At 37.2% G+C, this 66,487-nt stretch overlaps 14 protein-coding genes and 2 non-coding genes across 21 annotated transcripts; 7 read left to right on the top strand and 9 right to left on the bottom strand.

Moving 5' to 3' along the window:
- Positions 1-1,869: 1,869 nt before the first annotated feature.
- On the bottom strand, positions 1,870-3,366 carry LOC148930018 (uncharacterized). The gene is made up of 2 exons (XM_089069117.1): positions 2,947-3,366; positions 1,870-2,901 (listed from the first exon to the last, which is right to left on the bottom strand). The coding sequence occupies exons 1-2, from the start codon at positions 3,364-3,366 to the stop codon at positions 1,870-1,872; spliced, it is 1,452 nt and encodes a 483-aa protein (XP_088925243.1).
- Positions 3,367-5,668: 2,302 nt separating this feature from the next.
- LOC148930017 (zinc finger protein WIP2-like) lies at positions 5,669-7,526 on the bottom strand. The gene is made up of 2 exons (XM_089067695.1): positions 6,974-7,526; positions 5,669-6,217 (listed from the first exon to the last, which is right to left on the bottom strand). Exons 1-2 carry the CDS (start codon positions 7,415-7,417, stop codon positions 5,783-5,785), a joined length of 879 nt encoding a protein of 292 aa, XP_088923821.1. The 5' UTR covers positions 7,418-7,526; the 3' UTR covers positions 5,669-5,782.
- Positions 7,527-16,486: 8,960 nt separating this feature from the next.
- Positions 16,487-19,482, bottom strand: LOC125209169 (curculin-like (mannose-binding) lectin family protein / PAN domain-containing protein). The gene has a single exon (XM_048108779.2). It carries the CDS (start codon positions 19,073-19,075, stop codon positions 16,679-16,681), a length of 2,397 nt encoding a protein of 798 aa, XP_047964736.2. The 5' UTR covers positions 19,076-19,482; the 3' UTR covers positions 16,487-16,678.
- A 3,913-nt stretch (positions 19,483-23,395) lies between these two features.
- On the bottom strand, positions 23,396-26,160 carry LOC125212524 (IQ domain-containing protein IQM2-like). The gene is made up of 8 exons (XM_048112721.2): positions 26,019-26,160; positions 25,217-25,695; positions 25,062-25,127; positions 24,878-24,966; positions 24,690-24,780; positions 24,346-24,576; positions 24,165-24,266; positions 23,396-24,069 (listed from the first exon to the last, which is right to left on the bottom strand). Exons 2-8 carry the CDS (start codon positions 25,658-25,660, stop codon positions 23,608-23,610), a joined length of 1,485 nt encoding a protein of 494 aa, XP_047968678.1. The 5' UTR covers positions 25,661-25,695; positions 26,019-26,160; the 3' UTR covers positions 23,396-23,607.
- A 1,085-nt stretch (positions 26,161-27,245) lies between these two features.
- On the bottom strand, positions 27,246-29,830 carry LOC125211255 (transcription initiation factor TFIID subunit 7-like). 2 transcript variants are annotated; one of them, XM_048110983.2, is made up of 7 exons: positions 29,675-29,822; positions 29,266-29,324; positions 28,982-29,163; positions 28,748-28,881; positions 28,538-28,657; positions 28,275-28,344; positions 27,246-27,729 (listed from the first exon to the last, which is right to left on the bottom strand). In XM_048110983.2, exons 3-7 carry the CDS (start codon positions 29,094-29,096, stop codon positions 27,566-27,568), a joined length of 603 nt encoding a protein of 200 aa, XP_047966940.1. In that variant the 5' UTR covers positions 29,097-29,163; positions 29,266-29,324; positions 29,675-29,822; the 3' UTR covers positions 27,246-27,565. The 2 variants fall into 2 exon arrangements, with proteins under 2 accessions (XP_047966940.1, XP_047966939.1); XM_048110982.2 differs by lacking the exon at positions 29,266-29,324 and having other exon boundaries at positions 29,675-29,830.
- An 856-nt stretch (positions 29,831-30,686) lies between these two features.
- LOC125215769 (serine/arginine-rich SC35-like splicing factor SCL30A) lies at positions 30,687-33,878 on the top strand. The gene is made up of 6 exons (XM_048117305.2): positions 30,687-30,821; positions 31,727-31,904; positions 32,018-32,095; positions 32,836-33,000; positions 33,155-33,286; positions 33,412-33,878. The coding sequence occupies exons 2-6, from the start codon at positions 31,747-31,749 to the stop codon at positions 33,704-33,706; spliced, it is 828 nt and encodes a 275-aa protein (XP_047973262.1). The 5' UTR covers positions 30,687-30,821; positions 31,727-31,746; the 3' UTR covers positions 33,707-33,878.
- LOC125217223 (small nucleolar RNA Z102/R77) lies at positions 31,271-31,347 on the top strand. Its single transcript, XR_007175641.2, has one exon. It is a non-coding gene; the product is annotated as a small nucleolar RNA Z102/R77 (small nucleolar RNA).
- On the top strand, positions 31,411-31,487 carry LOC125217222 (small nucleolar RNA Z102/R77). The gene has a single exon (XR_007175640.1). It is a non-coding gene; the product is annotated as a small nucleolar RNA Z102/R77 (small nucleolar RNA).
- Positions 33,879-34,496: 618 nt separating the features above from the next.
- On the top strand, positions 34,497-38,259 carry SLP1 (Calcineurin-like metallo-phosphoesterase superfamily protein). Of its 2 annotated transcripts, none has more exons than XM_048118790.2 (10): positions 34,497-34,758; positions 35,139-35,239; positions 35,350-35,463; positions 35,644-35,856; positions 36,050-36,182; positions 36,257-36,423; positions 36,711-36,799; positions 37,298-37,367; positions 37,752-37,838; positions 37,924-38,259. In XM_048118790.2, exons 1-9 carry the CDS (start codon positions 34,581-34,583, stop codon positions 37,836-37,838), a joined length of 1,152 nt encoding a protein of 383 aa, XP_047974747.1. In that variant the 5' UTR covers positions 34,497-34,580; the 3' UTR covers positions 37,924-38,259. The 2 variants fall into 2 exon arrangements, with proteins under 2 accessions (XP_047974747.1, XP_047974746.1); XM_048118789.2 differs by having other exon boundaries at positions 34,502-34,758; positions 36,047-36,182.
- A 595-nt stretch (positions 38,260-38,854) lies between these two features.
- On the top strand, positions 38,855-40,701 carry PBCP (Protein phosphatase 2C family protein). 3 transcript variants are annotated; one of them, XM_048114916.2, is made up of 10 exons: positions 38,858-39,072; positions 39,166-39,223; positions 39,291-39,370; positions 39,450-39,531; positions 39,608-39,678; positions 39,768-39,847; positions 39,929-40,026; positions 40,119-40,242; positions 40,320-40,402; positions 40,477-40,701. In XM_048114916.2, the coding sequence occupies exons 1-10, from the start codon at positions 38,939-38,941 to the stop codon at positions 40,585-40,587; spliced, it is 921 nt and encodes a 306-aa protein (XP_047970873.1). In that variant the 5' UTR covers positions 38,858-38,938; the 3' UTR covers positions 40,588-40,701. The 3 variants fall into 3 exon arrangements, with proteins under 3 accessions (XP_088924327.1, XP_047970873.1, XP_047970874.1); XM_089068201.1 differs by lacking the exon at positions 40,477-40,701 and having other exon boundaries at positions 38,855-39,072; positions 40,325-40,372; XM_048114917.2 differs by lacking the exons at positions 38,858-39,072; positions 39,166-39,223; positions 39,608-39,678 and having other exon boundaries at positions 39,304-39,370.
- A 26-nt stretch (positions 40,702-40,727) lies between these two features.
- LOC125214053 (uncharacterized) lies at positions 40,728-43,216 on the bottom strand. The gene is made up of 2 exons (XM_048114914.2): positions 42,191-43,216; positions 40,728-41,356 (listed from the first exon to the last, which is right to left on the bottom strand). The coding sequence occupies exons 1-2, from the start codon at positions 42,968-42,970 to the stop codon at positions 41,141-41,143; spliced, it is 996 nt and encodes a 331-aa protein (XP_047970871.1). The 5' UTR covers positions 42,971-43,216; the 3' UTR covers positions 40,728-41,140.
- Positions 43,217-43,595: 379 nt separating this feature from the next.
- On the top strand, positions 43,596-46,152 carry LOC125211562 (protein FLC EXPRESSOR-like). 2 transcript variants are annotated; one of them, XM_048111418.2, is made up of 4 exons: positions 43,596-44,145; positions 44,478-44,653; positions 44,775-44,857; positions 45,761-46,152. In XM_048111418.2, the coding sequence occupies exons 1-3, from the start codon at positions 43,670-43,672 to the stop codon at positions 44,855-44,857; spliced, it is 735 nt and encodes a 244-aa protein (XP_047967375.2). In that variant the 5' UTR covers positions 43,596-43,669; the 3' UTR covers positions 45,761-46,152. The 2 variants fall into 2 exon arrangements, with proteins under 2 accessions (XP_047967375.2, XP_047967374.2); XM_048111417.2 differs by having other exon boundaries at positions 43,597-44,145; positions 45,756-46,152.
- Positions 46,153-46,449: 297 nt separating this feature from the next.
- LOC125215389 (ferritin-3, chloroplastic-like) lies at positions 46,450-48,750 on the bottom strand. The gene is made up of 8 exons (XM_048116792.2): positions 48,442-48,750; positions 47,966-48,049; positions 47,816-47,876; positions 47,640-47,727; positions 47,265-47,326; positions 47,066-47,131; positions 46,923-46,986; positions 46,450-46,731 (listed from the first exon to the last, which is right to left on the bottom strand). The coding sequence occupies exons 1-8, from the start codon at positions 48,717-48,719 to the stop codon at positions 46,682-46,684; spliced, it is 753 nt and encodes a 250-aa protein (XP_047972749.2). The 5' UTR covers positions 48,720-48,750; the 3' UTR covers positions 46,450-46,681.
- A 1,203-nt stretch (positions 48,751-49,953) lies between these two features.
- Positions 49,954-56,452, bottom strand: LOC125216911 (LRR/ubiquitin-like domain protein). The gene is made up of 10 exons (XM_048118698.2): positions 56,026-56,452; positions 55,848-55,942; positions 55,434-55,586; positions 53,097-53,207; positions 52,899-52,999; positions 51,577-51,714; positions 51,333-51,381; positions 51,156-51,221; positions 50,902-51,021; positions 49,954-50,368 (listed from the first exon to the last, which is right to left on the bottom strand). Exons 1-10 carry the CDS (start codon positions 56,198-56,200, stop codon positions 50,255-50,257), a joined length of 1,122 nt encoding a protein of 373 aa, XP_047974655.1. The 5' UTR covers positions 56,201-56,452; the 3' UTR covers positions 49,954-50,254.
- A 423-nt stretch (positions 56,453-56,875) lies between these two features.
- LOC125215829 (agamous-like MADS-box protein AGL27) lies at positions 56,876-57,601 on the bottom strand. The gene has a single exon (XM_048117397.2). It carries the CDS (start codon positions 57,575-57,577, stop codon positions 56,876-56,878), a length of 702 nt encoding a protein of 233 aa, XP_047973354.2. The 5' UTR covers positions 57,578-57,601.
- A 1,352-nt stretch (positions 57,602-58,953) lies between these two features.
- On the top strand, positions 58,954-60,247 carry LOC125211684 (uncharacterized protein At3g28850-like). Its single transcript, XM_048111577.2, has one exon. It carries the CDS (start codon positions 59,182-59,184, stop codon positions 59,935-59,937), a length of 756 nt encoding a protein of 251 aa, XP_047967534.1. The 5' UTR covers positions 58,954-59,181; the 3' UTR covers positions 59,938-60,247.
- The last annotated feature ends 6,240 nt before the right edge of the window (positions 60,248-66,487 follow it).

Here is a 66,487-nt window from a genome sequence, read left to right as displayed (position 1 = left end):
CTTCATCTACAACCTCTCTTAAAATTGGAATCATTGCACCACTAGGATCACGATGTGAAAGATCGATGAATTGCACATCATCAGAAATTTCGTGAACTTCCACTTCATCTTCTTGGAAAGCCGTATCTTCTTCTGCCTCTTTCATGGTGGTGTAACTAGAATCAAATTTCTTTGCTCGAACCTTGAACACTGCTCGCCAGTTCGCTTTGTCTTTTTTCTTGCTTGGAAAAGGTACAAAATAAACTTGAGATGCTTGTTTGGCTAAGACGAAGGGATCATATTTCGGGTACTCTTTCATAATATTCACTTCTGTAATTTTGTACTTCGGATGAATAATTGTACCACCGCGTGGAGGTGGAGCCGGATTATACCATACACAATTGAATAAGACAACTTTCTTTATTGGTCTCGCACGGTATTCCACCTCCACAACTTCTTTTAAAATGCCGTAGAAGTCATCCTCGTCATAGCTGTAATTCGACCCTCTGATGCACACCCCACTGTTGACGGTGGATTTGCTCTTTCCATAAGAGTCCGTGTGGAATTTATATCCATTGACAACACAAGCATTATAACTCGTCACCCGGATCAATGGTCCCTGTGATAAATAGTACATATGACTATCGCGAGGCAAGTTATTTTGGCCCTGTATACCGAACACTTAGTAGTGAGTAAATTAACATCTTTTTGACAATTTAACATGTACAAAATAAAATATATAGAATACTTACATATTCATTAAACCATGATGCATAGTGATTTTCTAATTCTTGATCTATCTGGGGCAGTGTTATTCCTGGAAAACACTCGCGCAATTGCTCAACGAACATGCTGTTATATTAAAAAATCATTAACTAAGTAGTATATAGGTAGTTCAATAATTGATAATTAAGGAAATTAAACTTACAGCTCAAACTCCTTTGCTTCCTGTGTATTAAGCAATATGTAAGTATGTGCAGCTTTGTACTCGATTTCTGACAAGAATCGTGTCCGTCCCTTTCCAACACATCTGGTATCATACGTAAAAATTTGAAGCACATCTTTAGGGTGAGTAGATCCCCCTCCGTCGTCATTACGAGGAACATCTCTACTGCGGCAACGGACATGTGACTCGAAGTAATGAGTGCAAAAATGAGATGATTCCTCAGCCAAATATGCATTACATATCGATGCTTCCACAGCAGCCTTATTCTTTACATTCAACTTCAACCTGCGCATATACCGTTCAAACGGATACATCCATCGGAAATGCACCGGTCCTGCGATCAATGCCTCATATGCTAAGTGGACCGGAAGATGCTCCATGGAGTCAAAAAAAGATGGGGGAAATATCATCTCGAGCTTGCATAAGGTAACTACAATCGACTCACTGTACTTTGCCATATCAACATCTCTTATCACTGTAGCAGTGAGATCTCTAAAGAAATTGCTCAACTCTGTCAGAGGTTCCCATACAGCGTGTGGAAGTAACTCACGAAGTCCAATCGGTAGCAATCTTTGCATAAACACATGACAATCGTGGCTTTTCATACCATACAACTTGTGTTTCTTCATATCAATGCATCTTGACAGGTTAGAAACATAACCATCCGGGAATTTCAAAATGTTGAGCCACTTGAGCAATAATTTCATGCTTTCTTTGTCAAGTGTGAAATTTGCCTTATGATATTTCCCGTCATATGGCCAAAGTTCGGGTCGTATCCCAAGCTCTTCCAAATCTCTTCTTGCATTAGGATTATCTTTTGTCTTGCCTTCCACATTCATGATGGTATTGAAGATATTGTCAAAAACATTTTTTTCTATGTGCATGACATCTAGATTATGACGAATCAAATTTGTCTTCCAATATGGAAGATCCCAAAATATGCTTCATTTATTCCATCCAAAAATCTTGCTCAACTCGGAATTTGATGTTTCTGCACCTTCATCAAACACTCTCTTGAATTCAAACTGTTCCAAGTTATAAAGTATCTCTTCTCCGCTTAAGATCGAAGGAGGACCAGAATGTTCGGTTCTGTTCTTTATAAAATTCTTTTTATCTCTACGAAACCGATGATTTCTATTGAGAAACCTCCTGTGACAATCAAACCAAGTGGTTTTTCGTCCATGCTTCAAGGAGAAAGCTTGTGAGTCATCCATACAATATGGACATGCACGATGTCCAGATGTGCTCCACCCCGACAACATTGAATATGCAGGGAAGTCACTGATAGTCCACATCAACGCTGCGCGTAGCTGAAAATTTTGTTTTCTTGATATATCATATGCTGGAATTCCTTCAGTCCACAAATCGTTGAGCTCTGCGATCAGGGGTTGTAGAAACACATCAATATTCTGTTTGGGATTCTTCGGACCTGGCACTATCACAGTGAGGAACATGTATGGATTTTTCATGCACATCCACGGTGGCAAATTGTATGGGGTTAAAATTACTGGCCATAATGAGTATTGTGAACCACTTTGCCCGAATGGCTGAAATCCATCTGTGCTAAGTGCCAACCTGACATTTCTTGATTCAGAAGCAAATAATGGATGTGTCTTGTCAAAAGTTTTCCAGGCTAAAGAATCTGCCGGATGACGCATCTCTCCTGGAGTCTGGGCGTGCTCTGCGTGCCATCGCATGGATTGAGCTGTAACTTCAGACGCATACAATCGTCTTAATCTTGGGCCCAGAGGAAAATAATACATCTCCTTGAATGGACTGCTACCATTGTCCTTGAATCTAGCCTGACCACAAACTTTGCATTCGGTCCTATCCTCGTCTTCTCCCCAATAGATCATACACCCTTTCATGCAACAATGTATCTTTAGATGAGGCATATCTAAAGTCTGCATTTGTTTCTTGCACTTGTAGAAACTGTTAGGCATACGATTTGGTTTTGGCAGACGCTCCTCCATAAACTGACACAATTCGTCAACAGCTCGCTGAGACATTCAATGTTCGGCCTTCATAGTCATTATTCGAGCATTTGTTGACAACTCAGAATAATCACATCCTGCCCACAAATCAGACTTAGACGCTTCCAACAAATTGTAGAAATGTAGCGACTCATTTATGGGGGGCTCTGGCATGTATGTAGGCGGAACATGTTGCCAATGCTCATAAGCACTTGATTGTTCCCATGCATCGTGCACCATATGTTGGTAAGAATTCAATGGAGGATCACAATGCATGGATTCTATCTGTCCCGAGCTGGAGGACGCTTCAACATCATAAGACGATGCTTCAACATCACCATGAAATCTCCAATCATAATAGTTTCGAGTAAATCCCTTTTTCACAAGATGCTCCTTCACCGTGTCCGGATGATAAAATTTTTTGTTATTACAACGTAAGCATGGACATCTAATTTTCAAACCATCCATTCTCGAGGGATGTTGCACAGCAAAACTTATAAACTTATCTAATCCATCAATAAATTCCAGATTCAATTCTCCACTAGAACATTTTCTCTCATACATCCATTCTCTTCCCGGAATTTTATTCATTTCACTATCTATCACACAAATTTAATAATATAAATCAAATCAAGTATAAAAATATTTAAAATTAATTAGTCACAAATTGAAGAATAGTTAACAAATAAAAGTTGTACCTTTAAATAATTGGAAAAAATGTCAAGCTGAGCTAATTAGGCAGCTAAAATACCTCCAAATTGCAGAAATTCTAGGCAAGAAAAGTGAAAGTTCAAAAATTTTAAAATGTGGGAAAATGAGAATTTGGAAGAATAGCTACTAAATAAACTTATACCTTCATATAATTGGAAAATGTGAAGTTGGGCTGACCATGGGCAACAAAAACACCTCCAAATCGCATAAATCCTAGGCAAGAAAAGTGAAAGTTTAAAAATTTTGAAATGTGGGAAAATGAGAATTTGGAAGAATAGCTAATAAATAAACTTATACCTTCAAATAATTGGAAAATGTGAAGTTGGGCTGACCATGGGCAACAAAAACACCTCCAAATCGCATGCAAGGAAATGGAAGAGCTAAAATTTGGAAATGGAGAAGAATGAGAACGTAGAAAGCGGATCTGGATAAGACTAAAGAATTTGCTAGCACCTGTACGTGTGCTCGCAAATTTGCTAGCACATTTGCTAGCACTTTTAATTCCACTCACGGTACAATTCCTTTTTAAATGTAATAAGTTTTGCTAGCACATACGAGTGCTCGCAAACTGAAGGAAATTTGACTAATTGGTTAATTTGCTAGCATTTGGTGCTCACAATTTTGCTAGCCCTTGTACGTGTACTCGAAAATTTGCTAGCACATTTACTCCCACTCGCAAAGTTGCTAGCGCTTTTACTCCCACTCGCAAAATAGTCGACGGAAAATGATTATATTTCTTTTTTACATGAAAAAACATTTGCTAGCACATACTAGTGCTAGCAAACTGAAGGAAATTTGACTAGTTGTTAAATTTGCTAGCATTAGGTGCTCACAAATTTTCTAGCACGTACCAGTGCTAGAAATACCACTCAATATTTTGAAAATTGGTTGTTTTTTCCATATATGCTCGCAAATGTGCTAGAAAATATTTCGAATTTTGCGAGCACAACCTGGTGCTAGCAAATATTTGGTAGCAACCAGCGCCTTTTTTTGTAGTGTACTATTCTATTCACTTAAAAATGACACTTTTTTATGTAAACTTTGTTTTGTTCTCGCTCTAAGTCAAATTAGAGTTGCATTCAAAACAAATGATGGCCAATAAAAATATCACAGGTTTCATAAGATGTACATTCTATAATTCATTATCCCACTCTAAATCAAATTACAGATGCATTTAAAATTGTACACAAAATACAGAACAATGGTAACGATTAAGCTCAAAACTCCTATATCTACATGTCATTTGAGCTATATTCATAAACCTTTACCCCAAATGGGTAAAGTCGTAACTCAATGAAGAAAAATAAAAAATCGGATGTAATATGCTATCACAGGCCAATAATGCATTCGTACCTCAGTACGAAATTTTCGAAGTTATTTGTCCTTTTACCTTATTCGTGCTATTATAATGTCTCGGCTCTCAATTTCTATTTTCATAAATTAACAATATCAAAGTAATGATCGGGTCCAATTAGGACTTGCATCATGATGCACAATATAACTCAATGGGATCACAACCTTATAGTGCAATTTAATGAGATGAATCTATACTCCCAAAATTATAGAACTTTCAAGAAATTACAATATAATGTACAATATACAATATTCGTTTAAAGTGAGCATAAAGTGTATATAATAGTAGTTCAAATAACAAACCATATATATTTAACTCGTTTCAGAAACCAGTCTCAAAATCAATACATTCCAAAACAAATGAATCAGTGTCAGATCAAACTATAACTTTGGATTTCATGGATTTCTTTTCGTATATATGTTCCACCAGTCATTATTATTATTTTAATCGGTTGATTTTATTCGATTTAATTTCAACACTAAATGTATTCCTCTTCGGTGTTAGTTTTTCGACGATTTGAATGCAGATTTTGTGAAATTCTTCATGCTGGCTTAGAAATTTGTTTGAAGTTATTGTTAGTGAAGGTGGAAAGACGAAGAATGCTGATCTTTTGGTACTGGTATATATATGAACCATTTGTAGCTATACTATATTTTCAAAAACTATGGTAGATGCATCTTCTGTGCTTCCTAGCTAGATGAAGCAAGCGAAAATTCTAGTATTTTTATTTTAATTATTAATGCAGTTACTACTTTATACGTTCAATCCAACTTTTTCGACATCATCAAAATAACAAGGTTCATTTTAATTAAGTCACCTCTAGCTAGAAGACTCATTATGATGGTCGATTTGAGACGCGACGTCCTCCTCTCGGAAACAATGCACCCCACAAGCGTCGTGGCCGTTCCCGAAGGCCTTAATGTGGTCCTTGAGCGACCTCTTGTGCTTGAAATCGGATCCGCACGTGCAATACCAGAGCTTGCCACAGTTCTTCTCGTGCGTTCTCCAGTCGCCCCTGACCGCGAAGGCCTTGGCGCATTTCCTGCATACGAAGGGCTTTATCCCATGCTTCCTCTTGTAGTGCGTTTGGAGGGTTCGGAAATCTTTGAGAGGCTTGGCTCGCGGATGGTCTATGTTGTTCCTGCACCCACCCGCGCAGCAATAACACGGAAGCCTTAGCATTGCCGTTGGTTGCGCCCCCCTTAGAGATTCCGCTCCTCTTCGGTATTGTGAACCGTGCCCCCACATATGCATCTGCTTGCGGGCGGATGCAGAAAATTAGTTTTGAAGAAGTTGAAATCGATTTTTTTTAGATAATGAGACGCTCTATAATAAGAAGAAATTTTAAACATACATAAACTCATCGACATGTTAGACAATTGTCTAGCATGTCGATGAGTTTAAGTATAGTGATAACCGCAATAAGGTCACTAAAAACTATAATATGAGACTATTGTTGATCTTGTTGTGTTAAAAAATTGAAAGTAAAGTAGGAGTATCATACATTACTCTAATTTTAAAGCCAAAATATGGTTAAATAGTGAAAACTAAATTAAGGAGCAATTGGATAAGGAGTGTGTGATTTACAAGGAGGACAATACTATGTTCTATTGTGTCACAAATTGCAACAAATTAAATAGTACTCCATTCTGCACTGCACACCTAGGAATAAATGGGTAACACATTCAGTTTACACAAACCCAGAGTGTGAAAGTTACAAACTTCAAGGACAAAAAGCATGAATTGGTTGTGTTGTTCAATCAAATAAAGAGGATGCTGACCAGGTAATCAGTTGGGCAGATAGATTTATACAGATCCCAAAAACCCTCTTAATTCATCCACATAATTCACTAAAGACAAACCAAAATTTTCTTATCAAAGTTTATCTTATTGTAATATTGATCTAATTTTCAGCATCTACCCTTTCAAGAAAGAACAACAGTAACAAAAACCCTAATTAAGTAGACATGATAAAATTCTGAAAAGTAAATGGAATGAATACATATATACCTGCATGTTATTGTATCGATTGAAAGTCTTGAAGCAAAGAGGGCAAGAAAACTGGGTAGGTCCGATCAAAATCTGGGAGGGTGTGGGGATCCAGTAGTGCCCCTTGTTGAGAGGGTTTGTGTTAGCCACGGTGACCTCTTCTTTACAGTTTATCTCTTCATTGGCCGCGGCGGAGGAGGTGGAGGAGGAGAGGCCGGAAGTTGGATCTGAATCGGTGAAGGGTAGCCCTAAGCTGAGACTCACTCTCAACCCTTGCTTCTTGTTGTTGTTGTCGCCGTCTAGTTCCATAGCACTAGAAGAGGATTGATCTTGGTGATCGGACGGCTCTAAGCTGAGGAGGGGGAGAGCCTCCGTCGGCGGCGGAGAGGAATTATGACAAGTGAAGGTGTAAGGAGTGAAGTGGTTCATGGAGGGGTTGAAGTAGTTGAAGAAAGGATCTGTCATAGTTAGCAAAAAATGCAATAGTTTAGTGTAAGAGTGAGAGAGAGAGAGCTAAAATATGGATGTCTAAAAATATGGAAAAGGTGTAAAGAGGGAAGAAACACCGCCATATTTAGGCCAAGCCCCAAGGGTTAGATGATTAAAGAGATGTGAAGCAACTAATTATTGTGGTAAAGTTTTTTTGTTGCAAGAATAAGTTGGTGGTAAAGTTGAAGTGGGAATGAGAGACAATGAAAAGACAAGTGAAATGTGACTAAACAAGAGGAATTAATTCTTGATCATTAACATTAATATGCAACGAACTATTTGTGTCGCAAAGTATATAATTAATGTAAAATAGTGATGTATAAATACAACAAACTTTGAATTATATTTTGCTTTTAACATTATTTTTTAAATAGACGATACATCACCTAGAGATTCATGGTTAAACTAGAACTGAGTGTCCAGAGCGGAACCAGTCACCATTGACCATGGTTTGGGCTTGAGCCGTAACTGAAGCTATGAATTAGACGATCGGGTTATGAGACCAAATTTTTTGAATCGCAAACTAGTGGTCAATCGAGAAGCTAGGAAAAAACAATGAAAATGGAGAAAATTCAAAAAAATTAAATAAAAATAAAACCATATAAAATCTACTGGATTTTGAATCAAAACTGTTGGTTAGAAAGGTCTTTCCCCTTCGCAGGCCAATCCCAATTCCAAGCTCCCTAAAACCAAAACCGCCGGCTTACCAGCCTAACCACGTCACTAATGTATGCCCCGTACTTGTAACCATAACTTGACCGTAATTTAGAGAGTCCAGTTCTATAATGTATAAAGTATAAACATTTACAAATAGGAAAACCGATAAAAACTAGGAAATTTTTTTTAAAAAAAAACATAGCAAAACCATAAAAATAGTTTCATATATTTTTCCCGAACACAGAGCTGGTTTCGATTCCACGATGCGCGAAACCAGAACCAGCGGTTTCGGCCTTCGGGCCCATCCGCATCAGTAATGAAATGTCCGGCCCATACCCATATGATCATAAATATATGGGCAAGCATCCTCTACACTACAGTGCATTAGGCGGTGCTGTGCACCCATACGTTGTGCTCCAAATCTCTGAGTGTCACCACAATTATGTAGAATAAACAGTAATTGCATTCAATATTAGTAATTTGGCGTTTCTTGGGAAATAGATACTCCACAAAGATGCTGGGTCAGGTAGGCACAACAGTACGATTTCATCAAGAGAGAGAGAAAGTGTACTATTTGAACAAGTTTGATTAGTCTTGACTTCCACATACACATCAAACCCACTATTCAATCGTCACCATCCTTGTCCCTCTCTCTCACTCTCTTTCTCTCTCATCATGTAGGAGTATTTGCTTCTTCAGACACATCAATGAGACCCGGATGAGCAACATTCATTCCAGAGAATGCTACAGTCATGTAACTATCATGCTTTATTATTTCATTCAAATTTTTCTCTATTCAACAACATTTACAGATGATTATTTATGATATCTTCCTACTTTCGCTACAAAAACCATATCTACCTTACCTACCTAGCTACGATTTTGGATCCCAATTAAACTATATAAGGGTTTCATGTCAATATATAATTCCAATGCTTGCTTTGCTGGTTTGTACAGAAATACTACTCCTCCTACTACAATATACTACTACTATGAAGATGAAGAAAACTGCTAATTTGATTATTGTTTTATTTTTTAGGGATATTTAATTTTTTTTTATTGTTTATAAACTAATACTAGTATACTACGTGTTGAATTTGTTTATTATTTAGTTTATATTTATGTAAAGAAAGAGTTTTTCTACTATATGCATTAATGTAAAAAAAATGAGTTTTACTTTTACCACAACTTAAACACGTTTTTTGCGCTCTAATTTTTTGTCATTTTTCGAGAAAAATTATTTGTGTCTATAATTTTATGTTCATATAAAATGAGTTTATTTCAGTAAATTGGGTGTTTAATATCGATTAAATATACAAAAATATATGAAAAATGTTGGTCCTGACCTGAGGGATGCGATCGATAAAATGTTATTCTAACCAAAAAATGAATTGATAAAATAAAGAAAAGATAGAAGGCCGGTCCTCTTGTGGTGGGCTCCATATTTTTGGTAAAAATGGTTTTTAAGCGACAACAACAGTGTCGACAATTGGGATGTCTAGCTTTCTTTTGTTCAAGGCGACGAACGTACGCCTATACATTAGGCTATTATAGAGAGTCGTATGCAGACTAGAATCCTTGACCAAATTAATGGTATTCCAGTACTGAAATAATGTGATACATGTAATTTTTCAGCTAGTACGTATCTTTATAAATTAATTATATATTTGGTTACTCCTACGTCCCGATAATTTGGGACACTTTAATCCGGCATGAGTTTTAAGAAATCTAATGGAAAGTGAGTTGAAAAAGTTGGTGGTACGTGGGTCTTACTTTTAGGCCATGTTTGGTTGGTGGGAAAGTAAAGTTGGCAAGGAAAATAATTCTTTGGAAAATGAATCCTGAGAATATGATTCCTAGTGACTTTACTTTCCTGTGTTTGGAAAATATTGATTTAAATTTATATTTAATTTAAACACAAAACTAAAAATACACTCATTATTTTTTTATTTATAAAAAAGAATAATAATATAAAATTTTAATAAATTATTAATTACAAATAATAATAATTATATTATTATGTTTTTATTACGATGGATAGTTTAAATATAGATTATCCATCATAATATATAAAATATAATTATAATTATAATTGTAGTTACATAGAGTATTATACTCATTCATTATAATAATAAATATATTACTTATTATATTATAATTATAATATTTATGGATATTATAATTGATAAATTTTATAAATTAAAATTGCACTATAACTTTGTTGATTAATTATTAATTTATAAAATATAATAATTATTATTTATTATGTGTTATATTGTATAATTATATTTTAACTATTTAATAAATTATTATAAAATATAGTTATAATTATGATAATTTTAATTATAATTATTTATTATAGTGAAATTAAGGAGTATGATTTATAATTTTAAATTATTTTTAAAACATTATAATCACTAATACTAATAATAATAATAATAATAATAAACTATACTATATTGTATTAAATATGTAAGAATCCTAAAACTGGGAAAAAGAATACTTAAGAAAAGCTAGGATTCAGAATCCTGGAATGTTGTACTAACTTTCCTTGTTTTCGGATTCTGATTACTTTCCCAGTTTGATTAAAAATCCAACAACACAGGAATTTAAAATTTAAGGAATCAGATTACTTTTCCAAACAGAATCCTGCCAACCAAACATGGCCTTAAAGTATTAGTTTTATAATAAAATGTGAGTATGAATGAGGTAGTAGAATATGAGGTCCACTACCGTAAAAGTGAAATGGGACAAATTATGTGGGACGACTCGAAATGGAATACTGTGTCAAATTATCTGGGACGGAGGGAGTATAATTTAATTTGATTTAGTGCTATATCATACCTATATCCTACTATCTAATAATCTACAAAAATCTCTTGAGAATGAAGAGGGAGTGATGGTCGATGAACCATAACCACCGGCCCCATGACACTCTACGAAGATGTCATTGATCTCATGATGCGGTAGTTCTGTCATGTGCAGAATTTTTGCTCAATATATGAGTCTATTATTCTTCCCTCTCTCCTAACATGTAGATTTTCATTTTTGTTTCGGGTATATTGTAATGTGTGTTAGGCTGATTTTTTAAAGGGATATTGGTACCTAATATCACGTAAATCTCAAAAAGTTGGGGGTTTTCCCACGAACTTTGAAATTGGCAAATAATATCACGAACTTTACCCCGAGTTTGTTATTTTCCACCAATGAAATTTTTTTGGCTATATTAATAGACCGAAGAACAAATTTGAAGGGTGTGCTTCAAGAAAAACTATTCTCAAAGACTAAAAATCTTGAAACTCTCGAGGTTGTTGTCGAGAAATTACAAGAAAAATGATATTATTTGCCGGAATTTTTTTATTGGTGGGAAATAACAAACTCGGGGTAAAGTTCGTGATATTATTTGTCAATTTAAAAGTTCGCGGGAAAAATCCAACTTTTTGAAAATTCCATAATATTAGATGTCAATATTCCTTTTTCAAATCATGTTGGCTTAAACGTGAATTAATATATGGGCTTTTGGAATTATTTAGGGTGGTAAAATGGGCTCGTAACCATGTAAATGGATCGGCTCATATGAGGCTTCAAGTGGGCTGCCAATTTGGGCCCATTTAGACGCGTTCGGCCCAATACTTGGTTCAAACGTACACTTAAAAATTTCATACTAATATCCCAATTTCCTAATTTAATTATCATCCAAATCACATAAGCACATTAAAATTTATAGTAAAATGAAAAAGAAGTATGCTGGGTTCTACTTTTCACTGTCAACATTCTGATATATCCATATTTAAGTAATGGGTTCATTATTCATGGAATTCTAAGCTAGTTTAATTAATGGCACTGTTAAAAACATCTAAACTTAAATTACACGTCGCCTGACTATATTGTAACTTTATTGCATATATTATTCTATATTTTCGAATAAATTTAAAAATATATTTTTTCTACAGCCAACTATAGTGTGACTATTGTTGCATTATTCCGTAAATATATATGGTACTACATGGTCCCCAATATACAGCAATTGAATTTTAGGTCATATAGTAATAATTGAAGTCTTATGCATAGAAACGATTGGATAAATAAATGTGGTTGATGTGATGAAAGGATGAAGAGGAAGATGACTTAAATGAAGTAAGGAAAATAGACATGAAGGAAAAAGCAAGAAGCCAATTTCAAAAATAAAGTACTCCAGTCAACATCTTCATTAATTCACACATGCCCATTATTGAAAACCTGCAATTAAAGTTAATTAGTTAAATAAAGTAAGATAAATTAACATGAATGAAAAGTATAAAAGCCAATTTGAAAAGAGAAAAATAATCAACATCTTTATTAATTCACACATGCCCATTATTGAAAACCTGCAATTAAATGTTACTCTTAGGAAATAGTCAACATCCTTCATCACCTCATTTATTCCACTCGTTAATTTAACTGCTCATTTTCTTTTCTTTTTTCAAAATAAAAGAGTATATTTTCGGGAAATTTACCGAAAATATAACGTGATTAATTTTTATCACAATGACACTGTCACAATATTGATGTATATATTTTTCAAAAGTATGATTTATTTGCTCAGGCCATTTTTATTGGTCTTTAATACCATATTGTATTACTAATAATTTTAAAACAATCAATTACATTTTCTCTATTGATTTGTCCATCATGAACACATCATCCAATCGGTCTAAATAGAGGCTGCCATCCTCGAGTGTCGACAATTAAGTATTGCAATAAAGGTCTAACGTAACATGACGTAGCATGCGCTTGGGTTCGTTGATCCAACAATAATTTAGCACATATTTTAGCTCATAATTCTTTCCGTTTTCTACTTTTAATGATTTGATATTTTATTCTAAACTACTATTAATAAAATAAAGATAATCTAAGAGCATCCGCAATGGTCGGTAGGCCAGCCATAGGTCAGCCATTCTCTCCTCTGCCACGTTAGCAACACTAAAAAAACCACCTGCCACGTCAGATTTAGGCCAGCCCTGCCAGCCATAGGCCAGCCGCAATAAAAACAATTCAAAATATACTACATTTACGGAATTAAAATTGCGATTAAAATACGGAATTAAATTTAGACACATGTACGGGAAAATTCATTAATTGCATTTAAAAAAGTTACATAGATAAAAAAAAAGTACATGCATAATAAAGAAAAAAAACTATCGTCGTGCAGTCCTCCGTGCCCACAACTCTTCAATTATATCCTTTTGGAGTTGAATATGAGCATTCACTTGGCGCATGCTGGCAAATTCCTAGAGTCGGCCGGCTTCATCGAGGGGTACCCCCTGTCGTACACTAGGGGTGGCCGTTCCGTGGCTTGGACCGGCTTCATCGTCACTGACCCAACTAGTCAGTTGTACGCCTTCGTCTTCGACGATCATGTTGTGCAGGATAATGCAGGCGTACATTATCTTGGAAACGCATCCGACATCCCACAAACGCGTTGGGCCCTTGATTGCCGCCCATCGAGACTGGAGCACACCAAATGCGCGCTCCACGTCCTTGCGCGCCGACTCCTGTCGTTGCGCAAAGTAGGCCTTCTTTTCATCACTTGTTTGTCGGATCGTCTTCACAAAGACCGGCCACCGAGGGTATATCCCATCCGCCAAGTAGTAGCCCATATCATGCCGGTTGCCGTTGGCCACGAATGAGACGGCTGGACCGACGCCCTGGCACTTCTCGTTGAAGAGGGGAGACGAGTTCAGGACGTTGAGGTCGTTGTTCGACCCGGCTATCCCAAAATACGCATGCCAGATCCACAGCCGGTAATCAGCTACGGCCTCGAGGATTATCGTGGGGTTCTTTGACTTGTAGCCGGTCGTGTAGGCCCCCTTCCAGGCAGTCGGACAGTTCTTCCACTCCCAATGCATACAGTCTATGCTGCCTAACATCCCGGGGAACCCATGCTTCTCCCCGTGCATCTGCATCAAATTCTGACAATCTTCGGGAGTAGGGCTTCGAAGGTACTGCTCACCGAAAATGCTGATCACGCCCCCACAGAACTCCTTCAGACATTTCAGGGCTGACGACTCACCGATGTGGAGGTACTCATCCCACATGTCTGCCGCGCCTCCGTAGGCCAACTGCCTGATTGCCGCCGTGCACTTTTGGATAGGGGTGTGGCCGGGTCTGCCAGCCGCATCGTGCCTGAAGCGGAAACACATATATTGACGCTCCAATGCCCTAACGATGCGCATAAACAACTCCCTGCGCATTCTGAAACGCCGCCGGAACATGTTGGCGGGAAACCGCGGGTACTCTGCAAAGTAGTCCTCGTACAGCCGCTGATGTGCAGCTACGTGATCCCGATCAATCACTGCTCGGTGGTGGACAACTCGTGGAGGGCGAGGTATCGCCTGCTGTTCCACCATACGCATGTACCGCTCCATCCCGCGGTTCATGTAGGCCTCCATAGCCTCGTTCATCCTCCGTTCGTACTCCTCAGGATCTCCCACCACTACCGCTACCGCTACCACCCGCGTGATCCATCGCTCGATGATGCTCTTGAACAGAAAGTTAGAGAGAGAGAGAAAACTCGTTAAAACAAGTGGTGCAAATGAAAATGAAACGAAAATCGCGTTTATATATGATTTTAAAAAAAAATCGTAAATCGGCGTTGGCCGATCGCTGGCCGATCGGGCCTCCACAATGGCGGCTAGCCGATCGGCTAGCGTTTCGGCCAGCGACGAGCGATCGGCGAGCCCACGCCGATCCGCTCGCCGATTTTGCGCTGGCCGACTGCAATGGTTCGGCTAGCCGATCGGCCAGCGCGACGAATCGGCTAGCCGGTCGCTAGCCGACCATTGCGGATGCTCTAAACGTTATCTCCACAAAAATGAACTCATCATATTCTTTATTTACATAAGTTTCTTATGATGAGCCCAATCTTGAGTAAAATTATGAAACTAAAGTCCATTCTATAAAATTTTCATGAACCTGGGCCATATATATTAAAGAGTAAAGGTTAAAACTGGTCCTGGTCAAAACTGGTCCTGAACATATGACAATTTTACGATTTTAGTCCTAAACTTTATCTTTTGAATTTTTTGGTCCTGTACATTTCAAATCGGATCAAAATTGGTCCTCCGTTAACAATTTCGTCAAATTTTAACGGTCAACGTTTCTAATCTCAATTTTAACCGATTAAAGCTTTTAATTATGATTTTTTAACTCACTAATTATATCATTAATTATTATTCTAATTTTTTAATCCTAATTTATGTTTTTCAAGATTTGTAGAAGGTGTTAGCTGTGGGGCAGGCGAATCCGGCTGAGGTGGTGGTGCAAGAGGAGGACTTGACGGAGGTGAATTGGGCTGAGGTGGCGGTGCAAGAGAGGACTTGTCGGAGGTGAATTGGGCTGAGGTGGTAGTGATGGTGGAGAAGGAGCAGCGGAGGGGGAGGTGAATTTGGGAGGGAGATGCAGATGCCATATCACTAATCAAATTCTACCATTCCTTCTATGTCATCGGACCACTGCTCCAGCCCATGCGCCTCCACAAAGCTCTGCTTCCCCTTCGCCGCCACAAACACCTTTGCACCACCACCACCACTCACCTCCGCCCCACCTCTATCAATGTTGTTGAGGGAGGGGGAGGCAGATGAGCTCTCCGGTGGCGGCGCTTACAGTTGCGGAGGGGGCGGAGGCGGAGATGGAATTCGAAGGAGATGCAGATGCCGTTCATGATTGATTTGGAATTTCTCTCTCTTTTTTTTTTTAAATAATTAATGATATAATTAGTGACTTAAAAATCATAATTAAAAGCTTTAATCGGTCAAAATTGAGATTAGAAACATTGACCGTTAAAATTTAACGGAATTGTTAACGGACCAATTGTGATCCGATTTGAAATGTACAAGACCAAAAAATTCAAAAGATAAAGTTTAGGACCAAAATCATAAAATGGTAATATGTTCGGGACCAGTTTTGGCCTTTACTCTATATTAAAACAGTGTAGATTCCAACAAAAACTTTTTACTGAAGTTTTTTTAAAAATTATTTTGTTTACTTCTTTTTCTCTTGTTTTCTCCTTCACATTTATTTCTTCCATTTGAAAATTTATGTAGTTTCACTTATGATTAATCACGACAAAGAGCTTTAATTTGATACATGTGCCTAAATAATAAATTAAAAAGTAGCCTAAATAATAAATTAAAAAGTAAGTACAGATTTCTAGAATTTAGAAAGTTTAAACTTAGTCAACTATTTTTGCTTTCATTATTTGAAAAATCTTACATTTCCATGCTTTTATTATTTTCTTTTATTTATTCAAGCGATTTTTTTTGGAAGTATAATAAGGTAATTTGAATCATGAAATTATTTATGTTCTTTTGAAGTATCACGTCATATAATAAAATACTACATCATGAATTTAATAGTACTAACATTTTTCTACCATTGTAATATTTTATAAATACAGTTTTACACAGCAAAAAAACCAGACACATTCCAATCTGGTAAAGTCCAACAACACCCTAACTAAAAAAAAGCACCATCCCTTAGAATAAAAATGAAGAGGTTTGGAGCTCAGCAACAACCAGTTAGCAATGTCACTCTACTTCACTACAACTCCTCCACCTCTATCTCTTCCACACCCTCCCTCTCACGCCCCTGACGGCCCAAACGGGACGGGGGCCGGTCCACCGACAGTGTCCCCTCGAGCACCTTCACCACCTCCCCAATCGAAGGCCTCAGAAACGGCTGCTGCTGCATACACCAGAACGAGATTCTCGCGATCCTCTCCATTGCCTCCACGTCGTCGTCTCGCCCCAGCTCCTCAACTATCCTGTCGACGCTCTCTCCCGCGACGTCTCTCTTGCAAGTGACGATCTGCAGGAGCATCTCCCCGAGCATGTACATGTCGCGCTCCGATGGGGACTCGGACGACGAGGGGTGAGGCGAGAGGAACTCCTCGAGCCCGAAATCAGTCAGCTTAGGGTTCATGTTCTCGTCGAGCAGCACGTTCTCAAGCTTCAGGTTTCCGTGGGTTATGCATTTCTGGCACTCCGAGTGTAAGTAGGCGAGCCCCCTCGCCACGCCTAGGGCAATGTCGGGTTTCTTGTGGCGCCAAACGCGCTGCTTCTGGTCCTCTGTGGACCCGAACAGCCACTTCTCTAACGAGCCGTTTGGGACGTACTCGTAGATCAGACACTTGTTTCCTGGCTCGAAGCAGAACCCTTTCACGGAGACGAGGTTCCTGTGGTGCGTGCCACTCAACGTGGTGACCTTGACACGGAACTCCTTCTCCGAGACAACGACGTCTCTCAAGATTTTGGCAACTATGGGAGTCTTGTTTGGGAGCACACCTCTGAAAACTGAGGTTCCAATCTGATTACCAAAGTTGTTTGTCAATTCCTTGACTTCCTCAAAAGATAATCTGATCAGCACACTGTAATGTGGATTCATCTGAGCATCTTTGCCAAAAGGAATCCTCGTCCGAACCTTTAGCTTTCGCCTCCGGTAGAGAATCCCGAAAACTAGGACTTGAAAGCTCAATATCACCAAGACAGTGAGCAGAACCACCACTGCAATAGCCCCGGCTAGCCACCTACCGTCCCCTCCCCTGGCCTCAGGGCTGCCCGGCTCAGTGCTTCTGTGGCGTCTCGCGTTCTGAGTTGGAACAGCGAGGGGGACTGAGCACACTTTCAAGAAAGACACAGCATGGATGTAAGCAGTCTTATATCCACTGATAAACATCGTCTGTTTTATGGTGCACCGGCCCGAGCCATCATTCATCGAGGTTGCAGCAATGCAGGTGGAGTCATTCACGCAGCGCTCTCTGCATGCTGCCTCACTCAACGACATCTCAAGATCGTGTGATGGATAGAGGCCGTAGAGAACCGTCTGTTTCAACACCAAAATGCTCGTATTCATCCTGCAATTTCCCAAGTCAGCCATTCTCTTGCACCCAGCACCACCAGCAACCGACGCACCAATGCTAGATTCTAAGGAATCTGAGGACAAACAGTCACACACGGGTGATGAGGAGTTATACCCACAAACACTATAAGAACCACACGAGCCAAACACGGAGCACTGGTCCTTAACCGCTTGCCAAACTGCTCTCCATCCACGACCATCACCACCCCATGAGTACATCCTCAAGTTCCCATCTCTGTCAATCCTAAGGTGTCTGAACCTCGTGGAGTTGTCACCAAGATCTTCGGGGGCAACGGACCAGACAACCTTGCCACGATCATCATATAACCCCAGAATGCCACTAGAGTCGAACCTAGCTTCCTTAGAGCCAATGGGTGTCTTCCAATAGGTCACATTGTGCTCCCACACAAGTGCAAGCTCTCCACCCTTCCTAATCACCAAATTGTAGTAACTGGAGATCAATCTTGTTGGAAGGGCCCTAAGGCTTTGAGGGAAACGAATGGATTGGCCCGGGAGCAACGTGTTTGTGGGGCTACCAAAGCTCTCCCAAACAATCTCATCTTTGCTACTCAAGAGTACTAGGTTTCCACTGTCCAAAAGACTAGCTTTTTCCACACCTAAATTGGAGGTATTGCTACTCCACAGAGTGACTCTACTTGAATTATTGATCAAAACCAGCCTCCCATCCATGGAAAACCTAAATGTGGAATTTGCAGGAACCCTAATTCCACTACCAACAGTCCAAACAGGCAAATTTGCAGCTTTATCACCCAGATTATACATAATCCCAACCATATATTCATCACCACCATCACCATCTACCTCCAAGAAACCAAATGCAAAAGCCCCATTTTCAGACACCCAAATCTTATCCCTATCAGAAGCATTAACCTCAAAACCAATAGGCACAGAAGCAACAGTAGAAGCCTCACAAAACACACCACAAAATACAGAGCAGAAAAACAGTAGCACAACAGGCACACAACTGCACCTAGTCAAACAACACATTCTAAGATTCTTACCATCAGATTTCTTGGCACATACCCCAGGAAGCAGCTGTCTGAGCCAAGAAAAAACCATTTCAGCTGCAAGAAATGCAGATTGAAGAAACCCCTCTCCACAGTTTTACAAAGGAGTTTGAAATCTGAGGTGGATATGATGAAAAGGATAAAAAGGGGGTGAGTATATTTTCTAGCAGAGGCCTTTTCATGAGAAAAAGTAACAGGGAAAGGCAGGAAAATGAAAAAAAGATTGAATCTTGAGAGGTGCAAGATTTGTAATAATGGGGGAGGAGAAAGAAAACAAGATTCACAAAACTTTTATGTGAGAGAACCAAGATTCTCGTAGGCTGAGTTTGCTCCCACTAAAACATACCAATGTCTACTTTTTATGTGATCTTTTTAAATTTCTTGGATTGAACACTGCTTCAGCATGCTTTGACACGAGCAGTCATCTCTCTTAATTAAATATTGCTCTATCCATGTGAATTTCAAAGCCTTTGATTTGCCTACCTAATCAAGCTGTAGAAATCCACAATTTTTTTTATTTAATTCCTTTTAATTTGTTTCATGACAGAGAAATCCACCATTAGTCTGAATGGTCCCTCTCAAGCCATTTGACCACCAAAAAGGGTTAAATAAATATTTAGTATAAATAACTAATTAGTTTTAAGTTTTAACACTATTTGAAAGTCTTGAAATTCAGAAAAGTGTAATAGGCCAAATTAGGCAATACATGACATGGGTAGATAGTAAAGATCACTCAATCAATCTCTAAATATAATCAAAATGAAAAACAATAATCTCAGCATATGTGGTCACACGCAAAGAGAGGACCACAGCATTTGAGAACATACAAAGAACATTTAAATCATAGGACCCCATTCACTAAATCTGGTAAAAATTGGGAGGTAGTAATAAATTGGCCATGAATTTAATCACCAGAAAGCATAGCCACAAATAATAATCACTCACTACATTGGTATTCTTGCTTCACCCAATAAAGATTGCATTTTTATCTATATAAAATTTGTTTAAGACATGGGTGACTTTACCACTTGGAACTGGGTCTTAAATTTTTAAAAGAAATGCATTTTGAACATGAAATGCTTTTGCACTTAATCAAATACAGGGCCCATTGCAGTAAGGGACAATAATTCTTCAGTAATGCACTTGAGAAATGTCAAGAATTTGAAATGTGTTAGGGTAAAAGGTCTGGGGTAATAACAGAATATTGAAGAGGATCCAATGTAGTAACTAAATTATTATTCTTTTTAACAAAGGGGATTATTTATTTATTTATTTATTTTGATTAGGGAAGGAGTGGTTCGTGGGGAACAGGCTCCACTTTTTAGATTTTAGGAGAATTTTGAGGTTTTGTTTGTTTGCCTTTGGACAACTCCTATCACACTGCCTTTTTTTCTGGCTACCACTTTCTTCCATAACTCATATACATATATTCATATAATTTACATATAGTCCTTATATTTTTACTTATAAAGTTAATGGTCATAGAATAGGGCCAAGTCTATTTGACTTGGTTGACAAATAACGACATCTTAGTTGGTAAAACGGTTTTTCTTTAATTTGGAGTTTCGACTTACGACAATGTACGTGTGTAAATGGAAAATTACTATCGATCATCTTTTAGAGAAAGTTTTAGTTGATTTCATTGTTTTATTTTAATAGCAAGGAAGCTCTTGAATTATTTACCAATACTTAATCTTGGTTTGGTTGAATTGAGGGGAAAATGGCTTTCTTTTTCACCCTCACTTGAGGGGTTTACTGCTTAAATTGCACCCTTCAAAATGCAGGAAAAAAAAAGTATAAGCATTTTAAGGAATAAAGAAACTGAGAACAAATATGTAGAAATGGGCTTGGGCCAATCAAATAATTGTGGGGTTTCAATTATTAGATAACTCTGTATAGCTTCAATATAAATTCAATATATTTGATTCATTTGAAGCCACAAATTGTGTTAGGCCATTTTTTGTGGGGTGAATTATTTACAAAAATTAGAAAGTGTTAATAAAATTAGTTACAATTTACTGGGGTCTTTTTTGGCAGTAGCCTAGTAATAATTATTATGCACCCTATGGGAATAATATTTTCAAATTGTCATCATTAATGCTATATAATTACTTACCACAATTCTCTTGTGTCCAATCTACACCACATTCTCAAGCAAAATCGATAAGGTGTTGAAACAATTGCATTTGGTAAAGTGATTTTCTTTACTAGCTATCAATTTTCTTGAATGGCTGTGAATTAACTAGTAGCTTTTTAAAATTTAATTTGGTGAATTGGAAAATTGATTTTGTTTATTAATGGCCTGTCAACTGCCATAACTCTTTTTGTTTTTTGCTTTGACATGCATGCATATCCATAATCTTTTTGTCTAGAGAAAGTCTATTTATATTCCATATATGAACTCCATTTCCCTTCACAGATTTGTCCTCACAAACCTACGAATCATTGTGCTGCTTTAATTCACATCAAACTAATTGTCGCTTAACCTTAACCAAAAGGATGATGCAGATTCATGAATATACAAAAGAAAACATGATTCACATGGCCATTCCTTTAGAGAGATATAGCATATGAATATAAAGAGTAAATGGAAACTATACTCAAGAAAATGGATGAATGATTGGGATGTAATGCAATCATATAAAAAAAAAAAGGCATGGAGCAATCATGCAATTTTTTTAATACGTTCCAAGTAAAACAAGCCTTTCTAATGTTAATAAAAAAAATAAAAAAATGCAGGGTTGTTCGTGAAAAACCCTTAGCAATAATCATGAGAACTAGACATTCATGAACTAAAATTATTACGTAGAATACGTTATGATTGCAGATCTTGATGGGATATAGTAGTCTATATTCGATTTTGTGTCTGTACTTGCTACTGTCCTTGTATTTGGATTTAAGTGACAATACAACCTGGCATTTTTCTAACATTAATTAACTTTTGTATTAATTAAAATATATTAGTAGTAGCTAGTAGTTATCACAATTTTTCTTAAGATAAATTACATGTTATATCATAAACTATTGTTAATCACAAAATAATACGCACTCCATAAAGACCATTTAATTAATACCAACAAAAAATACCCCGCGTGTATTTTATTGTGATTATCAATGTTATTTCAAAGTTTGGGATATTTTTGTTAAACGACCAAGCATGTAATCAAGCTATACATTAATTATAGTTTTTCCCTTTAAAAAATTTATAAAAATGTGGTGCGATTTAATTATAGTTTAAAATACTCACAGCCATAAATTTTGGGCATTTTTCTTGCCTTAGCATTTGGTAACAAACTAAGTAGCTATTTTTGTATAGTATTATTATTTTATGTTTATATCTGTATTTTTGCACGTCTTATGTTTGGATTATCATCGCATCACAGCTCATGTAGAACTTCTACAGACTGTGCATCTTGATGTAAACAATGATAGTAATAACATTTTAAGTGAATACTGTTTTCCTTCATAAAGTGAATTTCTTAAAGTAATTAATTAGTTTGGTATGAGAATCTTGATGGATAAACCTGCATTAATTCTTGCTCCTCATTTCCCTTGATTCAAACAAAAAATTGACCAGCTAATCAATATTTATTTCTTTCAATTTTTCGGAAAAAAAAAAGAATTTATTTTTTCTATGACTCACCTTGTTTTAGTATTTATACAAAGAGTGTGTATGTGTGCACCAGATTGACTTGGTCTTTTGCTTTCCATTTTAGAAGCCTCTCTATTAATTGAACATGCCACACACTCCCAAATTTGTGACTGTAAGTCCTGAAACAAAACAATTGTTTAATGCATACTACTACAGTACTATTATTTGATGCAATAATTTTCTTGAAGTGATTGAGATCATCCATGGTTTGGACCCCTTCTTCAACCGGTATATCAACTTCTTAATTTTAACTACTAGTACTTCCAAAGCGTGTGTTTTCCGTATTATACTTTTTATTATTAAACTCTTTATAATATTGTGGCAAGAAACGCACCACTTTCTTGAAAATTTGTGAGATTATACTAGGACATTGTCTACAAATTATATGAACGATTAAAAAATGACAGAAACTTGTACATCTAATCCACTCAACATTTGTCAAACACGAAGCTAGAGTTGACTTTGAATAAAAAAAAAACTAAAGCAAAAGGAGTCAACTTAACACAAACTGCTGGAAATTTGGTGGTAGTAGTTATCCCTAGAGCTTGTTCAAATTTATGATGAACGGCCGATTTGGAAGCCGGTCCCACAAGTCCGTCATAAATATACACATGACATGTACTAACGGAATAAACCTCGACATTGGTCTCAAAATTATAGTCATACTAACCACATGATGCCTTAAAATTTTGCAACGGATAGAGGTAGAATGGGATGCAATTGGAGAAAGAATCACATTTTCCTTTGATCATATATTAGTTACATTGTCAAAATATATATACTACATATATACAACCTACATCCTTGTTCTAGTGTTTCTATACTATATTTGAAGAACAAAAATTATGTACATGATTAACCAAAATTGTGAAAAAATAAATAAATCATGGCTTAAATCAAAGAATCAACACTAATGCACTATCCTTCTATAACTAGCAAAGTGAATGCAGTGGTGAAGACTGTGTTTTTGAATGAGCACTAGTCCTGCAAGAGAGAATGCAGTCTGCTCGCTGCGATTCAGATGGAAACGGGGAGTCTGAACTCAGGCGTTTGATGCTTCGTGGAGAGAGCTTTACGTCTTCCAAGGCGCGTTCTTGGAGGCGCCAAGGGTAGTCTCTCACGCAGCCAATCCGAGGGCCTGCCCCGGTGCTCCAGTTCCAAGATAGCTGCTTTCCCAGTTGGAAAGACTTGCTCTCCTCTTCGGTTGGAGATTCATCAGAGCTTGATCTTTGGTTTTCAGTCATCAGCTTCTCGAACAAGCTGTCCTTGCAAGGTATCTCGAGGGCACTGAAGCCTTGACCGGTGGTGCTTTCTTCTGCATACTGAGGTTTATGTGATGATGTTGATGAAGATGCATTGTATAGGCTGTCTTCTTGTTCATCGGTGGAGTCAAGCTGCAAGCAGTGAGGCGAACGTATTGTTAGAAACACGAATCTTGATTAGTTCGCGACATCAAACAGACATGAAAGGGGTTGGTAGTTCTTCATACCTTGACATCACTGAGATCAACATTGTTCTCCCTGAGAAATGATATGAAGTTTTGGAAATTTTCTGGTGTTGGTTTGTAATGACCACTGTGAGGCCACACTGCCTGTTGAAAATTTCAGTAAATTAATTAGTTTAATGTCATAAGTCACATTCATAAAACACATAATTGTGAATTAGTGTACCTTCAAGACTCCGTTTTTGGCCACTATCCTCCCTGCAGCAAGTGTAGCACCGCCAGCCAAGAAACTCGAGTGTTGGAATGTTCCCTTCCTTTTCTTCCCAACATACAATGTCCTCGACGTGCTGAGGACAAAAATCCACTTACAAACCCTGGTGGTGTTGAGGGGCTCCCCCGTCTGCTTGTACAAGAGCCTCCCACCCTCAATCACAACTTCATACGCCTTCCGTTCCATCTATCATGCCAAAAACACAGCGAAATTTAGAACGCAAATCCTCTCAAAGACTAAATTTGGTTATGTACTGCTTATTGCAGAAATCTGAAGTGATCAAGGACTAATAGACATACCATGCCAAGATACTTGATGCACTGCTGATGAAGCTTCGAACGAGGGCACTTCTCGACAAGATTTATGTCTTTCCCTTCTCCTATATCTAGCCTACATAATTTCAAGTAACTAGTTAGTACAGTAAGATATATAAATCACATCTTCTTGGGAGCAAGATAAACATATGTAAAAGTTCAAAGATGCTCACCAATAAAAGAAGGGCTCTCTGCTTTGTGAATTCAGCCATTTAACATAATAGATATGGAGATTGTGGCCATAACGGTGCCGTGGATCAATCTGTTTGAAACCAAATTCAATCAAAATCAGTATAACCTCCCAATCAAATCAAGAATTACTAAAACAAAAGTTCAAAAAGTGGTGGATTTATTTACAGCTTCAAGCCAATGCTGCAAAGCAAGTTTCTGAGCTTTTCCATTCTTGGACAGCCCCTTTCCAACCTGCAGATTAGGCCAAATATGAACATTGTTAGGCACTTAATCAGAGCCATGTTTGTAATCAGTGTGTCACAATTCAACTCGAATTATACCTTTGCAGCCCTCGTTCGAGCCCTTGACCAACGCGAGATGGCAGTCTCGCGCCTGTCTATATCGAAGAAGGAAACGGAGCTATGCTTGAGCTCTGCAAAGTCTAGCAGCTTCCACCATCTCTGCTCAATGAGAACTGCACAATCAGCTAACTTTCTCCTGGTTCTGAAACTCTTGTAAACCTTCTGCAACTTTATAGCTGCCTCGTGTTTCGGAGAATGTGGGATTCTCCCCATCGATGATCCAGCCATAGGGCTCACCATATTATCATCTTCATCAAACATACATTTGCAGTCATCACACTCAACTTGTATGTGTTGGAGACTGATGGACTCAATACTAGGCTTATTAATCTTGTCATTGTTAATAAGATTTGCAGTGATGGATTGGAAAGAGTTGGCTAAGTCACAGTTAACCGTGGGAGGGATGGAACGACATACATCCATGCAATTCCAAAACAGCCAACAACACTTGCTTTCTTCTGCAAATGAATGAAAACAGAAACAAGGTTTATTTGTTTGGAATTTTGGATTGGTATAGGTTATGCTGCATTACACCAGAAATAAACAAGTTGGAAACAATTTGCAGGAGAGCAATAATCACTATTCACACACACATTTCAGACATAGACATAGTAGAGCCTAAAGCATCTAACTGCAGAGATTCAAAAAAAAAATACCTTTACACACCACCAATCAAGCAAAAAAGTTCAAGAAACGCAATGAAATGGGACACAATCCATGTGAAACAATCAAATATCAAAGCCCATGTGGAGAAAGAGATGAAAAGGCGGAATCTTTATACCTCAATGCAAGAGGATTGTTGGCAAGGAGCAATCTTGGGGGAAAGAGAGAGATTTGAGAGGTAGTTGTGACTAGGCGTAAATTCTTTGAATGAAATGTTACTGTAGCCCTTTCTTGGTTTGATATTTGCATATTTATGTAAGCTTATAAAGTTATATAGGAAGCGAGTTTGACACAGAGGCTGCGGTGGCTTGTGTGTGTGTGTGTGTGTGTGTGTGTGTGTGTGTGTGTGTGTGTGTGTGTGTGTGTGTGTGTGTGTGTGTGTGTGTGTGTGTGTGTGTGTGTGTGTGTGTGTGTGTGTGTGTGTGTGTGTGTGTGTGTGTGTGTGAGAGAGAGAGAGAGAGAGAGAGAGAGAGAGAGAGAGGCACGTGGAAATAAGGAAAGGATTTCCTAGTATACTCTATTATTACAAAGATTTCCAATAATTTAAAATCGTAGTATTTGTTTTATTTTGATATTCGTGAGAATATGAAAAAATATTTTATTACAAATATGGAGTTAATTGATTGAGACATATTTCAAAGTTCAAACTAATTTCCAGTTCAACCTTAGTGAAAAATTAATCGATCCATCAAAAGAGTAATGCGACCCTTTTCTTGATTTAGTTAAGTAAATAAACCAATAATAATCTCTATAACTTACTCCACAAGGATCTTGATTAGAAAATGTGGATGATAACTAAGTCTGCAATTTAACTTGGGGACCAATTATATTGACTTGGTTAGGTAATGATGCATTTGCTTTTAATAAATGGCTAGGGGATATGCATGTAAAATTTGGATAACAAATTTAAATTCAGAATAAATTTCAAAGAAAAGTATTAGGAAATTTCCATCAACTTTTCGCGAAGGTGTCCGTCGAATTGACTTAAAAATAGATTATCACAAAGGTGAGAAAAGAAACGAGTGCGATTTCGATGAATTTGTGTCCCAATTCAGATAATAGTACATGAAATAAAATTCTTGATTAAATTGAACGAGTAACTAATTATTAGTTTCTGTTTCTCTATATTATCGTTGGAGAAAATTAGGAAATCTACGCGAGATTAATGAGATATTCACTATTTTTAGTTATTATTAATGTAATTTTACATATGATTGTTTCAGATGTTGACTTGAACGGGTGACGGGGGAGGGTGCTGGGTGGGGCAGGCGGTGCAGGCCCGAGTGTGCCACTCTAACCCGAGACCTTTAACCTCAACCTCAGGAATTAACTACTCACTTCACAATAGGATAAAAAACAAATTGCACGACCACTTCAGTTACATAAGAGTAAAATAAACATTCTCAATTTCTCATCAAAAAAAACAAGATTGTCAGGTGACAGACTACCTGAAACTGTCAGAAACAGCGAAATAAATCTCCACAAAGTAACTTAGACATACACAATGAAGCACTGATTAGAACCTTGTGTTGGAGGAGTCGGCACAGAAGTTGGAGACCAAGATTCTGCATAGGAGACATAGCTGACACAATTTATCCCTTCACCAATTCAATATAGGTCAATGGCATATTCTCCATTCATGTATCCAGACTTTCAGGCTTTGGCTCACATCGAATCATCAGTCTCATCAGTATCACTCCCATCAGGCTCCCCACCAGCCGTTCCTGCTTCAGGCGCATCAGGCTTTGCTAAAGGTGCAGATGCCACTTTCTTACTCGCATTGCGAGCAGCTTCATCACCATATTCCCCGGGCTCAACCATTTCAACACGTACCACTCAGTCAAGGAATATTCACAACACACCATGTAGTAACCACTAACCATCAACATATAGCAATGGAAAAACTTTGTTCACAATTACTGACATGGAGTATGCAGTTCAACACAAATCAGAGAAGACAGGAGGAAAATGGAAGATGAGAACTGGAATTAAAACTTAAAGAAGAACAATCCTTCGAAGAGGCCTATGGTTGAAACTGTCCTAAAATTATTTATTTCTTAAAGAGATAATGGAGATCTCTAACTTGACTTGATCTCCATCATAAACCCTTCAAGGCTGGTTGATATTAATTACCAATAAAGTTTTGTATTATAGTGATGGTAGCAGAACCATAGATGAAAAAGATCTTATAGAGAAGTTCAAATCTACTGAAGCTAAATGACCAAGACTGTTGTTGTATATTCTTTCACAATATATCTACATCTGCTAAATTATTGTCACTAACTTCTACAGAACAGCTATAGTTGCTACTGGCAGAAAAGGATAGTGCATATATGTATGAAAATTGCAAAGAGTTAGCAAGATAAAAGGATATCAATATTCTCAGCTGTTCCACCAGCCATGATGTTCTGCAAATCTCTCTCTACACGACGGACAACCTCAGGCTGAAAGAAGACATGGCATGATCAGTTTGTTCCTTCAGAAAGTATCAGCTTCACAAATTTATCAAATAAAATCACGCATAGGCTGATTAGCATAGACAAGTTACTTATGATGTAGAGGCTAGTAACATAATGTGTTTCCTGTTTAAGGGGGTAGCAAAGAAATAGAATTAACGATTCAAGTAGCTTATTATACGTTTAAATCTGGCTCGCGACGAAATCTCCGTCTGCGAGCATCCCTCATGGGTGGAGTGAGTCCATGTCTATACTCAACTGCCTCCGGGACACCATCACTCTCCTCTCTCACCATTATCATCTGCACTACCCCAAAAAGTTAGCAAGGCATACGGCACCTAAAACAGCTATCTTGAACAATTCAAACACTTAGTTTCTACAAACAGCCTACTTGACCGATGTCTGCAGTTTTAATCAAAACGTTGTCATCGTAAGTCTTGTAAGACTCTACAACAGAGGGAAGATCCAAGAGGGATGAAGAGAAGTGGTCATTGCCTATAACAAAGGTACCGGTCCTTCCATCCTCTGCAGTAAAAATAACATGGCCAGAAAAACTTGTTGGAAACTAAGCAGTCACCAAACTAACTTGATAAAAGGTTCAAAAATAGAAATCTGTATATTATACCAGAAAACACCATATCCAAGTTCTTATCCTCAGAAGAAGCAGATGAATCATTTAAGAGCCGCTCAATTCTTTCGGCTACAGCTGGTGGCACTCGCAGTATAAACTGCTCTTCCATATCCTTTAACTTACTTGTTTCTCAAAAATTCCCAAACAATACTTCCAATTCAGAGAAATCCCAACATCTGAGAATAGCAACATAAAGAAACATATAAATCTGCCTGCACTTTTTACCTATCTCCAATATTAGGCAAAAACGTCTTCCCATATAACCAGCATAAAACGACCTCAAGTATTCGGCTTTAGTCATCAGGAACAACATTTGGGCAATGATTCGCATTTTTGCCTAATTCGAAAATCCAATTTTTAATAATGAATCCAAAACTAACCAAATCATCCAAAAATCCAAACAATTTATAATCAAATGCAAATTAACCAACATAAAACCCCAATTGCGTAGAGCTATCTCTATGAACAAGATAAGACTCAATTATTTCAATTGTTAAAGACGCACAAACAAGCCATCTGCATATCTGATCGAAATTATAAACGAAAGAACAAACAAATAGACTAACGAATAGGGCAAAAAGATGAAAACTACTTCATATCATCATTGTCTATATTAATGCCGTAAATGATAATAGCTTCGAATCCCACATAAAATGAATAAATAAATTGAAAGAAGTTTTGGAAAACCTGTGAAATTGAAATGAACACGGTGTTTGCTGTCAAGGTTAAAGCTAGCACGGCTGAAGCTACGTCGGAAAATATGACCGCCGGCGGTGGAAGGTGGCGCCCGATTTGAAGACGACGGCAGCAAGCGTGAGTGTGGGATTAGAAATTGTGAATTACAATTGAAATAATGTGTTATTTAAATATTAAAATAATATCGATATATTAAATTCGAATTTTAAGATTTACTGCATACCACTTCGAATCAATTCGAGATTTTTTAAAAAAAAACTCACATTGACAAAAATTTCTAAAAACAAAAGTAAACCTTTTATTTTAGTTTGATTATAAATCAAATATTTTGTTCAGCTGATAAGTTAAATTATTTTGTGAAGAATTAATAAATTTTCGTCAAATAAACTTTGATTGTCCACTTTACATAAAACCTGTTTTGAATAAAATTAGGTCAAATTTGAAGTTTATTAATTAAAAATGTGTTGGAGTTCATTGATTTCGAGTAATCTCCAACTTCGGTTACATACAAATTTTTTAAAAATACTACTCCCTCCGTCCCATAAAGATTGTCCCACTATATGACACGAGTTTTAAGAAATGGAATGAAAAGTGAGTTAAAAAAGTTGGTGGGATGTGGATCATACTTTTAAAAAACTTTTAAAGTATTAATTAATTTTATAATAAAATATGAGTAGCAATGAGTTGGTAGAATATGAGATCCACTATCGAAAATGGTAAAAAGTGAAATGGGACAAACTTTGTGGGACGGAGGAAAATAGAAAAATGGGACAATCTTTGTGAGACGGAGGGAGTAGCTATTTAAATCTCGATTCTTGATTAAATGTTAATGCTTTGAAATTTCAATTAAAACATAATATTAAATCACAAAATTTAATTTATTTTAATGGTCATATTTATGTAAATTTAGGTCAAAATTTAATTTATTTTAATGGTCATGGTACCATTTTAAATTAGATAATTTTTTTAGTCCAATCCATTATTTCCTAATTAGTGAAATAGGGCAAATAATTGGTGACGTCATAATCTGGGACCGATTTCTGCATTTAAATTCCCCTTGCCCTAACCCTTGCTCCCTACTTCGTCCGCCACTCTCTCCCTCTCCCTCTCCCAAATTCAGTTTTTTTCTTGCTCGAAGGTAATCTCCTCTCGTCTGATTCGTGTTACCTACGTACATTGTTACACGTTCGGATCCAATTTTTACTAGAATGAGTTCACTCAATTGTACGATTGAATTTATGATTTCTGATTTTGAATTAGAGAAAGGCTTGTTATTGGAATTAGGTTTTTATTTTTTGAAATAAGTATCTTGGATCTTGTTTTTAGCTTACCGTAAGCGCCCTTTTTGCCAGATGCTCCTAATATCTCTGATTCAATACGTTGTTTTTGGGTGTTAGGGTTCCTATTTTTTTCCTCTGCTCTGTTGGTTTTTCAGATGCTTCGTGCGTCTAATTGTTCTGGTAGTTGGGCGTTTTTACTAAAATTTTTTGAAGGTGTTTGTGATATTGCAAAGTGTATATTGATTCCTCACCTGTGTGTTTCGAGGAGAAGTTATTACTGTTTTGTTTTCTTATATTGGCTATCGAAGAATGGTTTGAAGATTATAATATATTGATAGCTGTTATGATAGCCACTTATCATGTATTAGCTCTAGCTGATCATTCTTGCCAATATTATTGTGCTCAGTTTATTGTTTACAATGTCTATTTTGTTTTTTGGTTTTTGGAGAATGAAATGATGATTACAATTGTTTGATAGCTGATGTGATGGCTATTTATCATGTATTAGCTCTAGCTGATCATTCTTTCCAATTAGAAATTTAATCGTTTTTCTTTGGTGTGCAATTTTTTTTGATTTGAAACATATCATGTGTTTCTCTTATTGTATGAATTTCATTTTCAATTTTCCTTTTTGTTAAGTTATCATTCTTTTGTTAATTTGAACACATGATTAAGAATATTTTGATCACATCAACTTGCTCCTCCCCTTCTCTCTTTGTTTTATCTCCCAACATTAATTGTCTCTAAACACTTCTCAATACAGATTTTGTGTTACTTGACCAAATGAGGGGAAGGAGTTACACACCTTCACCACCAAGAGGATATGGTAGGAGAGAAAGGAGCCCCCCAAGAGGAGGAGGGGGACGCTATGGTAGAGGAGGAAGAGATAGAGATGATGCTCCAACCAGTCTTTTAGTGCGCAACCTTCGCCATGACTGTAGGTTAGTTTGTTGTACTTTTCATTGTTCAGTTTTACCTTCACTCGAGAACAAGTTCACCTCAAGCATTAAAGAAAGAGAATGTCGAATTCTTAATCCTCAATTTCTTTTTGCAGGCCAGAAGACTTGCGGAGGCCATTTGGACAATTTGGCCCGGTTAAAGACATTTATCTGCCTAGGGACTACTACACTGGGTGAGCTTGATAGACTGGCATGACATTCTATATCTTTATTGCCATTCTGTATCTCTCTTCATATAATATTACGAAATCAAGCGCACTTTTTTGCGTGATTGTCATCAGTAGCTTTTTTCTTTTAAATCCTCTATTAGTGTTTTTCTTTTAGAATTGAATATTTTATCAAGCCATTTGAGATTTAGCAGTGAAGTAAGAGTTATGAAGACATCAGTCAAGTAGTAAGAGTTCTGTTGTACATTCTAATAGTAAGAGGTCTCTTGACGTCAATCAAGTTTTAAGGAATTGAAGGTGATATAATTGGTAATGAAGGTTGGAAGGATTGTTGTTGAATACAATGAGAAGATATCAAGATTACAAGTCTTGAAGAATTTCAAGTCATCTTATATTGTCCTTACCAAGGTCAGCTGCCAAGTGCTTGTTTATGCGCTTATGATGGCATTCCATATTATTGGAATTATTTTTTAGCTATTTGAGGTTTGTGAATTGTAGAAAATATAAGGTAGCCCCCACTAACTGCGTTATCATCTAACTTCTGTAATTTAGTTGATATTGTTGCATCATTTTTCTATTGAATTTTGTTATAGGATGTATTTAATAGCTATAATCATCACTAAAGCTGTATGATTGTTCTGGGTTTGGGAGATAAAATGTAGTGCAGGATATTGGAGAATGCATTTGGATGATTAATATGCAACTTTTGACTTACTATTTCTTTAATTGTCACTTCTTGACTGCAGTGATCCTAGAGGATTTGGTTTTGTTCAATTCGTGGACCCTGCTGATGCTGCAGATGCTAAATATCACATGGATGGGCAGATTTTGCAAGGTCGGGAATTGACTGTTGTTTTTGCAGAGGAAAACAGGAAAAAGCCAACTGAAATGAGATCCCGAGAAAGGGGAAGGTATTTATCTGCATTAAACTCTCCTTATTTTACTTACTAGTATTTCGAAAGCATGGAAATCAGTATGTTATTGGATTTGTCATTATATTTCACAGCATGGTTGCTTGGACAGGACATTTGTTAACATATTTCATTATTTATTTTCTTCTTTCAGTAGTAGAGGAAGCAGTCGTGTTTATGATAGGAGGAGATCACCTCCTCGCTATTCCCGTTCTCCCCGTTATTCCTCCCGTTCACCACCTCCTCGGGGTCGTGAGTACTACTCTCCTAAGAGAAGATATTCAAGGTTGGATGCCCTCATTTGTAAAGCATCCCTTGTCTGCTGTCGCCATCCATCTCTTCAGTCAACTTGAGCTCTTCTCTACTTACTTTGTTTGCTGACCTATACTTAAAAATTATAAATATCTGCAGGTCTATTTCCCCTCATGAGAAGAGGTACGGCAGAGAGAGGTCATACTCACGCTCTCCAGCACCACGGGATCAGTCCCCCCCACCCTATGATGGAGCAAGGAAACACAGTGGAAGTCCAGTGAGAGAGCGGTCTCCATTTGGATCGAGAAGCCGCAGCCAGAGTCCTGGTCAAGGTCGTGGCCATTCTCCGGTTAGAGCTCCTCCTGCTCGAAGCCCCAGTCGTAGCAGAAGCAGGAGCCCTTACCCTGCAGATTATCCAACTGGACCCGTGAGGGATAGGTCTCCTAGCCAATGAGCTGTGCTGCTCTCGCCTCTTGTAATATCGCGCACCTTGTGTTACTAGATCATCTAACTAGGTTGGCTTTGTTTTATCCCAAACTTCCAGTAGTCTGATTATGTCTTGTCCTTGATGGTGCTTGGAATATTTGACATTATGAGTATTCAGTTTGATTCGGTGTTTTCATTAATTTGGTATTTCATTATATTCGCTTTTCTAACAAAACAAAAATGTTTACTTTTGAGTACATAATAGAAATGAAGAAGGCATAACATGTCTCGTTAAATAGCAACTTTATGATTGCAAGTGGTGCGTCCTTGCTCAAGCTTCTCGTGTTGCTTGGCCTTGTACAGCAGCGAGCGGAGTACCATCTCATTTGGTCGATGACGCATCCATTGAGCAAAAACACTAGTGGCGTGGAACCGAAGCCAATAGTGGAGGACAAATGGCCATATAGTTTTCTAGTAATAGAGTTGGGTTAAGGATATATCCGTTTCACTCGTGGGATCAGAACAATAAAGAATATGACTTCATCGCTTCTCATCAACATTAACATAATTATATTTCATATAGAGTACATTTGTACATTCAAGGAACAAGCTCATGGCGCCTTCCGTGACAAATTTCAGCATTGAGATAATGTAATTTTAAATGATTAAAATATAAATAATAAAACTTACTCCATCTTTGGGAATTCCGTCCGTAGTCACGAGAAAGTGGCCAAGAAACCAAATTTGAATGTGTATCTGTATTGGGTGGGGTATCGTACAAAATTTGTGGTGGAAAAATGGAAACTTGGTGGCAAAACGAGTGGACGACTCACTTTCAAGTGTCGCACCCACAAACATATCCACAAACGCCAACAAGTATTCGCAAATCTATGGAGATTTGAATGGCTTCCGTTGCTCTCGGCTGTTTCCTTCCTCTGCAAACGCTTCGCCGCAAGCCCCTACTTTGCTGTGCTTCAACTCCTCACAGTTTCAGCCAAACCACACCCACCTTAAAGCCGATCGTCGTCGATGGTGATCCGCCCACTTTCGTCTCCGCTCCCGGTCGCCGAATAGTTGCGGGTATAATTTCTCAATTTTTCTTTCTACTCTTCCAATTCAATTAATTGGGGTTATGATGTTTACAAGGAACTACTGCTAAACTTAAATCACAGTATAAAATTTTGAACCATCAAATAGTTGTCTTTGAGCTCCAGTTGTGCTCTGAGACAGATTCTGGCATGTTTGTAGAGATGAAGTATTCTTTTTTTTTTAAGGCAGTTTGTATGATGGCCCCAGTTTGAATAAGCTATCCATATTATTGCAACTGTGACTAGCATCAATCAAGTATTTATTTCTCATTTGGAGAACAAACTGTGCTGGGTAACATTTTGTGCTAAACAATAAGTGTCATTGACTTAATGTGTCTGTTTTCTTCTGCTCTTTACTGTGTGGTCAAGCAGTTGGGGACTTGCATGGAGATCTTGATAAAGCTAAGCATGCTCTTCAGATGGCTGGTGTCTTGAGTTCTGATGGCCAAAACTTATGGGTTGGTGGACAAACGGTATGCATATCTTTATAAAATTCTGTTTTAGGAGCAACTCATGCAAATATTTTTCAGTAACATAAATCTAATGCCTCTTCAGGATTTTTGACATTAGTATTCATGAGCAGGTATTAGTTCAGGTTGGAGATATACTTGATAGGGGCGAAGATGAAATTGCAATATTGTCCTTACTAAAGTCACTAGATATCCAGGCAAAAGCTAATGGGGGTGCAGTTTTCCAGGTATATCCTATGCTACCTACATGTATGTTTAATCTTGATTTTCATCGATAGTTGTAAATACAACGAGCAGGGTCAATTACATCAACCTTGTTATTCTAGTATTTTTGTTTTCCTTTGTCCTTTCTAACACACGAATAAGGATAAAATCATGAGTGATACAATTATGTTTTCTTCTTATAGGTTAATGGAAATCATGAAACCATGAATGTGGAAGGTGATTTTAGATATGTAGATTCAGGGGGATTCGATGAGTGTGCCGCCTTCCTGGAATATTTGGAAATCTGCAACCATAACTGGGAAGAAGCGTTTGTTGGTTGGTCCAGTGTATCAAGGAGGTGGAGGGAAGAGCGTGATGTGCCAAAGAATCATTGGGGTCCCTGGAATTTGGTAAAGGTAATTTATGTATTGTGATTGTACTTTTGAATATATTGAATTTGAGAAATTTTAGTATGTCAAAATGATTCTAGTAACTTGGCTGTTGATGGCTATGATTATAATGATTTCAAAATTGATTATTGTCAGAATCGTTAGGCCACTGCATCCTGATATTATTTCTAACCCTATCATCTGGCTATTAGGACAGCAGCAGAAAGGAGTCATTGCGAGATCATACCTCCTAAGACCAGGTGGCCCGTTGGCATTTGAATTGGCGCACCATGCTGTTGTTCTCAAAGTCAATGACTGGGTATTCTGTCATGGAGGCCTTCTTCCTCATCATGGTAATTACTATAAACTTAATCTCTGCAACTTGTAGAGTTATGTTACCAGCCTTCCTCGTTCTGTTTTGCTGCAGTTGAATATGGCATAGAGAGAATGAATAGAGAAGTATCACACTGGATGAAAGACCTTGGCATGGATGATCATCCCCCATTTATTGCCACCAGAGGCTATGATAGTGTAGTGTGGAGTCGTTTGTACTCCAGAGACACGTCAGATCTGGAAGATTATCAGATCAATCAGGTTTGTGATTGTACTGTTTATATATTTGATAGGGTCGTACAATTTTTATGGTGTGGTGGGTGGACCTGGTGGTACCACTCTAGTTCAAATGTGGAAGCTCTAGGCTTCATTTTTTAGATGTGGCACCGTTTACATTTTCCGATCTTGTATTTTATTTGTATTCAAATGATAAGAGTCCTAGTATACTGCACACACGTTAACTGATTGCTTGCTAATTGGAGTAGTTTATTTTTGTAAACAAGTACACCTTGGAAGCAGCTAAGAGTACTTAATTTATCTCTTAACAGATCCAATATATTCTTCGTGATACACTTCAAGCAATAGGTGCCAAAGGAATGGTGGTGGGACATACGCCACAAAGTACAGGAGTAAACTGGTAAGGATACTTGAACTTTGTTTTATTTTACAGTTTTACTTATGAATACTAAACATTTATCCCTTTAAATGTTGATTGGATGAATTTGGTGCACCAGATTCACCGTTGTCTTAAACTACCCGCTTCACTCCTGCGCTCTTGACCATATCTTCTGTACTGTCTTCATATAACCATCATAGCTATCTTTTTAAATATATCCCTAGAAAAATAGTGTCTGTGTGCCGTAACCCTTAAATGTTAATGAAGTTTTCATCAGCCTTAGTCTTCGACGTAACACTCCCGTTAAAGCACTGAGATGCTGTTTATTACTACAACATGAGCAAACATCGTGTTGAAAATCTATGCATCTCATGTTTGGAGTAGAAGAGAAGCATGTGTGCGATAGGGTTTTATATGAAATCTACATCGTGTTGAAAATCTATGCATCTCATGTTGAAAATGATGTGCCTGTATTGGGACTGATTGTATAGCAATTGAACGAGTTTGGTCACCCTGCAGTGAATTCAACTGTAGCATTTGGCGAGTTGACGTGGGAATGTCAAGTGGGGTCCTTGACTCAAGACCTGAGGTAAATCTTACTTCACTCAATTTCCTGGATATTAATAGCACTGTACTAACAGTAAGAAGGATAGTAGTAATTTAAACATCTCCCTATATATATGTATACGAAGTTTGGTTAAGCTTATGAGCTCCGAGAAATATTTGCAAAATGAGAGCATATGATCTCAATCTAAAAAGAAAAAGAAAGATAACTCCTGAAACCCTATCTTCATTGTGGTATTTTGACTAGTTTTCGATTCTTTTGCTGATACAATAACTAGTGTAGTTACTGTGTGAGATAGAGATATTTCTGAACTCTGTTGTATTACTATGAGAGACATTGTTTCAAGCTTTCTGAATAATACTCTGATGTATAGAGAATAGCTGATGAGATCTGATTTATTTTGAGCAGGTTTTAGAAATAAGAGAAGGTAAAGCAAGGCCAATCACGAGCAGACGAGATAGATACAGTGAGCTCCAAGTAGTTGATTATATCTAGGTAATAACCTATATCCAATCATGCTTCTTTCCCATTATCCTATCTCCATACAAACTTTGAACAACTCCCTACTTTTTTTTTCCAGATATCTTATGCTGCCTTCATCCATTGTTATTATCTGTTCTGCTCTCCCTTCACTTTTCGTGTTCAAGTCCACCTGAAGATCTCCAGAGTTTGTGATGTTAACCGCAGATGCATTGAACATATACTGGTCAGAGCGATCCTTAAAGGCATTGTCTTGTGCACCTTATATACACAGACAGCTATATACATACATGTACTGTACATATTAGTGGCATTGAGAAACTTCACTGTATATAAAGAGTTGATTATTTTCTAGTATTACTACTTGAATGGAAGTTCCCATATTTATAGGGAGTATATTATCATTATGTGGAGAATTCACTCCAGCTTTGGTCGAGTAGTACTGTTATCTACATGGAATTACTTTTGAAACGGTCTATAAGTTTTATCAGTGTATGTGGTTCGGATCAGATGGCTTTAAGGATACACGATAACAACATGATCATTCCGATTGAATTTTCAAATTCATTTGAATAATGCCCTTCCTTCGAAGTTCATGTCAAATATTAGATCTTACATTAAGAATACAATTGACATTTTTTTGTTACCTGTGAATGTTTTGTAGTATTAGTACTACAAATAAAAAAATTGGCCAGCAATTCAACCATTTATTTATTTATTTAAAAAAAAATTAAACACAGCAGTAGCAACTTTGATGATATGAGTTGCATTAACAATCAAGTTTGAAAGGAGGACGAAAAAGATCATTATTGAATGGAGTATAATGTTTTGTGAATTTATTTTTATGTATTAGAACTTTAGACAAGACATTATTTTTATTTAATTTTTGAACTTCATTTATAAATTCATAAGTATTACTGTATTTGTTTTTAGGAGTAGTATTTAGGATTAAAGATGATTTAATCTCTTTTAAGTTGCTTTGTTCGTTACTACGTAGATTTCAACTTAAGTCTGTTTTGACGTGGACGAATGAGGAGCGTGAAGTCCTCCTTCTGTGAAGAGAAACTGATACCAGTTGATCTCATTCACTTGTGGAGAGAAAGAGAGTGAGAGAGATGGCAAGTCCAGCAGCTTTGAGGCCTTTCAGCACTGTCGTTTACTCGGCAAACCGACTCAATCCATCAATCTCCTCTATTTACAAACCCAAGACTCTTCTTTGCACTGCATCATCTCTCTCCAATCTTGTTGGGTAAACAATTTCTTCCGTAATCCCATTTCAAAATCACGCCTTCTATGTTCCTGAAGCCCAATTTATTTTTTCTTGTGAGACATATTCATGTAGCTCAGAAGCAGGCGTGTGCTTGAGTGTTGGAACCCACCTCATTCCCCATCCCGACAAGGTACCATTTTTTTCTCTCTATTCACTCTCCTCGCTACCAAGATTGCTTTTTTATTTAATTCTTGCAGGTTGAGAAAGGCGGAGAAGACGCCTTCTTTGTCAGCAACCACCGCGGCGGAGTCATTGCCGTTGCTGACGGCGTTTCTGGGTAACTGGGCTTTGGCATTTCTTTAATCTCAACAACTTATGTTAGTACTTAATAAATAGTGTGTGTTTGATCTTGGCAGTTGGGCTGAAAAAGATGTGAATCCAGCTCTTTTCTCTCGTGAGTTGATGGCTCACGCTTCTAGCTTAGTGGAAGATGAAGAGGTATTGATTTCTTGTTTGTCTTTCACATTTTCTAGTTTGTGAGTGAAGAAAAAGACATGAAATGGTCTGTTGTTAGGTTAACTATGAGCCAAGAAGTTTGATTAGGAAAGCACATGCTGCTACCACTTCCATTGGCTCTGCCACTACGTAGGTTCTTTTGCTTCATATTTAGTGTTAATGGTTGTTTATGGCCTTGAATTTTGACAACTACTTGCGTTTTCACATGCCTCTGTTAGAGTTGTTGCTATGCTTGAAAGGAATGGGATATTGAAGATGGCGAATGTAGGGGATTGCGGTGTGAGAATCATACGGAGAGGTGATGCCGTTGGGATGTCTTTACTTGTTTCTCATTTCAGATTTTGTGTGTGTGATTGATCTTAACATATGGTTATAATAGGTCAAGTAGTATTTTCTACATCTCCACAAGAACACTATTTCGACTGCCCATTTCAGCTGAGTTCGGAGGCTGCTGGTCAGACATTCCTAGATGCAACGGTGCTAAATTATTCAGTTCCAGTTGAATACAGCATAATTCCATCCATTTTAGATGGTGAAGCCATTGTTTGTGTTATGGTGGAAAAATGCAGGTGATGACTGTGGAGCTGATGGAAGAGGATACGGTCGTGATGGGGTCGGATGGGCTATTCGACAATGTTTATGACACAGAAATTCTTGAAGTTGTGGACTCATGTGATAATGTTGCTGATGCTGGTATATTCTGTATCTAGTCAAGACTTGTTAATTCTGGTTCTTCCATACTCTTCTCACTGGGTGTAGTCGTTATGTAGCAAAGGCATTGGCTAATCTTGCTCATAGCCATTCGAAGGATTCGAGCTTTGACTCTCCTTATTCCCAAGAGGCTCGAGCCCGGGTGAGTTCTTCACTTCCCCACTTGATCCCATTTTGCCTATGTTCTTGATAAGAATATGTGATGCTTTTGAGCAGGGTTTTGATGTTCCTTGGTGGAAGAAATTCATGGGGATGAAGTTAACAGGTGGGAAGCTTGATGATATCACTGTGATCATTGGGCAAGTGGAGAGCTCATTGAGCTCATGAGAGAGAGAGAGAGAGAGCACTTGCATTAACCTTGTTTCATTGGACTGATGCATGTCTACAGAAATTCTTGGTATTGATTGATTGTTAGGGGAATATATATACATGATGATTTCATTTGGAAGAAACTTAAAAACCCAGAATTGCAAGAACAAAAAATCAATTCAAAAAACCAATATCCAATTTCAACATGTGTAGTGACAAGTAACAAAGCAACAAAGATCCATTTTGTGACCTATATCAAAATTTTCTGGTGCAATTAGAGTACATGGGTATATCATAAGCTCCACAAGGCCCTGCTATTCGTAAAGTACAGGTCCGTGTGACAATCAACGAAATAAATAATGGGGTAAAAATGATCCTACTTTCGCCAGATTATTGGAACGGATAACAACTTCTATACTAAATATGAGTAAAATGCTCCGGTATGAGGGCTTGTCTCCTCGCTTCTGTATAAATCAAATCGCTGACATAAGGTGCTTATCCAACTAGCTTGCTTGAGCATGCTCGTATGCTTCTGATACAACAAACTGAAAAGCTGCATTGCCTCTGCTTTCTAAGTCACATTGTTAATGTTGTTGCCATTGTTTGAATCTTGGAAGAAGGATTTTGCTGCTTCATACGTAGACCAGCAAATTGCAGCAGCTGGAGCATGGAAGAGCATTCTGGGCATCCATCCTCTCATAAGACCTCTGTATCCATCTTTCTTTATTATTGTTCGAAAAACATCCCCGATTGAACCACTAGCAAATCTATCACATCCACAGACACCCTGCATCACCCCAGTTGATTAATCTGTAGCTTAAAGAGTCGCACACAGAGATTCCTTACACTAACAAAACTAATAAACACCATCACCTTTCAGTTCTTACAAATATAAAAGCTTTTATAGGTTTGTAATAGTATGAAGTTTAACCAGAAAGATTGTGAATACGTAAAGAACAAACAAGATAATGATAAACGAGACAGGATATGTTGAAGCAACTTCGATTTAAACAAGAAAGATAAGGAAAAACAAATAAAGACAGCAACTTTCTGTAGTGATGAACACAACAGATTAGGCATTAGGCACATATGCCCTTAAAAAACACCACTCAAATGGACAGATCGTGAATACGTAAAGAACAAACAAGATCATGATAAATGAGACAAGATATGTTGAAGCAATGTCATTTAAACAAGAAAGATAAGGAAACACAAATAAAGATAACTTTCTGTAGTGATTAAAACAACAGATTAGGCAATAGGCACATATCCCCTTCAAAAACACCACTCAAATGGACAGAGCAATGGTCACAAGCATCTCCTAAATGCTCATTAACACCACCCTTGAATACCATATTTCACCCACACTATATCCAAGTAGCCCTTCTCCCCCCCACAAACCTCTTCCCTCCATCCAACATATCCCACAACAAGGCAATGAATAGCCCTACCCACCCACCCAAGACTGAACAATTAATTTTCTATGTAAACCCAAGTCCATGACTGTGAACCAGTCACCATTATATATCATACTCTATACAACAATTTGAACTTGTACATGTTTAAGTTACAACAAAAGGAGCTCATTTACATAAGAAAACAAATAAATAAACTCAAGTACCTGGCACTGCAATTGAGTCTTGACAACATCAAGGGGAGTGGTCAAGGCGGCAGCCATTGCCCCAGCTGCCGCGCCAGCTGTAGCATGGACCACCAACGTTTCCTCACTTAAACTCTCCGGCGAATTTGAGACCTCCGTCAAACCCCTTTTCGCGGCCTCATACGCGGCGAAATGCACCGCCGTGAAAGGCGCATTCATCAGCACCGTAGTCCAATAAGAGGCGTAAAACGCCCTAAACCCATCCTGCCTCATCACTCTCGTGACGCAATCCAAAACCCCCTTGTACGGACTGCTGCCCAGCTGCAGCCTCTGCTTCACCATATCCATCGGCGTGAGCACCGCGTCGCTAGCGACGGTGGCGCATATGCCCGCGGCCGCGTGCGCCGCGTGGTTGTCCGGATCGCCGCCGGAGAAGCTCTTCTTGCATATCTCGTAGACGGAGAAGTAGGCCGCGTGCGCGGGCCCCGCGCCGAGCGCCATGGCGCCGATCCCGCGGTAGAGGCCTCTGGCGCCGTCGGCCTTCAGAATCGACTGCACGGCTTGATTGACGCTGGCGGACCGGATGGGGCAGGAGCCTAGGGCTTGCATTTGGGTTTTGATGGTGTCGACGGGGAACATCGCCATGTGCTCCACCATGCCGGCGACGGAGCCGGCGATCATGTACTGCCAGAATCGGAGCCCGTCGTGCTCCACGGCGGCGATTGCCGGGCTGTAATCGGGCTGCGGTGGCAAGGGGATCAGCTCCGCTTGCTGGAATTTCGGAGAGGCGTCTGTGGCCATGGAGGAAGGGATCGGAGTGCGGAATTAGGGTTCAACAATTGATCAATCTGTGAAATTGGAAATGGAAAGTTCAAAACTAGGGTTCCAACTTCCAATTAATGGTAGTAATTTGTAAAATCGAAGCAATCTAGATACTGATGAATATCAAAATTCAATCTTTACTGCAAATTAGCAATTGGGTGCTGGAAAATTCGCCGCACTGATTTTGTCTTTTTCTCTCTCTCCAAAGACGTGATTTATCTACTACCAGTATTTTGAAAAATAATACTTTTATTTATTAAATACACAGATTAATCTTTATAATCAAATAACCGATTTTTATTTTGAATTATCTCATTTAGAAGAACATCTACAATAACAATATTGGTTTATTGCATAACAAATAACAATTAAGCCTGTTTGGTAATATATGAAATACTTTTATACTATTGAACTAAATTTGAATGTGATAATCTTTCCGCATTTTAAGATTATCTATTACCAATTACAGTATATTTTCCTTGTATAACCCTGTCGATACAAGTAAAAGATATCAATATAAAATGCAAAGATATGATAAAATAGTATCTCTAAATACAACAGTGTCAAGATAATACAAATAAGTAAAGAAAAACAAACAGAATAGAGAATATTTATTGAATAAGTTTTTGTATTTTCAGTGGTAGAAAAAAAACTACTCATCCTAGTGTTTGTCACAGCATGGCGGGAGAAAATCACCACCGCCACGTGGACGAAATCACCACCGACCTCCGCCCCCCTCGCCGCCTCACTCCGACCGACATCCGTCTAATCGAAGACCGCATCGCCGCCCGGAGCAGGGAGATCCAATCCCTCCTTCTCGACAATCATCGCCTTGCTGCCTCCCACGTGGCGCTCAAGCAGGATGTCGCCGCCGCCCGGCAGGACCTCCACCGCCTCTCCGCCATCAAGGACGAGCGGGATTCGCACGTGCGAGAGGTCTACGAGCGCTCCCTCGAAATGGAGGCCGGGCCTCGCTCCGCCGAATTGGATTGGGTTAGGGCTGAAATTAAGGACCTCAGGGCCGAGCGCGATCAATTATCGGAGAAATTGAAGGAAATTCAAGAGGATTTAGCAACCTTTCATCCTGAGCAGCATGAATTCTCTGAGCTCAAAGCTGACATTGAGGCGTTGCATACAGAAGTTGGCAAAGGAAGGTATGCAACAATGCATCTTTGTATTTGGATTTTCAGAAAACTCTCTGTGATATCAGATGAATTTGATTTACTAACAGCCAAATTGTACGCGTTTAAATGTTTGAATTGTTGTTAGAATCAATTACTCATATAAATGCATGATTGTTACTGTTGCTTTCTAATTCCACTGTGATGATTATAATTTTAACCACTACAGGAAATATTGCAATTTAGAAAAATCCTTCAACTGTATCAGTGCTTCTGATTGTAATTAATTGCTTGAAGGTCAATTTTCACTTTTCAGTGTTGATAATAACTCCATAATGTTTATTTTCATTTGTAAATGTATGAAGGGCTGCAGTTGAATATGAAAGGAATATGCAGTCCACTCACTGTGAGCTTAGTGAAGTAATGGAGAAGCGCCTGATATCCATGGCTCGTGAGTCAGAAAAATTGCGTTCTGAACTTGCAAATGCCGAGAGGAGAGCTATGGCAGCCATTGTAGGTGCAGGTGCAGCTGCCAACTCAGGTAAATCCTACAGGATTGTGCTCCTCTTCTTGCCACATGGAGCTTGTTGGTTTATTTTCTATTGCATATTGACAAAAACCATAACTACACTAAGATTGTTTTTTTTGTGTGTGTCTTTCAGGTCCTGGATACACCATTCACCAGAGTTCTCTTCAATCTGGAATTTGCGAAAACTCCTTAGCTGATCATCATGATGTCCATTAGGTTTGGCTTATCTCCTGTAATTTAAGTTTGAATGGAATCAAACCAAAAGGTCTCATTTTCATCCTGTTTTGACAGTAGCATGATGGTTTAATGCTACTTTATAAACTCATTATAAATAACTGCCCTTGTGTTGGTATTTCCAGTGCCTGATAGCACCCATAAAGGAGTAATAAACAGGTTGGTTTGTTGTGAAAGAAAAAAGAGAAGGTGGAAGAAATAAGTGGATGACGATGATGCTTTAATGTTGGAGAATAATACAAATTTTGTAATAAATGGCGACTAAGAAAAAAAGAAGAAATTTTAGGAGTACAAGATAACTTGATAGTGCGAAATTTTGAGTAGAGGAATGGAACATAGCGTTGATTTTTTTTATATTAGTAGTGAAACACTAGAAATGAAACCACAATGGTCATAAGAACTAGTGTCTGAGAATTTCATATGAGTTATATAAATGATTTTTTCTCATTATCACAATATATATGTAAATCTCCTGTTCTAATATTGGACTGCTTTCTGCTGCAGTTTGAAGCTTGTTTATACTTCTTTCTTTTCAAAATTACACCTATTTGTGGCAATTTTTGTCTTGGGATTAGAATTAGTATTGCATATACAATTGCTTTCTCACCCAGGACGCTGTTTTTCTGAATCAACAAAAATGTTGTGCATGTGCCTATTTGGGAAAAGTTAGACACAAACTCTTGTCTTTTCGCAAATATCAGCATTTAACTTTTTTCTCATTTGGGCTATATTACTAATGGTTATTACAACAATAATGATATGGCAAGTACATTGCAGTTGTAGTTAACATGTCAAAATATACGATTTTTTTGGTGTGGATGTTTTCTATAGCTGTTATTGGCAATTACTAACAATGCCTTTGTTTAATTTATTGAACAAGGTAAGACTTATGTGGAGGGCCTCTCATTCCTCATGGTCAGTTCAATATGCAAAGGTAGCAGTGTTGTATCTAAGCCACCATGCAAATTTGGAGGGCTCAACAGCATGCCGTGATTGCTTGGTACCACCAAGAAGTGCACTAAAACCAGGAAGCCAGATAAAATGATGCTACTTAAAAGAGCTCATTTGACACTCGAGACACTTGGAACTTTAGTTTGTAGGGAATGTACTTCTATCAACATTATCATTTAGTATACTCCATAGTATTTTTTGGGGGTTTAGTACTAACCGACTAAAATATAACGATGAAGTTTATTTATAATGAAATGTAATTAACATATGAGAAAAAGCTGAATAATTGAAAATGTTCTGAGGTCGTGATTGTTTTTCCTCCTAAAGCCTTGAAGCAGGTACAGTTATGTCCCTAACTTTGGTGTTTAATCATGCAATTTAGTCAAATTATTATACTAACATATAAGAGAAAAAAAATTTAATTTTAATTAAATAATATCGATTTGATCATTAGATGTTATGTCCACATGGGATTCTTTAGTTACCTAACAAATTAGAACCCATTAAACAATTGAAATAAACAAAATTTTATGGGACTAGTCATAATTTACCAAAATTTGATGTTTTAAATGATTATTTGTTCTAAACAAATTATTAATTTATTTTTATTTTTGTAAAAATAATGAGCAAGAAACACAACTTTGACATGCTTCACATATTGAGAATTTTAGACCGTATAAAAGGGGAAGGAAAATGAAGGTACGCGAACACAGAGAGATTCATAAGAAAGCATGTTTATACTAGAAAAACAGAATCAACCGCGGCGTCATTTCACAAGTCTCCATCAATTTGTTAGATTGGGTAATTTCGATGCAAAAACTTGCTCAACTTTTCCATTCCTATTAAAGTTCCAAGTCAAACTGCCGTAGCGCCAGCTAGAAGCGTCTGATTAAAGTTCCAAACACCTGGAAACAATGATCAAACACAATGAGAAAAAAAGTAATAAGATTATACTACCATATATACATAGAGAGAAAAATGTTATGCTAAACATGAATTAAACGAGTATTGCTCACAAGTCACAAATAGTGGTCAACATTTATCACTTTATATAGTACTATAATGTAAATAAAACAGGCATATAATGTTACTGTACCATGGCCTGCGCCAACCCTTCTCAACTGAGCAACGTATTCAGATATCTTCTTGATGGACTCAACCTAAACATCGCAGCTATTAGACATTAACCAAATTATAAAGTTGAATTTCCTAACCATGTACTGAAAAGTATTGAGTCACCTGCTCGCCCAAAAACTCACTCTCCACAAAATCTGCAAGCTGGACGTCGTTGTTCTCATCAGCCACCTGCACATTGTTTCAGAAAAAGACATAAACTTGCAGCTCCGTGGATAAATAGCACGAGCAAACATTTTGGCAAGCAGCAGCCATAGCCAAAGATATAGCAATTCAGATTATGAGGACAAATGAGATGATGTACCTTGTGTAAATTCAGAAGCTTTTCATTTGTCAACTTTTCCAGAGATAGAGCGAGCTCCATTGCTGAAAATATTGAAAATGGAAGCAAGTCAGAACCATCATGGGTTGTAAACTAGATGTGATATGATAGCATCGTTCCTATTAGTATGGATTTAAGACATGATAAGTAAACAGATCATTTCAGAATATACAAACAGGGAACTCTGCTTTTTTTTTTCTGCACAACATGAATAGTAAGCTTCAGCTCAGTGACAATAACCATTTAGGCTGAAGCGTTATCATAAACTAGATTTTGATTGCTGATGCAAGCAAAGCTCAAGTCATTATTATCACGCAATTTAGGTAGATGCTTAAAACAGAGATCTGCTCAACCTACCATACAATGCATCTCCTTTGTCGAGGTGATCATAGTCAGAGATCGGCGTCATCATCCCCTGCAACTTAACTTTGCCACCTCTCTTATTCTGTACAAAGATAGAGAAAGTGAGACGCTAGGAATTGGATGAAAGCTGAAATGGATTAAGCAATCTTGTAGATACACTGAAAAAGCACCTGATATTCCATAAACTTCTCTGCATGCTCCCTTTCTTCTACACTGGCTTCTTTAAAAAACCTAGCCATGGTAAAGAACTTGTGACAATTTGATGTACAAAAAGTTCACAAAGCACATGAGAGAAACATGTCTAGATTTGAGAAAATTACTTGGCAATCCCCTTAAGAGCCACGTTGTCTCTGTCGAAGTAGGCATACATTGCGTGATACACGTAAGATACATTATATTCCACACTGCCATTCAACAAAACCGATCAGGCAAAAATTAGCTTGGTAATTGGTAATATTGTCTATTAATCGTATTCATTTTACAAAAGGATTAGCATTCCATGAAAAAAGAGAAGAGTACATATAAATGATTAGCTTCGCAGATCTACTAAAATTTAAAGAGAAGTATACTAAAACACTTCAAAAAATTAGTCAGATCCACATACAAACCAAATGTATAATGCACGATTATCTAATAGTTCTAAACATCTGGATTTACAGCACTCGGCGCAGTAACAAGCACAAACATGATGCGTAAAAATTATATACATACAGACGCATAAAATTAGGGATATCTATACGTACGAAAAATAAAAGTGGGCGGGAAAGAGAAACACGAAGAAAAAATTAAAATGTACTTGATCTGATCGTTGATAGCGGCTTCGCAGCGGTCAGAGTAGACATGGCGAGCAAGGGAGGCGTGTGGAACGGTGGGGACGAGAAGGAGTTCCTTCTTCACTTCCTCGAACGGCTCGAAAACCGCGGTCACAATCGCCGGATTGTTAGCTTCAGTGGAGGCGTTCATGACCAGACAGCCAGCTCTCCGGCTACACAGAGGCAGATCTCCGGCTCCGCCGCCGTGGAGGAGGCGAGGAGCGAGAGGCTGAAGCAGTGAATTGGCCGCTGTGAGCAACATACTTGGTTCGTGTACCCAAATCTGGAGGTAAATTTGTGAGTTCTGAGTTGGCTTATTCTTATTTTATTAAGGAACAAATGGCTAACCGTTGGATTTGGGACACGTGGACGGCCTTGATTGGGGGATGATGAAGGGCGTGTGCCTGTCACGTGGAACTATATATACTCTCCAAAGGAGAATATATAGGAAAGGAAACTGATTCATTTTTTTAATGTATTCAACTAATTTAATTTCTTGATATTTAATTAATAGTATTAGCTTCTATAATAATACTATCTCATTTGGAATTACAAGACACATTTATTTCTTTTTCTATTAAGTACATCAATATCGCAATTCTCACGTTCCAATAATTTTTTCCACTTATTTTTCTTTAAATTTTAAAACTAGCCTGAAACTTAAACATTACATTATTTCGCTGTTGGGGAATTGATATTTTTTTCTAAATCAACCAGATCTGTTTTTATGGTTTATCGGTTATATTGCTGACTGCTGACTATCCCATCACAACATTACAAGTTTATTGTTAATAAAAGTCAATTAACATCATACCAAAACGCATAAAATTTTCAAAACTAAACACTGATTAATATTGAATGTATTTTAAACTGATTGAATCCATGAGGATCATCGCTTTACTCCCAATAAATTTATAATTTACCTAAAAAACGTTACAATTATTCGAAAAGTTTTTCGTTATTTTCTCGCATTTGTCATTACTACCATACATTTAATCTACAGATTTGAGTTTAAAATATAAATTGTAGCAATTTTTTTTAATTATACTTTTTATAGGTACTTTTAATATTATGGAAATTCTTAATTATTTTTGTAAAACAAATATTGAGTGCAATGATATATTATTTGCGGGTTCTATTTTTATTAATCAATTTTATAGCAGTATAATATTCAGAATCGTCATATATCATCACATTTACAAATTGTTTGTATTAAGATCATATTTTAAAGGTTTTATTTGATACTATTAATTTGTTTCAATTTAGAATTTAGTGTTATAACAGTAATAATAGAACATTTAATACTACTATTTATACTAGTACTTTGTAAATAAGAGGGTATGATTTTATTTATTTTATTATTTTTTTTTTTTTTTAGGGTTTAGGACTATGTATACAATTACAACCCAAAAATAGATAGCACCTTATAAAAGCAAGCACAAACCCACTTTGTATATAAATATGAAAAGTAGACACCAATAAAAAACAAAAAGAAATACTATAACTGATTCTTATTTGTGATTGAAAATTTTGCCTCCGATTAAGATAGATAAATATCAGTGGGGCATTTTACATAGTTAGATTAAGGAAAAACCAGTAAACAAATCCACCATCAGAAAACACAAATAAAATCATACACTTTGAGATGTCATGGGATGAATTCTTGCTAAGCAGGAATTAGTATAATCACTTTCAAGAAAATCAAGCCTATATCATGGAGTATATAGGCTGGCAAGGGGATTCAAATTTCTTGTACGGTTATACCGAATGACCATGATTGAACAAGCCTGCAAATGTTTACCAGTTCTTGTCAGCACCTTCATCAAAATCACCCGATCCATCCACTCGAAAATCAAGTTGCTTTTGATGCTTTAGTCTTCGACGCTCATCAAATTTCTCCCATCCTTCAAACTGCAAAACAAGACCGGTAAACACATCGAGTAATTTGTTACAGCATTGATTTCCATAGCTCCTACTTGTAATAAAAGTTGAAAAGGTCAGGATTCAGACCAGCCCCTATTTTTGAAGTTTTTCAACTCTTTTTGCCTAGCCCTTAGTTACAATATTAAGATTGCATTCCTCTTACAGGCGATAGTTCTGCATACAGCCCTCCACCAAACTTGAAATGGGGGGAGGCTTCAATTAACATAAATCCTAAGTGCAAGTTTGCAAACTTAAATCCTAGAGTTGAAAATTCACAAAGAAATGCTCTAAACAGTTCGTAAATGCTAACCCGAAGAGGATATATCTAGCAATCACATAGAAGCTGGATCCTAATAAACAAAATGTTTAGAGGCAATAACAGTCTTACTCACAAGGTGAGTCCGTATAATTTGTTATCTAAAGTCAAGGTCCTGTTTACGTATGTTGGACAAGGCTATAAGATGCATGCAAGTAATTAAGTTATATGTGTGGAGTGATTTATCTGAAAGAATGTTATGTACCTGGCGCAGAAGATCTATCGTTATTTCTGTTCCATGAAGATCCAGTGTGGAAAGCTCTATGCACGAGCGAAATAATGTTTTGGGCAGGGTTGTCAGCCCATTATTACTGAGACATAGTGCCTGCATAGGTTTTAAACGAATAACTATCGATCATAAAGGAGAACTATCAGCTTTAACGGTTAGGAAGCTTGTTCCCACACCCATTCAAAGGTGAACAAATGCTATGGTATATCACCAGAGGAAGAAGGATTAACCTTTAAACATTTTAAATTACCAAATGTCTCTGGCAACTCACTCAGCAAATTACATGATAAATCAATCTGCACAAACGTAAACCAAGTAAATAGGGGTAGATGATGAGGTTCAGAGCAGAAAATGATCCATGCTGACAGTAAGAATAGAACGGGAAAGGAGGAAAGAATGGATCATACTTCAACAAGAGAAATGCAATCCCCGATACTCATAGGAATAGTTTTTAACCTGCAATAAGCAGAAATATCATCTTGAAAGTCGGACTAAGTGACAATTTACTAAGGGACAAAAAAGGACGGATAGAAGCTGCAAAACACCTAGCAGAATTCAACAACTGGCGCTCACCGAACAGAACATAATTATATTTGAGAAGAAAAATAATGCTGGAAGGCTATTATACAAATGGTTTATTTGCCAGTTTACCTGTTATTCTTGAGTTTTAACACCTCAAGACTTGTCAGAAGACCTAATTCAGTTGGGATACACACCAACTTGTTGTTAGTGATATCAAGTTGCTTCAGGGTTGTCAAAGCACCAAGTGCTGAAGGAATTGATGTCAAACTGCCAGGAACAAGAGATAGAAAGGCTTCATAACAATGGATCAGATTTGCCTAAGATGTAATTAAAAATTATAGTGGTGGTGAATTTGTTAGACAAAAAATTATAGAACAGAAACAAGAACTAGACAAAATATTTTTTACTAAATTATAGGAACGAAATAATTAGTATAAATACAATGCAACCAAAATGCAATAGTGCTATGAGGCATGAGCATAAGGCTCTAGATATTTTGGCTGATTTAAGAACTGCCAATCTGCTATATTTTCCTCCAGAAACTGAACAGGCCAGTAAAATGCTATCAACCATTAGCATTAGGACAAGAAATGGTGTAGATCTGTACAGAGAATGGCTTGAAAACACCCTAGATTACATTTTGAATGCATGTTCAAACACTCTAAAACATGATGTAGCTATTCTTAGTATGTTTTATGATGATAACCAAACAATTTAAGAAAAGTGCAATAGCTGCAACAGCCCGAATGACTGCAAAAACCAGCATAACTTACAGTGATGCAATCTTACAAGAAACTTTGCAATATTCCACTACAGCTTGAGTTGATTACATTTAGTACACTACGGTTGCAATCACTTTGAGTAATGGGAATCATAGGATAGATTGATATATACATGATTAGGTACTTGAGGGATAAGATGGTCAAACAAGTCCAAATTTAATCAATCCATCAAAGTAAATGGTAGATTAGCTTGGAATATTTTTATCTATCCATCCTATTCCACAAAGTAAATTTTCCACTTACTATCATGAAATCTAACAAGCAACCTTCAAAGAATACTTTCAGCTTGGGCAGTTCAGAAGAACCTGTAAAGCTCTACAAGTAGCTCTTTGAGAACTTAAACCCTGTTTCATTTTACTCTACTGCTGTTGACCTTCCAGAGATAGAGGTAAAGTGACAAACACAGGAATCAACAAGGCAAGGATAGAGAAGTGAAATTAAGAAGAAACAGATAAACATGGGAACTGCAACAACCAGGAAGCTAGACAGAGTGCAAGGACATGCATATAACTTGTTAACTAAAATCTTCAAGTAACTTTAGTTGTTTTAGTAAGTTACTTCTAAGTATATGTAGCCAATTCTATAAGTTACAATACATGTAATGTACTAATCAAGTATACATATGAAGAGACTAATCCAATGAAACTACTGGAGTATGAATGGACATACTTATTTTGGTTGAGTGATAGAAAAATGAGATGCTTCAAAGAAGCTAATTCATCCCAGGCAATGGAAGTATCCGACAAAAGATTGCTATCAAGAAGCAGCTTCTACACAAGAAGAAACATTACAGAGAATAAGATATTATTATAAAGAAGCTTTACTAATTTAAGAATGTTTTGAAGCTAAACATTGAGTTATGTAGACCTTCAACTTGCTTAAGCCGCCAATTTCAGCAGGCACCTCATGTAAAGAGTTGTGGCTTACATCAAGCACTCTAGCCGAAGATCCACACGTCCAAGCGTCCTTAGGTATAGTCTAGCATATACAAGAAGTATAAACATTCTCTAAGGGTACACCAGAATGATTTAACATAGTCATTCCAACTTTAGATATACAGATATTCTCCATACCCAAATATCAACAATGTCTACCCAAATGAAAATCAGAAATGTAAAAAGGATACACAGTTTTATCAAGAATTGTCATTTAAGTTAAAGCTTGAGTTTCTTATGGCTGATCACATGAAAAACGGATATCTGCTACTTCATGTAAATGTGGAGAAGGGTAGAGGTTACAAATACTTTATTAGATCAATGTTGGACAACACTTTGGACAAGCCTTCAAGATTTTCACCACACAGCGATACTTTAAAGTACTTGATCAATTACACTAATATATCATGCCACATATCCATATATGATCTATTTTGTAATTCTAGATTCAGTAATAATTCCGAATGCAACATACAGTAGGTGCTTAAACTTTAATTATGTTCTGTATATCATCTCAGTATATGCCATGCGTCTAATTTTCATGTCTACATTTAAACTTCTAATGCAAGGGGCTCAAAGTATTATTTAATGCTCACTCATCACAGATCATTAACAAAACATATGCAACACTGGGCAACACTTCTTGCAATGTCTTTCTTCCTTACCCTTCACACAAATACACTTTTTAGAGTTGACCTTGTTTTCCAGGTAGTCTAAAGTCCTAGACCTCAAGACCAACTGTACTCAGCAGTTAGCACCACATGTATTTGCTTATGTAATCCTGCTACCGTAGATTTGAAAAAAAGAGCGACTACTATGCACTTGACTACGAACCAGGACTTGAACACTTCGAAGTCACAAGACTCACAACACAGGACGAACTCATATTTTACCGATTACCATACTAGCATTAGAGTTGATCAACTACTCTTGCATCTAACGCCAGAGCCATCAAGTTCAAGTGCGCATTCAGACGATATTTTAGATTAGAAATATGCATTAGATCAATCCTGTCATTGAAATGAAGTTAAGACTTAAGAGGTAAAAGATGTTTCATTCACATGAATTAGGAGGAGCGATACAACAGAGTTTTATCCATTTTGCGCAATAAAACCAAAGCTTATTTTCTTTTAGATGTTGAGAATTGCAGAAAGAAGTTGAGTTGTTTTAATTTTGCAGGGCAGTAAGCAGATTCTCCAATTAAGGGCTTAAACTTCTTGATTAGTTAAATATTAGAAGAATATAGTCACATAGATCACACGGGCAACAAAAGTAAGTATTGATGCCAAGAAAGTTGATTAGATGTTCTCATGCTACTATGCTAGGTGAGTTCAATATATAATAACCTATTATCGTTATCTCCGTTATCTAGGTTAAAAAAAAAGAATAATGTGGTCGAAACTATTCTGTACTAGATTAATCTTTACCAATCAATGGAAACCAACAGCCAAGTTTCCACATGGGTTCCAAACTAAATTTGACTTAGAAACCAATAATAGGAAATGAGTTATAAGCTTGAATGTTGAGTTGATATACAAGTCAAAAGCTGAAGACAAAGACACTATCCACAAGACATGAACTAGTAGATTACTAATGGACAGCAGCCACACAAATCTACCACCTAGAGTCCTTTCAACAGCTTGCTGTGCTCTTTCTATTATTGTATAGAGACATAAAGGGGCCACATGTCTTTGTTGTAGTAATATGAGTGTTTTTATCCTATTGGTGATTACATACCTAACCAGTTATCTACTTATCTATGTTCTTATACCACAAGACAATATGCAGGTTGTCCTATTACTATGGCTATTAGTCCTTCACCACATGGATTGCCTAAGGCGAAGTAAGGTACTGGATTTACAAGCTAGGGGGAAATCAGTAATTTTGAACCACAGATGCTGAAAATCTTTTAAAATATTATGTCCTAGAGGATGTAACTCAGCTCAAATGGTACTGCCCAGCAATCTCAACCAAATACCATTATTTAATATTTCAGCCTTAGGTTGCTCGGCTAAAAAATGCTAAAAACTGATGTAACTTTATTCTATTTCTATGTTCTTCAGAACATAGGAATGACTATCTGTCATTATGCAAGGATATATGCAAATATGTATGTGATTTATTATGTTGGTGAAGGTTCCCAAGTTAAACAAGTATATGTGAAGAAAAAACATCAATTCCTCATCATATCTTAGACAAAACATAAAAATACAATTACAAAAAATTAAAGATTGCTAAAATGTCATGTTCAATTTAAGTTTCCGTATACCGTGAGACCACAATCCGACAATGCTAGGACCCCAGAGAGTTTCCACCGTTCAAGTCGGCTCTTGGTGACAGTTTCTTCATTGGTTTTCCTCTTTTCTGTTGCAAAATCCCTCGCCGCTCTTGCAGTGGGCAATTCTTTTTTAATCGGTCCACCCTGTTTAAAGATATGCAAATCAGCACTCTTGAAGTTCAAGATAACACTCTTTTCAATCTCCCGAGATAGCTTTAGTCGAACAACTATATCAGCTAGCTATGAACCATCATAAATGTTTACTTCAATGAACAAAAGAACGAAACACATTGGCTCGAGACAGCTGCAGCACTCTGTTCTTAAAGAGAATACATAAATTGGGGCCATGGCCATCAAATTTATCCCAATATAATCATACTGAAAAAGAAGACGACGATGGCTTACCCCTTGATGTAAACCTTGTGACGCTATGAGCATAATTTTCGACCTATCACTGATATCCGCCGAGGCCAATGACGAATCGTCCGATAAAACTTTCCCTGAAAAAAATCTAAATTCAGGAACCCTAATCAAAGTAAAAAAAAAAGGCTATCACATCAAAAAATGTAAAACTGAAAAATACCTTTGCAGATTAGCTTCTGGCCCCGAGGGAGGACATCGGTGAGCGTTTGAAGGAGAAGTTTAAGGTCTTTGACGGTGGCGTCCGCCGCAATTTCAACCGGTATGGATCGACCGCCGAACTTCACACTCAACCTTACTTTGCTTGTTTCCGCAGCCGTCGCCGCTTCGGAATCCATCTCGGCCGAGCTCGATCAATTGTTTTGAAGCAACAATTGATTAATGCGAGAGATTCCCAACACTAACAATTCAACAATCACACTCTTTTGGTTGATCGAGAGTATTAATCCAAATCAATTTTTTAAAACCGGAGCTTTGCTGAGCTCTATTTTTGGTTGATTACAAAAAGCAAATTGATTATATTGAGTCGAAAGTATCATTTTAATTTTTATTGTTACTACATTAATTTAGACACCAGTTAATTCAGCCATTGAAATAAACCAAAAAACTGATATCGGTGGGAATCAAGCAAAACAAAATCAGCGAAATACGTAATTGGGACCCATCAACTGTGTGGGGTACTTGGGATTCAAGAATTGTACTACTTGTGCAAAGGTGTGTATAGTCTTTCTTGTCACCAATTTATGCTTGAGAAAGGAACATCGATTGTAATAACAAAATTTTAAAGATGGGATTTTTTTTACATTTTTTCAAGTTTTGGAAGTACTACATTTTTTCAAATTGGATTATTTGTACGTCAATCGTTAATCGATAATAATGTAAAACATAGTGCAAATTGTGTAACATCCACAACATATTATTCATCACCATAAAAAAACAGTTAATTAACAAAATTCGTGACAAATCTTTGCAAGATCCACAAAAAATATAGAAGTAGCATAGCATCTATTCATCTAATGACAAAGATAGCGAGTAAAGTCACCATTCTCATTGATCACATCAACCGAAGCGCCGTTGTCAGCGGTGGCGGCATCAACGGCTGGCATCAACAGCGGCTGCCGCGGTGGCGGCGGCGGCATAAGAATCGAATCCATCATCATAGCTTCAGCAGACTTGACATCTTGATCAAAATCACAATAATTAAACCGCATGGCATTGTTCTCAATCACCACCATCGCATCCGCCTCCGCCTGTTTCAAGAATTCGATTCTTGACCGCACCGCCTCGGCCTTGCCGCGCACCGCCGCGGCCAATTCCCTCAGCTGGGCCTCATCCATGAGGTCGAGGCGATCGTCCCACGTCGGAAACATGCCCTCCACATTCTCCTTCCGCAGCTTCTCGAGCTCCTCCTCGGCCTGCCTCTGCCGGTCATCGAAGAAATTCGACAGCATGTACTCCCTCACGCCGCCGCTGGTGGGGTCACTTTTCTTGGCCTTGTAGGCGTCGATGAGGCGGCGGACCTGGCCGGGATCCTCCTCCGGCCAGACTGAGGTGGAATTGGTGGTGGGGTCGTGGAAGATCATGCATGCGGGGACGTCGCAGAGCGTGGTGAGTTGGTGGAGTTTCTTGATTAGCCCTTCCTTTCGCTTCTTCAGAGTAATGATTCTGGATTTCTCCTTCTGGATCATCTCCATCTTCAGTTTGCCGCGACCCATTTGTTTGAATTTGATCGATTGTGAGAGAGGAGATGAGAGGAATGGGGTGTGGTGATCGGTCTTATATAAAGTTTTTCCTTTTTTTTTCTCCCTCGTTATGGTTCTGTAAGATTAAAAAATTGCCTTATATTTCCAGACTAATTAATGCAGAATCTAAATCACTTTAGTTTGCTTTATATTTTGCCAATTTTGAGTAAATTAGTAAAAATTAGATTCGTAATATTTTGAGACTAATTAATGCAGAACCTAAAGTTTGACCATTGACCCATGGTTGCTTGAAGGGAAAGGATCAATTGATATTATATACTCCCTCCGTTCCACAATAATAGAGGCGTTTCATTTTGAGCACTCCTTTTAAAAAAATAATAATAAATAGTTAAAGTGGAAAAAGAGTAAAGTAAGATAGAGAATATTGTAGATAAGACTCTTCACTACATTATTCTCTCTCTTACTTTACTCTTTCTCCACTTTAACTATTTATTATCATTTTTTCAAAACGAGAGCTCAAAACAAAACGCCTCCATTACTGTGGAATGGAGGGAGTAGTAGTTTGCTTCGTATTTTGCCAATTTTGAGTAAATTAGTAAAAAAATAAATTCATTATATATATACTCCATAATACTGAAAAGTTTCCTAATTGATACTCCTTATGTATTCTCTCTACATATATTTGTGCTAATTGCATAATGATTTTTGCTTTTTTTTTTCTATTTTAAATGTGTGTATTTTAATCTATTCTCAGTGTATAAATTGAGTAGGGTATTAATTTGAAAAATATTACTTCATTATTTAGAAAAAAACAGTAATGGGATTGTTTATTACAGAGAGTTACAAATACTCAACTTTGACATCCTCTTGTGGGAGAATACTTAATGCACAAAAATGAATTAAATGAAGTATGCTTCACATGTGTTGAAAATTACAAGAAACTAGGTTTCTAAGTAATGAATTAGATAATGTTGCATCTAGAAAAATGGAATTTATTGAAGTCAGCCAGTACGGAAGACTATTGTTTGTTTCGAAAAGTAGAAGCAGTACAAGATCTACGGTTGACAATAAATGATTTCGAAGAAAAAAGTCTGAATGATTGGACTAACTTTATTGAGTCACACAGTAAAGAAGATCATTGTCTGCCTCGAAAAGTATAAGCAGTTCGAGAGTTCTAGTTGACAATAAATGGCATCGAACAACGAAAATTCGAATAGTTGGACGAATCGAATAGGCTAAAGAAGGGTTGAGGCAGAGATGCCGACTCATAAAACTCCAAAAAGTCATATTTTAGTACGAGAGTTTTCCGGGTTTCATGATCGATAGTGGGGTCGATGAACCGGTAACCCGATATGAGTACTATATATAGTGCTTCTACACCCGTTAAACTACCTTTAAGTCCTTAACCAATCCCAAAAAGTTCTCTCTGTATTCCCAAGTTTCCAACCAAGTAAAACCCTCTTCTTAAATCGCCAAGAAAAACCACCCGCCAAACCTAAATCCCCAATTTCCACTCCCAAAAACATCGATTGCCGAGAAATCTGTATTCAATCAACAATCAATTTCTGGTCTAAGCAGCAATCTAATCGTCGATTGATTGAATTTGAAGTAAATCCATGTTGCTTGGACGAACCAAATCAAGGGTTCGGTTCCACGACGCGCCGCCCAAATTTGCCTGCTCCTCCTTCAAGGACATCCACATTCTCCTCTCCGACGACGACGGCGGCGGCGACACGCTCGCTTCCCCTAGAAGGCTCTCCATCTGCCATCGCACCCGCAGCAGCGTCAAGTCCCTCATCCGCAGCCTCTCTCACCTCCCATCATTCCTCGAGAACGCCGCCGCGGCTGCGGTCGCGGCGGAGGAGCAGAAGGAGGAAGAGCTCCGCCCCGAAATCCGAATCCCCGGAGCGGAGGCGACGATAGTGATCTACTTCACGAGTTTGCGTGTGGTTCGGTCCACATTCGAGGACTGCAAGGCCGTCCGAACGATCCTGCGCGCATTCCGCGTCCCGATCGACGAGCGCGATCTGTCGATGGACGGCCGCTTCACGGAGGAGCTTCTGGAAATCTTAGGCCTCACGGAGAAGTCGAAGCTGATGCTGCCGAGGGTCTTCATCGGCGGCAGATACATCGGCGGGGCCGAGGAGGTCCGCTGCCTCCACGAGACCGGCGAGCTGAAGAAGTACATGGAGAGGCTGCCGCGCGCCGCTCTCGGCACGTGCGACACTTGCGGCGGATACGGATTCATCCTCTGCATAGACTGCGACGGCAGCCGGAAATGCTACAACGAGAAAGCCGGCTTCAGGTGTTGTACGTTGTGCAATGAGAATGGCCTCATTAGGTGCCCTTCTTGTTCCTCTGCGCCCCTCTGAACTGCTTTTTGCTGATATGTTTGTTTGGATTTTTAGTCTTAGTTTTTTATATATAAATCCTTGATCAATATGTGAACCATTAAGCACTCGAGCTTTAGCTTTAATAGGTTAGTGCTTTTATGTGAGCTAGGGCTTGAGTGACTTTTGCTGTAGCTGATTTTGGGTTGATTTTAGTGTAGTTTTCTTTGACAAAAGGAGGAAAGAGTATTTTATTGCTTCCTTTGACGCCATCCTGTTCCAATTGTGGATGAATGTTGCAAAAATGGTGTTTTTTTGTGATCAATAACTAAACCATTAGATAGTTTGTGCCCGTGTTTTCGTGTTTGCGTTTTCATTTGTTATGACGGTATACTTTGTCGATCCACTTGGTTTGTTACTATTGTTAGTGTGCAATCTTGTTTACAAAGGAATGTGATCCATGGTGGTTGTAGTTGATAAGAAAAAGCTTGTGGGATTTCTTTATGTTATTAGATATTTCATTGACTTACTTTAAACCAGTTATACCTTGCTTCATTTGAAGCCGTAGATCTACCGAGGAAAGAAAATGTCCTTGGCAGTTTGTTTGCAGCACCTTCTTATGTGCCAGAGTTGAAGCCGTAGATCTACCGAGGAAGGATAATTATCAGTTTACAAAGCAGTTAACTCTTACAAATGCAGTGTGTGTTACTCCATATCAGAACAGGGTGTGTTAGTGTTGCAACTGGATGTTTCAAGCAGTGTTTTTGCATTGCTCAATAGGCAGTTCCTCTCTAGTATAATTTGGTTGGATTTGCTTTACCTTCTATTGAATACATTTGTTTACTCTCTTTACTGTGATTTCCATGATGAATTCAGTCCTTCATTTTCCCAGAAATATGTGCATAGATACACTGTAGTCTGAGATAAAGTGTAGTGGGTGAATTAAAAGAATGATGCATAGTTTGTGAGTGGTTCCCAAGTCATTATTGATGTTTCCACTTTGAAGAATTTGGAGGAAAAGTGGAGAGTGAGCATGTGTTACTACTCTGCTTCTGACAATAGGTTATCTTGTTTTGGAATATTAGATTTAGATCTATCAATTAGGGGTTGGGCCCCAATTCATATAACAAACTGATCATTGAGCACCAAGGCAAGTAACCCACTTCATACTTACTCGAAAATGGTTTTATATGTAGACAACTCTCTCTACACTCTAATAAGACTACCTCCATCTATGATCCTAATTCAGCCCAACAAATTTTTTAATAAAATATTCATTTTTTTTCTCATTCACGTACACAATCCATCAGTCACCCTTCCAATATAACCTAATTCAAGTAGTAGTATTTTTTTTCGCACTCTTAATAAACATAATAATTGTAACTAATCCAAACTAATTGCGGTGTAGTTTTCTTTTTAGTTGTAAGAATTGGCTTAGATTTGGAAAAAATTTAGTGTTCTTAGAGTATCCTGAATTTGAGAAAAAATGAGCATTTTGATAATGTGCAAAATTTTGAGAACTTGGATGATTTTTGGAATTTGACAATTTTAGAATAAAGATCAATAGTTTGGATGAATTGGATCCATGGATTCTAGTTAGGGCTTAGGGGTGGAGAATCGTGATGCGAAAACAGCCCCGAAAGCTCACTTGATACATGATCTGGGTCTTTTTGGGTACCCAAATATCCAATGTTGGCATCTGACCCCTACTAATCGGGTACCGGATGCCCAAAATAAATATCAATATAAAATTGGAGATTAAGTGTTTGTTGGGTAGTAATTCACTTAAAATGTTTAATCCAAGAACCACAACTTGGTTAGAACTAACTAGGTTTCGAATGGATAATATGTTGTCGTAAGGGACGAACTTAAATGATTTTTGGGTGTGAAGCATTGATAATGTCACTCTTGGAAAGAGATGAATTTGTCATTCTATGTCCATAAGAGAATTTGTGGGGTTGTAAGGTTTATTATTCAGTTGAAAATAAGATAAGAATTTAGTAAAAAAGACAGCGAACAAGAAATCTTGAATATGAGTAAATCAGAGTATTAATTAGGTATATGAGTATGTCCGGTACTGGATTGGGTTATTTAACCCCGTAAAATTGGGCATGGGTAAACCGGTATAAATTAGGTATGCGAGTATGTCTGGTACCGGAATTTAACCCCGTAAAATTAGGCATGGGTAAACCAGTATTAATTAGGTATGTGAATATGTCTGATACTCGATTGGGTTATCTGACTCCGTAAAATTAGGTATGGGTAAGCCGGATACCCTATATTTGTTCTCATCCATATTTTTTATGAAATCAATTTTGTGAAAATAAGAATGCAAAATAATATTGAGATACTATTAATTAGAAGCAGAATGTAATATGTATAGATGAAAATACTCTCTTCGTTCGGCCATAAGTGAGATATTCTTTTGCGCACAAGACTTAATAAAAAATATGCTTAATTAATGGGTTAAATAGAAGACTAAAGTCCCTTTTTGATCCTTAACATATGACGATTTTTTGATTTTGGTCCGTAACATTATCTTTTGAATTATTTGGTCCTTAACAAATAAAAATCGATCACATTTGGTCCGAAATGGATGGAATTGTTAAAAATTAACAGTCAACTAAGTTTAAATCAATTTTGACTGGATTAAGACTTTTAATTATATTTAATTAATGTATAATATCTAATTAACCAAAATCAGAAAAATAACAAAATTTTAAGTAAATAATAATTATCACTATTACAATATAAAATTAAACAAAAATTGATACAAGAAAAGAAAGAAAAGAAAGAGGAAATACGAAATCCCCTCATTCTCTGAATCGCGACATCGCCTCCCGCTCACAATCTATCTCACTTTGCAAACCAGCGAAGAAAGCCTAGTTTTCGCCGGCGAATCGGAGTGAGGTTCTCGCCGGCGATTCCACAGTAGTTCGCGGTGGCGATTTACATACAAATTCGTACCGGAATCGGAGGTCACGTCCACCGCCATTCCCACCGGTCTCTCTGCTATAGTTCGAACGGTCCATAGTTGGTGAGTTGAGCTTAATTGATGGAAGATGAAGAAGATGGAAGATGAAGAAGATGGAAGATTATACGAAACGAAGAAGGAGATGGAAGATGAAGAAGGATTCTAGGGTTTTTAAATGATTGAAGCAAAGTCTTTTAATAAATAAAACTAATTTTAAAAAAAATAGAATTGATTTGAAAAAGAAAAAGAAATCTAAATTTTTAAAGTCTAAATCCGGTCAAAATTATATTAAGTTTCGTTGACCGTTAAGTTTTAACGGCTCCGTCCATTTCGGACCAAATGTGATCGATTTTCATTTGTTAAGGACCAAATAATTCAAAAGATAATGTTACGGACCAAAATCAAAAAATCGTCAAATGTTAAGGACCAAAAAGGACCTTTACTCTAAATAGAAAGAAAATAAAGTATGGAAAAATACTGAAAAGTAAAAAGAATATAGTAAGAGAGAGAATAAAAAAAAAAAAGTAAATATCTTGTTTTTTGCTAAAGAAAGAATGTCATGCTTATATTGGGGCAACGGAAAAAATACCTCATTTATAATGGGACGAAGGGTGTAGTAAAATATCAATATCAAATTCAATAAATTAAAAAATAAAGAAACTCAAAGGCAAAAAAAAGTAAATGAACAAGCAAGTTTCACTTTATTTGCTACATATATGTAAAGTAATTTGAGTATCAAAAAATGGAGTCGTAGCATCGATAAATAATTTATACAGTAGAATCCCTTGACTTAATAGGCAATCACAACATCGTTATAAAGGTCATTTTACTGATGAGAATCTTATTATTTTTCACTGAAAATATAGATATTGTAAAATGTGGTATTGTAATTAAATATACTGTATTCAAAATAAACATACTTTTAACTTAAAATGTCACAAATTTATCACGCGTGACAGTGATGAACCAGATTAGAATTTGTTTTATTACAGTGACTGCCAGCTGCTTATTCGAATCTAAGACAAAAAAATAGTTGGCATTTTCTTTATTTGCAAATTAATTTTGAAAACCATTTGATTAGCCCTTGATTTTATTGATTACCAGGTTGAAGCGTTACAACAGAAAATTTTGTCTTTCACATGCTAAATTGTTCAAATCTATTAATCCGTAAAATTACTTATTTTTCATAGAACTGACTAAATAATCTTTTTATGATCATAATCTACCACAAAATATAGTACTACTAGTACAATATAGAAGATGAATTTGTATGCAACAAAATATTCAACCAGAAGATAATAAAATACTAATCATGTGACTAAACAACTTTTTATCACATTAATTCTTTTGAGCATAAGATTTAAAAAATGATATTGCAATTGAAAGAGTAAAGTGAGGAGAGAATATATTAGGCAAAGAGAATAAAATAAGAGAAAAATTGTTTATTTTTTCCCTGAAAAGGAAATTACTCATTTCAAGTGAGATGTCAAAAAATGTGAATCACTTGTAGTTGGATGGAGGGAGTATATTTTTTATAAAACAAAACAACATAAAATATATTTTTTCATTAGATAAAATCTAAATGTAATTTAGGCCAAAAGTTTGGAGCACATTTCCAATCGAAAAATGGAATCTACTTATTGGTTTCTCACACGGGCTAGACAATAAATGGATGGGTTTTAGTGCGAGGTCGTTATAACTGTCATTACATTTATAATATACTCCATCTTGTGAGAGAATCCAACAACTTAATTCAATTTTTCAGACACCAAATTTACTGTCATGTCCAACGAAGCTTTTTGCATAGTCCGGGTATAATAATAAAATAATCTTAAAATTTCCGATCTTGAAATTATGCATAACTCATTGTAATTATTTTATCATGATCTATATTTTGATCAATACTAAAATATTTATACAATTATATCTTCATGTAAGAGCATCCGCAATGGTAGGCTAGCCATCGGCTAGCCGATTGACGTGGCTAGCCGATCGGCTAGCCGAACCATTGGAGTAGGCTAGCGGGAAATCGGCCAAAATTTCGGCGTGGGCTAGCCGATCGCGTTGCGCTGGCCGATGCGCTAGCCAATGCGCTGGCCGCCATTGTGGCGTGCCGATCGGCCAGCGATCAGCCAGCGCTATTTTTTAATTTTTTTAATTTTTTTTTTTGAAAAAATATATAATGTATTTTTTAAATGTTTTTTTATGAATTTTTTTTAATTATGTAATTTTTAAATAGGCACACAGACGACGGGCTAGACCCAATACAAATTTAAGACCTAAAACAGAAACATGTCATACCGTCGGGCCGGGGGCCTCTCCGCGCCCCCGGACCCCCATGGCAAGGGGGCGTCGCCCCCCTTGACCCCCTGACTCGGGGTCAAACTATAATGGATTCAAAGCATACTAACATTTGTTAATGTATTTTTTAATAAATTAGTGAGGAGTAGAGTGGGGCGGTGGCTCGTGTGTGGAAGCCCGGATTTTATTTTATTATGTAATTTTTTTTTATTTTTGGTTAATGTACTTTTTTTATTTAAATAAAATTAACGAATTTTTTCAGTATATGTGTCGTAAATTTAATTCCGTAAATGTAGTATATTTTGAATTATTTTTATTGCGGCTGGCCTATGGCTGGCCTAAATCTGATGTGGCAGGTGGTTTTTTTAGTGTTGCTGACGTGGCAGGGGAGAGAATGGCTGGCCTATGGCTGGCCTACCGACTATTGCGGATGCTCTAAAGAGTGAATAGTGATTGCAAGTGGATCCCACCAATAAATTTCTCACTCATTACTCTTTTGAATAGTGATTGCAAGTGAAAAAACAAATCTATTCTGGTTGCAGAAAAAACAACTCTCTTCTGGTCAAATATTTGATAACAATACATAGACACTTTCAAATACAAAGAATTAGGAGTATTTTAATTGTAACCGTTGTAATTGGATTCTCTTTTTATTTCTTTACTTTATAATTAATTGGTTAATTAAAGTTTTGATTGAGATGTATAAATCTAAGTTGCGATGTTGTTTAATGAATCTTAATAATATAAAGATTATCACAGCACAATACTATAATTATAATTAGTTCCTAGTTAATAATTATATAAATAATTTGAAAAGGAGTTGTTGCCATTTCATTTTACCTTTTTGACTTTGGCTATTAGTTGGGGAAGGATCAGAATTTTAGGAGAATAGGTTCATTGCTTAATTGTTTTTAAGTTGACTATTTTAATATTGGCCGTTACCGTTACCTATCTAATTATTTCAATATGAAACTTTTTCAAATTTTGATCCAAATAGAAAAAAAGATTGTTTTATTAGAAATTTTTAGTGGTGGTAGATGAGTTGACTCTGAATGTCCAATTTAATTATCATAGAAGAAGTATATTGTCAAATAAACTAGTACTATATTTCATCAAAGTTTACTAATAAGACTTTGCAAGGATGATTAATCAGCCAATTGCCATTATGGCAACTTCCTCAAATAGTTGTAGGATCCATGGCATCCCATTCACAAATTAATTGTAATCACCATGAATTTGAGAAATATTCTCAACTCACATGTTTCGCACATGAAATATTAAATGCCCTAACTGAAAAAAATAATATTTTAGAAGGCC

Source organism: Salvia hispanica, chromosome 3 (assembly GCF_029641045.1).
Source record: "Salvia hispanica isolate PSC_SH4W2 chromosome 3, Shi_PSC_v1, whole genome shotgun sequence".
Taxonomy (NCBI): Eukaryota; Viridiplantae; Streptophyta; class Magnoliopsida; order Lamiales; family Lamiaceae; genus Salvia; species Salvia hispanica.
This window is presented reverse-complemented; position numbering and strand designations above follow the sequence as displayed.

Excerpts from the sequence above, each read along its gene's own strand:
- LOC148930018 (XM_089069117.1), bottom strand. The coding sequence starts at position 3,366 with ATGGATGGTTTGAAAATTAGATGTCCATGCTTACGTTGTAATAACAAA. Across the intron at positions 2,902-2,946 it reads CTCGAATAATGACTATGAAG|TTTATGGAGGAGCGTCTGCC; the intron begins GCCGAACATTGA and ends GAATTGTGTCAG.
- LOC148930017 (XM_089067695.1), bottom strand. The coding sequence starts at position 7,417 with ATGACAGATCCTTTCTTCAACTACTTCAACCCCTCCATGAACCACTTC. Across the intron at positions 6,218-6,973 it reads ATCGATACAATAACATGCAG|ATGCATATGTGGGGGCACGG; the intron begins GTATATATGTAT and ends GCCCGCAAGCAG.
- LOC125209169 (XM_048108779.2), bottom strand. The coding sequence starts at position 19,075 with ATGGTTTTTTCTTGGCTCAGACAGCTGCTTCCTGGGGTATGTGCCAAG.
- LOC125212524 (XM_048112721.2), bottom strand. The coding sequence starts at position 25,660 with ATGGATGTATGTCGTTCCATCCCTCCCACGGTTAACTGTGACTTAGCC. Across the intron at positions 25,128-25,216 it reads CTCGAACGAGGGCTGCAAAG|GTTGGAAAGGGGCTGTCCAA; the intron begins GTATAATTCGAG and ends CCTAATCTGCAG. Across the intron at positions 24,577-24,689 it reads GCATCAAGTATCTTGGCATG|ATGGAACGGAAGGCGTATGA; the intron begins GTATGTCTATTA and ends TTGGCATGATAG.
- LOC125211255 (XM_048110982.2), bottom strand. The coding sequence starts at position 29,096 with ATGGAAGAGCAGTTTATACTGCGAGTGCCACCAGCTGTAGCCGAAAGA. Across the intron at positions 28,658-28,747 it reads AAACTGCAGACATCGGTCAA|ATGATAATGGTGAGAGAGGA; the intron begins GTAGGCTGTTTG and ends GGGGTAGTGCAG. Across the intron at positions 27,730-28,274 it reads TGGAACAGCTGAGAATATTG|GTGTTGAAATGGTTGAGCCC; the intron begins ATATCCTTTTAT and ends ACTGAGTGGTAC.
- LOC125215769 (XM_048117305.2), top strand. The coding sequence starts at position 31,747 with ATGAGGGGAAGGAGTTACACACCTTCACCACCAAGAGGATATGGTAGG. Across the intron at positions 31,905-32,017 it reads AACCTTCGCCATGACTGTAG|GCCAGAAGACTTGCGGAGGC; the intron begins GTTAGTTTGTTG and ends TTCTTTTTGCAG. Across the intron at positions 32,096-32,835 it reads CCTAGGGACTACTACACTGG|TGATCCTAGAGGATTTGGTT; the intron begins GTGAGCTTGATA and ends TCTTGACTGCAG.
- SLP1 (XM_048118789.2), top strand. The coding sequence starts at position 34,581 with ATGGCTTCCGTTGCTCTCGGCTGTTTCCTTCCTCTGCAAACGCTTCGC. Across the intron at positions 36,183-36,256 it reads AGGCCTTCTTCCTCATCATG|TTGAATATGGCATAGAGAGA; the intron begins GTAATTACTATA and ends GTTTTGCTGCAG. Across the intron at positions 37,368-37,751 it reads TCCTTGACTCAAGACCTGAG|GTTTTAGAAATAAGAGAAGG; the intron begins GTAAATCTTACT and ends TATTTTGAGCAG.
- PBCP (XM_048114916.2), top strand. The coding sequence starts at position 38,939 with ATGGCAAGTCCAGCAGCTTTGAGGCCTTTCAGCACTGTCGTTTACTCG. Across the intron at positions 39,371-39,449 it reads GTTGCTGACGGCGTTTCTGG|TTGGGCTGAAAAAGATGTGA; the intron begins GTAACTGGGCTT and ends TGATCTTGGCAG. Across the intron at positions 39,532-39,607 it reads GCTTAGTGGAAGATGAAGAG|GTTAACTATGAGCCAAGAAG; the intron begins GTATTGATTTCT and ends GTCTGTTGTTAG.
- LOC125214053 (XM_048114914.2), bottom strand. The coding sequence starts at position 42,970 with ATGGCCACAGACGCCTCTCCGAAATTCCAGCAAGCGGAGCTGATCCCC. Across the intron at positions 41,357-42,190 it reads AGACTCAATTGCAGTGCCAG|GGTGTCTGTGGATGTGATAG; the intron begins GTACTTGAGTTT and ends GGGGTGATGCAG.
- LOC125211562 (XM_048111418.2), top strand. The coding sequence starts at position 43,670 with ATGGCGGGAGAAAATCACCACCGCCACGTGGACGAAATCACCACCGAC. Across the intron at positions 44,146-44,477 it reads ACAGAAGTTGGCAAAGGAAG|GGCTGCAGTTGAATATGAAA; the intron begins GTATGCAACAAT and ends AAATGTATGAAG. Across the intron at positions 44,654-44,774 it reads AGGTGCAGCTGCCAACTCAG|GTCCTGGATACACCATTCAC; the intron begins GTAAATCCTACA and ends TGTGTCTTTCAG.
- LOC125215389 (XM_048116792.2), bottom strand. The coding sequence starts at position 48,719 with ATGTTGCTCACAGCGGCCAATTCACTGCTTCAGCCTCTCGCTCCTCGC. Across the intron at positions 47,877-47,965 it reads GCTCTTAAGGGGATTGCCAA|GTTTTTTAAAGAAGCCAGTG; the intron begins GTAATTTTCTCA and ends TACCATGGCTAG. Across the intron at positions 47,327-47,639 it reads CAAAGGAGATGCATTGTATG|CAATGGAGCTCGCTCTATCT; the intron begins GTAGGTTGAGCA and ends CAATATTTTCAG.
- LOC125216911 (XM_048118698.2), bottom strand. The coding sequence starts at position 56,200 with ATGGATTCCGAAGCGGCGACGGCTGCGGAAACAAGCAAAGTAAGGTTG. Across the intron at positions 51,022-51,155 it reads GTAATTTAAAATGTTTAAAG|GCACTATGTCTCAGTAATAA; the intron begins GTTAATCCTTCT and ends AAACCTATGCAG. Across the intron at positions 50,369-50,901 it reads CGATAGATCTTCTGCGCCAG|TTTGAAGGATGGGAGAAATT; the intron begins GTACATAACATT and ends CTTGTTTTGCAG.
- LOC125215829 (XM_048117397.2), bottom strand. The coding sequence starts at position 57,577 with ATGGGTCGCGGCAAACTGAAGATGGAGATGATCCAGAAGGAGAAATCC.
- LOC125211684 (XM_048111577.2), top strand. The coding sequence starts at position 59,182 with ATGTTGCTTGGACGAACCAAATCAAGGGTTCGGTTCCACGACGCGCCG.